Here is a 72,089-nt window from a genome sequence, read left to right as displayed (position 1 = left end):
GGCTGTAAACTCCTGATCTGTAATGCTGAGCGGTATACTCCTGACCTGTAATGCTGAGCAGTATACTTATGATCTGTAATGCTGATCTGTATACTCATTATCTGTAATGCTGATCTGTATACTCCCAACCTTTAATGCTGAGCTGTATATTCCTGATCTGTAATACTGAGCGGTATACTCCTGACCTGTAATTCTGAGCAGTATACTCATGATCTGTAATGCTGATCTGTATACTCATTATCTATAATGCTGAGCTGTATACTCTCAACCTTTAATGCTGAGCTGTATACTCCTGACCTTTAATGCTGAGCTGTATACTCCTGATCTGTAATGCTGAGCTGTATACTCCTGATCTGTAATGCTGAGCTGTATACTCCTGACCTTTAATGCTGAGCTGTATACTCCTGTTCTGTATGCTCCTGACCTGTGATGCTAAGCTGTATACTCCTGAACCATAATGCTGGGCTGTATACACCTGACCTGTAATGCTGAGCTGTATACTCCTGACCTGTAATGCTGATCTGTATACTCCTGACCTGTAATGCTGAGCTGTATACTCCTGGCCTGTGATGCTGAGCTGTATACTCCTGATCTGTAATGCTGAGCTGTATACTCCTGATCTGTATACTCCTGATCTGCGATGCTGAGCTGTATACTCCTGACCTGTAATGCTGAGCTGTATACACTTGACCTGTGATGCTGAGCTGCATACTCCTGACCTGTGATGCTGAGCTGTATACTCCTGACCCATACTGCTGGGCTGTATACTCCTGACCTGTAATGCTGAGCTGTATACTCCTGATCTGTCATGCTCAGCTGTATACTCCTGACCTGTAATGCTGAGCTGTATACTCCTGACCTGTAATGCTGAGCTGTATACTCCTGGCCTGTGATGCTGAGCTGCATACTCCTGATCTGTAATGCTGAGCTGTATACTCCTGATCTGTATACTCCTGATCTGTGATGCTGAGCTGTATACTCCTGACCTGTAATGCTGAGCTGTATACACTTGACCTGTGATGCTGAGCTGCATACTCCTGACCTGTGATGCTGAGCTGTATACTCCTGACCCATACTGCTGAGCTGTATACTCCTGATCTGTCATGCTCAGCTGTATACTCCTGACCTGTGATGCTGAGTTGTATATGCCTGACCTGTAATGCAAAGCTGTATAGTCTTGATCTGTAATGCTGGGCTGTATACGCCAGATCTGTAATGCTGAGCTGTATACACCTGATCTGTCATGCTCAGCTGTATACTCCTGATCTGTAATGTTAGCTGTATACTCCTGATCTGTTATGCTGAGCTGTATACTCCTGATCTGTAATGCTGGCCTGTATACTTCTGACCTGTAATGCTGAGCTGTATACTCATGACCTGCGATGCTGAGCTGTATACTCCTGCATGCATTACTTTTTCTGCATTCCAGTGTGATTTCCACCCATTAAAATGAATGGGCTGTCAAAATGCACCACACGGAAAAAACGTGGGAGATGCACAGGAGTGTGTGCCGCATTACTGTTTAAGCCCGGAGTAAAGTGGGCCAAGTTTTCTTTAAAACTAAAATAATATAACCCTTCCTGGAATTATTCTTTAAACTGCCCAGGGATATACAGTACTGCAGCTGTCCCCATGGCTTGGATCCTGGGACAAAACCATTGCTTGACAGCTGTCTAGAAAATGGGACTGTCCCAGCAGATCTGGGACACTTGGCAACTATGGGGGTAGCTATCCTCATCTCTGAAATCTACTGTCTAACTGTTGAGATAGGTGGGAAGTGTCAGGGAGAGATGCTGCTGTTGTGTTGGTGATTCGGGGCATGCTACTGCACATATCTATTATTGTCAGGACATTAGGTTGCTATTGGAGATATTATCATAATGTGTATGAAGACGTGGAAAGTTGCTACAGTGACCATATGGACTGTGATATTGCTTTTATACTGTATTTATTTGTTGGTAATATGAACATAGTTACATAGTTAGGTTGAAAAAAGACAAGTCCGGGGGGGCAGGAGGCGGAGCCTAGCAGAGCAGACATGCATTGTTAGAGCTCCACACCGCTGAGGAGAGAAGAGAAGGACAAAGCAGAGCCTGCAGGCTCAAAAGGTATCCATTTGAACCTTTTTGCCCCAGGGAACAAACTGTGAAAGTTTGGGCAGGAAATATGGTACTGGGAGGAAACCGTGGCAGAAATAAAAATCACCTCACAAAGAGCTCACAGGCACTCACTGCAGCTGAAGCAGCTCCAGTCACCTCACAAGATACAGCATCAGGGCGCTCTCACAGACAGAAAATGTCACAGCAAGACTCTCCATTTGAGTCAGATACAGAACAAATCCTCTCACAAACTTCTCCACAAGCCTCCTCAGTATCCCCAGTAATATTATTACAATTTGAAAAGATGCTTCATAAGGCTTTAAAACAAACCTCAGACCAAATAACAAAAAGCCTAACCAAAGAAATAAGAGAGCTGGGAAACCGCACCGCAGCCTTAGAAATAAAAATGGATGAAATTGAAATTACAACCCAAGAAAATATAACAGAATTGGAACAATTAAAAAAAGAGAATTTAATACTTCAAACTAAGCTCGAAGATTATGAAAATAGAGCCAGACGTTCAAACTTGCGCATAAGGGGAATACCTGAAACTGTGACAGACCTGCAATCTACTATTACTGCTCTATTACAAGAACTAAAGCCAGATATCCCTATTGAACGTTTAGAACTGGACAGAGTACACAGAGCCCTCACAGCCAAAAAGAAAGATGGACCCCCACGTGATATAATCACAAAATTTCATTATTACAGAACGAAAGAACAAATACTAATTGCTGCAAGAGAAAAAAAGGAACTTAATTTTCAAGGACACAATTATCAAATTTTTGCTGACCTATCCCAACTTACTATTACTAAAAGACGATCCATGAAACCCCAACTAATGGAACTGCAACGCCACAACATTATGTATCAATGGGGCTTCCCCTTTTCAGTCAGATTTAACCACCAAGGTACAATTTACAGAAGCAGATCAGCAGATGAACTACAACAAACCCTTTTAACCGCTAAGCCACCGCCCACCGTCATATGACGGCTGGACGAGGCTTCTATTGTTCTGGGAGGACGTCATATGACGTCCTCGCCTTCCGAGCCACTAGGGGGCGCGCGCGCGCTGCCGGCGGCGCGCGCGCGCGCCCGCTGCGTCGCTCGGGACCCGGTGCGCGTGCCCGGCGGCCGCGATGTCCGCCGGGCACCCGCGATTGCCGGGTAACAGAGCAGGAGCGTGGATCTGTGCATGTAAACACAGATCCACGTCCTGTCAGAGAGGAGAGGAGACCGATGGCGTGTCCCTTGTACATAGGGACAGCGATCGGTCACCTCCCCCAGTCAGTCCCCTCCCCCCACAGTTAGAATCACCTCCTTAGGTAATACATTAACCCCTCGAGCGCCCCCTAGTGTTAACCCCTTCCCTGCCAGTCACATTTACACAGTAATCAATGCAATTTTATAGCATTGATCGCTGTATAAATGTGAATGGTCCCAAAAATGTGTCAAAAGTGTCCGATATGTCCGCCGCAATATCGCAGTCACAATAAAAATTGCAGATCGCCGCCATTACTAGTAAAAAATAAATAAATAATAAAAATGCTATAAATCTATCCCCTATTTTGTAGACGCTATAACTTTTGCGCAAACCAATCAATATACGCTTAGCGCAATTTTTTTTTACCAAAAATATGTAGAAGAATACGTATCGGCCTAAACTGAGGAAAAAATTTGTTAAAAAAAAAAAAAAAATTGGATATTTATTATAGCAAAAAGTAAAAAATATTGTGTTTTTTCAAAATTGTCCCTCTTCTTTTGTTTATAGTGCAATAAATAAATACCACAGAGGTGATCAAATACCACCAAAAGAAAGCTCTATTTGTGGGGAAAAAATGATAAAAATTTCATTAGGGTACAGTGTAACATGACCGCGCAATTGTCATTCAAAGTGCGACAGCGCTGAAAACTGAAAAATGGCTTGGGCAGGAAGGGGGTGAAAGTGCCCTGTATTGAGGTGGTTAAAATTAAATCTGACAGAACCCACAAGCAGCAACACTCCCACACGCAGAAGAATGGCATCATCTTCACCTTCAGGCAGCACCCAGAAAATTCCAGAACAAAATGGGAATCATCATTCTCACAAAAGAGGCCGTTATGCCACATCATCCATGGACCAAGAAGATTCAATGGACTGACATTAAAATTCCTGATATCTCTTCATTTATTATACTAAGAGATGGTTCTCTATAAAAAACCTGTATTTATAACTGAATGTAACTGCATTCTGATAGTCACACACTGTGTGGGATCATGTTACATTCCAGTTATATTTCTTATTACTTCTGATTCATATAGCCTTAGAATATATAAGTGAAATAAGGAAATTCTTGTTCAGTTATATATTATCAGGTAATAACAATAGATTTATTACTTTTTAGGACAAATATGTTCAATAATCCAGAAGTAATGGAAGCTTTTTCTTTCTTTTCTTTAAACAAATATATTATTACCTAACTAGTTCCTAGAATTATGTTTTTGTTTATTCTAATCTGAAGCAATACAACCTCAATTTTATGAGTTAACATATCTAAACAGTTACATATGAATAAAATATGTAATTGTTTACTCTGGAGGGGTTAAAGTCCCAAAATAATTCAAACTATCTTCATCAATACCAAAGTTATTAACAGTACCTTTCTAACGGAATTATTTAGCCTAGGGCAAGACTAACCATATACAACCACCCTGGAATAAATAATTTCAACAAAAACTATATTCTGCAATCCAATTAATGAAACATCATTTTGATGTCTTTTGACATAGCACTTCTCTCCTGTAAGCGGAAGATCCCTGTACCCCCATTAGCCCTCCTCATTCTCCCAACCATATTATGTGGGAGTGTGACGAAGGCACTTATTCCCCTGAGAGAGATATTTATTCTCTTTCACGGGTAAATTGTGATTACTTGCAAAAAATAATTTATACAATGTATCATCTAATCTCATATGTTTTTTGTTTACTCTTTACTCCAGAATTCACTGGTTTCTTTTCTATCTATTCATCTCTTCAGTCCACACAGGTTGATCTGCGCAGTCAGCTCTGCATAACAAAAAGTAAGTCAAAACTATTTGATCTATTGCCATGGCACCACTAAATATACTTTCCCTGAATGTTCAGGGAATAAATGTCCCTCAAAAAAGGACCAAAGCCTTCCGTACTTTCCATAACAAGAAGGCTCACATAGTATGCCTCCAAGAAACACACTTCACCAAAGATTCTACTCCAAAATATATTTCTCCTTTTTATCAACAAATTTACACGGCTTCTGCCTGTACCAAGCAAAGGGGAACTCTAATTGCATTTCACCGATCCACACCATTCACCTTATCATCAGAAATTAAAGACCCAGAAGGTAGATACCTGATACTCATGGGTTATATAATGGATACAGCAATCACGGTGATTTCCTACTACGCTCCTAACAAACAACCTACACCATTCCTCTCACATATATTACAAGTGATTAATACACACAAAATAGGAACAGTGATAATGTGTGGGGATTCGAACCAGGTCCTCCTCCCATTTCTAGATAAATCACCTTTTACACCATCCAAAATAACCTCTAGATTACCTTTTTCTCAACTTCTTTCCAAATACAATCTGGTAGATTCATGGAGAGAAAGTAACCCAATGAAAAAGAAATTCACTTATTTCTCGCACCCTCATCAAACCTTCACCAGAATAGATCATATTTTTCTAACAATAGGGATGATACCAGAAATTATTGCATCAGATATAATTCCGATTCCGTGGTCTGACCATAATGCAGTATACACTACTATAGCCTCAGCCATACCAAAAGCGCATGACCCAACGTGGTACTTACAGGACATAATGCTCAAACACCCACTACATCAGATGGCCATTGAACAAGCTTTAAAGGAATACATATCAATTAATAATACAACAGACATCTCCCCAATAACACTGTGGGAAGCTCATAAGCCTGTCTTGCGTGGTACAATACAAAGACAAATGGCACTATTTAAACGGGAACGCAAAAATCTAGCAAAAAACCTAGAACTCAATTTTAATGAAGCCTACATATCATTTCAAGATAATCCATCTCAGAGTACAAAATCTCATCTGGAAAAATCTAGATTGGAATACAATCTATTTCTCACTGAGTCAGTTGATAAATCCCTCAAACGCTCCAAACACAATTTCTACATGAATACAAACAAACCAGGTACATATTTGGCTCGGGCATTAAATTCAACTAACAAATCTTTCAAACCAATACGTTTGAAATTATCAAAAAATGTTTACACTTGTAATCCAGTTAAAATAGTCCATAAATTTCACTCACATCTCGCAACTTTATACAAGACAAACAATGAATTTAATCCTACAGAGGCTGAATCCTTCTTCTCAAAAATAACCTTACCTGAATTATCTCAGAATCAAAAAAGCAGTTTGGATGAGCCTATAACTATAGATGAAGTTGCTAACGCCATCAAAGACCTAAAGCTTAACAAAAGACCAGGCCCAGACGGCTACTCGGCTTTATACTATAAAACATTCTCAGAAATACTCTCTCCCATTCTCACTGAAACTTTTAACAATCTTCTAGATGGACATTCTTTTCGGCAAGAAACACTAATGGCAATTGTTTGTATGATCCCAAAACCCCTTTCTGATGATACTTCCTGTGTGAATTATCGGCCTATCTCTCTGTTAAACCTCGATATTAAATTATTAGCAAAAATAATAGCAAAACGCCTCAATAGCATTATAGGAAAATTAATACATAGAGATCAAGTAGGCTTCATGCCAAATAGACAGGCAGGCGATAATATACGCAGGGCAGTGTTATTGGCACATATTGCTAAAAAACGGAAAATCCCTTCATGTTTTCTATCTCTCGATATTAAGAGGGCATTTGACACAGTATCCTGGCAATATATGCAATATTCATTACAAAAATGGGGTTTTGGACCCCACTTTTTAACATGGATCAAAGCATTATATAATAAACCCAAAGCCTATATAAAATATGCTGGATACAAATCTGAAGCCTTTAATGTCGAAAGAGGTACCCGACAGGGTTGCCCATTATCTCCCTTATTATTTGCCCTTATACTCGAACCCATGGCCCAATACATCAGAACAAACCAAACTATAACTGGCATTGAAGTAGGAGGTATTACACACAAATTATGTATATTTGCAGACGATATATTACTTTTTCTATCATTACCACAGGTCTCTGGTCCTAACTTAATACCAGCTCTTGATGGATTTGCAGCCCTATCCGGCCTTATGATTAATCCTAAGAAATGCCTAGTGCTTAATATTTCACTCACAAACATGGAATTGATCCCGGCTAGGGCTGCACTCCCATTCACATGGGCAGAAAAATCAATCCCATATCTTGGAATTCATTTAACAGCATCTCATTCTGACTTATTCTCAACCAATTATCCTCCTGTATTAAGACAGATCACAAATCTAATAAAACAATGGTCGCAACTTCCTTTATCCTGGATAGGGAAGATTAATGCAATCAAAATGACTATTCTACCCAAATTGCTTTATCTATTCAGAGTCCTCCCTATTCCAATTCCTTCCTATTTTTTGAGAATAGTACAAAAAAGAGCAACTTCGTTTATATGGGGCTCTTCTAAACCACGTATACCTATACACACACTACATCTTCCCAAAAATAAAGGAGGCCTGGGATACCCTAATTTTACTAACTACTACAGAGCAGCACATTTGGCCAGTTTGTCCAAATACCATGCAAAACAGGAAATCCCATTATGGGTATTTATAGAGGCTTCAGAAAATGACCCTCTATTAATATCAAATTTATTATGGCTTGATCCTAAAGACCGCTTTAAAATTCATAATCCCATAACTAAACACTTCTTATCTCTCTGGGATAAACTAAAAACCAAATATCAGTTACAATCTCCACACAATCCTCTCCTTTCTTTTATCAGAAATCCGGCCTTTTATCCGGCATGGATCTACCCAAATTCTTTTAAAGCTTGGACAACATCAGGCATTCAGACACTAAATGACTTCATAGCATCTAAATCATTCCTTTCATTCCCATCGCTTAGAGAAAAATATGATCTACCAAACTCTGAGATATTTAGATATCTCCAAATCAAAAATTTCTATACACCATTCCTAAAGGGGGATACACCATTATCCCAATTATCCATTTTTGAATCAATCTGTACAAAAGATCCATTTGCTAAAGGTACAATTTCATCACTTTATAATCAATTATATGGAGTAGCAAATCTTAATAGACCCTCTTACGTTCAGAGGTGGGAGGAGGACCTGGGACGAACTTTAGAAGACACGGACTGGTCTAATATATGGCTCACATCTAAGTCATCCTCACCCAACATCTTAGCACTGGAGACAAATTATAAAGTCCTAACTCGCTGGTACCTTGTACCCGCTAGAGTGGCAAAATATTCACCTAATACCTCAGCTCTTTGTTTTCGAGGATGCCCAGAAATAGGCACATATTTACACATATGGTGGACGTGCCCAGTAATCCAAACCTTCTGGAAGAAAGTCTTCGTGATTGCATCTAAAATATTTAAAAAAATAATACAATCAGATCCATATTTAACTTTACTTAATCTAAAACCGGAATGGTTAACACTCTCTCAATTCAAACTTATGATCCAACTAATAACGGCTGCAAAACAAACAGTGGCCAAGGCATGGAAATCTCCTACATTGGTACTAGCAGAAACAATTCACAGAATGAATAATACAATGTCCCATGCTAAGATGGTAGCCATCGATCAAAACCAAATTCCAAAATTCGAAAAACTTTGGCATCCTTGGATAAAACAACAGTTCCTGTCAAACTTCAATGACTCTGTCCTGTTGCCATGGTAACAGATTAAATGACTTACAGAGACACCCATTCTAAGGCTTCAAAGAGAACTAAAAAGAATAATAAACTGACGAGCGGGACAACCTTGTGGACCATACCTCTACCTTTCAACCCTTTTTCTTCTTTCTCTTTCCTTTTCTCCACCTTACGATTAAAGCTCATTATCAGAATTTATTTGACCTATATACACTCTACTTGTAAACAATATGTATAGTAGGTATAAATCATTTAAATACCTACAAAAGTAACTAAGGAAATGATATATATCTTTAATTTAGGTTTACGTGAACCCAATGTTTAATATTTGAAATTTCATGATATTTACCTATATAAACCCTACTGTAAAACAATGAGCTTACTTTATAGATCCTTGTAAACTTACTTTATGTATCTTTATAACATTGTATACTCAATAAACTTCTTTTGACAAGGAAAAAAGACAAGTCCATCTAGTTCAACCATAAAAAAAAAAAAAAAAAATCATACAATCCCATATACACAATCCTATACCCACAGTTGATCAAGTGTATATTTATTTGGATTAATTTTTATAGCTATTATAAACAATATTAATAAACCCAAATATCCACATGATCATATTACCAACAAATAAATATAAAAGCACAGTCACAGGCATATGGACACTAGCAACATTTCACGTCTTCACACACATTATGACAATATGACATCTTTAACAGAAACCTAATGACAACAGTAATCATGGACATCTATCTGCAACCCTCATTACTGCACTACCATTTATAAACGAGAGAGAGAGAGAGAGAGAGAGAGAGAGAGAATGAATATGAATCCCATTAAAAGCAAAGATCACATGCAAGTGATCCATCCTGGAGGCAGGCAGTCTGTCTGTGTCCAGGGCCGATCACTCACATGTAATCGCTGCATGAGAGATTACATGTAAGTGCCTGCGATCAGCTGCGGGAGCTGGCAGCCTCCCATTGCTTTCAAAGGGGCTGCCTCTCGCAGCTAATTGTGGGAACCCCCGCTGGGGTTCTCGCATCTAATCGGGGTGCAGCAGGGGCGGATCCGGGGGGGGGGCAACGGGGCAATTGTGTGATGGACAAAATTAGTGATGGACAGGCCAGTCAGGGCCCAGGGACGAGTGTGCGGGGGACCAGTCAGCGGGAGTTGGCGGGTGAGTGAGCTCCTGAGCAATGGCGTAGCGTGGGGGGTGCTGTGGCCCTGGGCGCAACATTTAGGGGGGCGCAAGTATGTGTCACTAGCTGCCTCCTCCTAATTTTAACTTCCTGTGTCCCCCACCATGTTCAGTGTCCGGCACGCTGTGATTGGGCGTATGGGGGTCACGTGAGGCGTAGAGCTGGCCTGTCCGCGATTGCTCCTGAAGTCCCGCCTCCGCACATGACACCCCCATATGCCCAATCACAGTGCGCTGCGCTGGACACTGAACATTGCAGCTACAGCACGGGGGAGAGAAGCAAAAATGTGAGCCGCCGCTGTCTTCTCCTCCTCCGGACTGATGCAGGCCAGCCAGACACGAAGGTGAGTGAGACTCCCTCGTGAGAGTCGTGTTACTGGCCCGGGGGGGGGGGGGAGTCAGTTAGTGTAGTATGGTGGTCAGTTAGTGTAGTATGGTGGTCAGCGTAGTGGACAGTATAGTGTAGTGGTCAGTGTAGTTCTCAGTGTAGTGGACAGTATAGTGGTTAGTGTAGTGGACATTATAGTATAGTGGTCAGTGTAGTGGACAGTATAGTGTAGTGGTCAGTGTAGTTCTCAGTGTAGTGGACAGTATAGTATAGTGGTCAGTGTAGTGTAGTGGACAGTATAGTATAGTGGTCAGTGTAGTGGACAGTATAGTGTAGTGGCCAGTGTAGTTCTCAGTGTAGTGGACAGTATAGTATAGTGGTCAGTGTAGTGTAGTGGACAGTATATTATAGTGGTCAGTGTAGTGGTCAGTATAGTATAGTGATCAGTGTAGTGGACAGTGTAGAGGTCAGTGTAGTGGACAGTATAGTATAGAGGTCAGTGTAGTTCTCAGTGTAGTGGACAGTATAGTATAGTGGTCAGTGTAGTTCTCAAAATAGTATAGTGGTCAGTGTAGTGCACAGTATAGTATAGTGGTCAGTGTAGTGTAGTGGACAGTATATTATAGTGGTCAGTGTAGTGGTCAGTATAGTATAGTGATCAGTGTAGTGGACAGTGTAGTGTAGTGGACAGTGTAGAAGTCAGTGTAGTGGACAGTATAGTATAGAGGTCAGTGTAGTTCTCAGTGTAGTGGACAGTATAGTATAGAGGTCAGTGTAGTTCTCAGTGTAGTGGACAGTATAGTATAGTGGTCAGTGTAGTTCTCAAAATAGTATAGTGGTCAGTGTAGTGCACAGTATAGTATAGTGGTCAGTGTAGTGGACAGTATAGTGGTCAGTGTAGTGGACAGTATAGTATAGTGGTCAGTGTAGTGGACAGTGTAGAGATCAGTGTAGTTCTCAGTGTAGTGGACAGTATAGTGGTCAGTGTAGTTCTCAGTATAGTATAGTGGTCAGTGTAGTGGACAGTATAGTATAGTGGTCAGTGTAGTGGACAGTATAGTATAGTGGTCAGTGTAGTGGACAGTGTAGTGTAGTGGACAGTGTAGAGATCAGTTTTGTTCTCAGTGTAGTGGACAGTATAGTGGTCAGTGTTGTTCTCAGTGTAGTGGACACTGGACAGTATAGTATAGTGGTCAGTGTAGTTCTCAGTATAGTATAGTGGGCAGTGTAGTGGACAGTATAGTATAGTGGTCAGTGTAGTGGACAGTATAATATAGTGGTCAGTGTAGTGTAGTGGACAGTATAGTATAGTGGTCAGTGTAGTGGACAGTATAGTGTAGTGGTCAGTGTAGTTCTCAGTGTAGTGGACAGTATAATATAGTGGTCAGTGTAGTGTAGTGGGCAGTATAGTATAGTGGTCAGTGTAGTGGACAGTATAGTGTAGTGGTCAGTGTAGTGGACAGTGTAGAGGTCAGTGTAGTTCTCAGTGTAGTGGACAGCATAGTATAGTGGTCAGTGTAGTTCTCAGTGTAGTGGATAGTATAGTGGTCAGTGTAGTTCTCAAAATAGTATAGTGGTCAGTGTAGTGGACAGTATAGTATAGTGGTCAGTGTAGTGGACAGTATAGTATAGTGGTCAGTGTAGTGGACAGTATAGTATAGTGGTCAGTGTAGTGGACAGTATAGTGGTCAGTGTAGTGGACAGTATAGTATAGTGGTCAGTGTAGTGGACTGTATAGTATAGTGGTCAGTGTAGTGGACAGTATAGTATAGTGGTCAGTGTAGTGTGTAATGGTCAGTAAAGGAATCAGGTTGGTCAGTGTTGAAATCAAGTAGGTTAGTCTAGTGGTCAGTATAGGAATCAGGTAGGTCAGTACTATTGTATTTGAAGGGAATCGGGAGTGGTAAAAGTCCGCAGGTTAGGGGGCGCAATTTACTTGCCTTGCCCCGGGTGCTGACAACCCACGCTACACCACTGCTCCTGAGCAGGCAGGTCGGCAGATGAGTGAGGGGAGGTCGGCAGGTGAGTGTGCGGGCGGACCGGTTGGCAGGTGAGCAGGGGTGCTGGCCAGTCAGCGGGGTTGGCAGGTGAGTGAGTGCCTGAGCGGGCATTGCAGGTCGGCGGTTGAGTAAGGGGGGGGTAGTAGGTGAGTGTGCGGGCAGGCAGGGCAATCATCGAGTAAGTGGGCAGGCCGGTCGGCATGAGAGTGGAGGTGCTGGCCAGTCAGAGAGCCAGCGGGCGGGGAGCAGAGAGATAACATCATCTCTCACTGCCCGCCCTGCATCACTGCAGTTCCGCCCTCACTGTGCAGCCATGGGCAGCAGAGAGATTACATCATCTCTCTGCTGCCTGCCTTCCCTCTGGCAAGTGACAATCTGCATCTTAGCAGGCCAATGACAATCTGCAACATGTGGCAGGTGACATGGCAAATGACAATCCGCAACGTGTGGCAGGTGATGTGGCAAGTGACAATCAGCATCCGGTGGCAGGGACGTGGCAAGTGACACGCTCAGGGCTCCCATTGATTCTGCGTTATGGTGAGTTGAACCATTTCATTTTATATTACAATGTAATAGTAGAAATAATGCGCTTCAATCATCCTGACACCATAACAACCATAGTGCCGCAATGATGAAAGCGCTAACACCAGCCACTGCCCCGATAACTTTCCCACAAAAAAAACATATTTTCTGCCAGTGCCCTTCCTGAGACTAGGCTCAGGATCCGCCCCTGGGGTGCAGGTGCAAATGCACACTTAGTTCGTAATTCTGTGCCATTTCATCTATAATTTCAAGCAGGCAGAGCTCACTAAAACCCTCAATACGCATGGCACAATCTGTTCTTTCTGCTGCTAAACCTTACTTGTAGCATACTTGCATTCCAGCAAAGGCATGTAAGCAGGTGCCTATGGGGAGTATGTGCTAGTGTGTGCTTAGCTAGTGGTCTGCCCAGTCTGGGGAATGGATTAACTTCCAGGACCTCAGTTCCCGGGTCTTTTGGTCTTGGGCTAGCCTTCCACCCCATGTAATGCATAAATGGGGGGGAGGTCCAATTTGAGCATGAGTGGAGTTGGGAGAGAAAAGGCATGGGAGCAAGGGAACCCCAAATGCACCAAGTACATGGAGCATCATGTAATTTCCCGATATCAGGGTTCCAGTGCACACTACCAGTTGTTGGAGATCGTGAGTCATGGACTAACAGCTGTAAAGGTATGCCAGGACAGCCACCTCCGTTAGTTAGTTTATGGTCTGGACTTTGTCAAACTATTTCATGCCTGGCCTGAAATCATTCAAAGGGCTGCATGATGGTTTCTGGCGTATGAAAGAACAGGGTCAGTAAAGCACATGTGGGGTATGAAGCAAGGCCACTACAAACTGTTAACTCAACAAGACAAGTTGGAGAAGGAATGCAGTTGCTACGGGTAACCGGTAACTAGTGTAAGCTACAAAGCAGCCGGTCATGAAGCGTGGTACCTAGTGAAGGTGACGGGTACCCTGGTAGTGAGGGGGTCAGTGCTCTGGCTCCCTCTCTAGCGATCGGTTCCCCCAAGGCATCTGGGACCGAACCCATGGTACAGAGACCTCATGGACCTAGCTGCATGGTACGGGAGATAGAAGGCATTAAGTGAGACCTCGCATGAGATCTGTGCTAGTGCTCAGCGGAACCCTATTCTGTCACTGGTAGTAAGGTGACAGAGGTATGCTGGACTGGTGAAGTGGGTATAGGCTCAGTGCTGTCCCTCCTAAATGCAACATTAGCAAGGTGTGTAGTGTCATGGGACAGCAGGTTTTCAGAGTAAATCTGTATGTTCAACTACTGCACACAGTGTACTTCTCATCTCTAAGCAAGGGTACCACCATAATGTTTGCCTTTCACATAATTGCGACCCTGCCTGGTACTGGGCATTGGTGAGCGCACACATGCAAAAGGTACCACAACTAGGTGTAGTCGGCAGGATACACCCGTGGCCCCCCACGGGCAGTAAGACCAGTACAGAAAACTCAACCAATAAATCTAGGGATGCATTAAATGTTCACCAAAATAAGTGAGAAGTAAGAATGGAAAACCTGAAAAAGGAGATACAGTAGCACTTCCCCATATAAATAGCTACTTTATCATATTGTTTTTCCTAGAATTAGGTGCTGCAGAAAGCGTTGGACTTTGTTCTGTAACATGTTGATGTGGATTCAGTCCTCACTTACAGGCGATAGGTCCAGAGTAACACGTGCGAAATAATGACTGGCTGCCTTGAGGACCTCATATGTGCAAAGTTCCAAGAAAATCAATCACATTCACAGGAATGTACTGGGCAGCTGTGCAGCAGTTAGAAATGGAGAGCCTGTCACTCTGATTTAGCTCCTAGAGCAGCCATTCTCTACCTTTTCAACACAGAGGAACCTTTGAAATAACATTCTGGTCTCAGGGAACCCCTGCAAAAGTTTACTATATCCACAACTCATGATATATTAGTATGATGGGCAGTAGAAGGAATGCCTCTTACACTTGTGTTCATTGGGAAGAATTACCCCTCTTAGGCTGGGTTCACATATATGCGAATTGGATGCGTTTCTAAACGCATCCAATTTGCATACGATGTGAGTGTGACCGGCTTAGAATAGAGCCGGCTCACACATGTGTAGGGCGGCCGCGCTGCGGTTTTGAAAAGGGTCCTGTGCGTTTTTGGGTCTGGTTCAGGTGTGTAAAAATTTGCACCTGAATCGGTGAACAGAAACGCAGCAGATACCAGACTGCAAAACCGCAGCTGCATATATGTGAACCCAGCCTTACAGATAGCTAAAAAGATCAGTGGTGTCAGTAGCAACCTGTGGAGGAACATTAGGGTTAAGGGAACCCTGGCTGAGAAAACCTGACCTAGAGAGATTCAGGGAGATTCTGTACAGCATCATTGTGTGGGATTATATTCTGCAGGAAAGAAAACATCTTTTTTTTTCCTGGTCATGTCACCATGAACAGGCATTTCTGATGTAACCGCTCTGCCTGTTTGCACTTCAATAAGCTGACAGAAGACAAATGAAATAAGGGGGAGGAAGTCCTTGTGATTTTCCACTAGGCTGGCCTGTCTGTGCATGACTCTGCTGTCAGATCAGCAGGCTCAGGCAACCTGCAGCTGTGTACTGCTTGGGGACTGCAAGTGCCAGCATGCACAGCCAGGATCTGCTAATAAAAGGCTACTATGTCTTCCACATTTAGTGAAACAGAAGCCACAAGAAGGCAAAGTTAAACCCCAAAAACAAAAATGTAATTGCAGTTTATCAAGCCTTTGATGTGGTGGCTGAATTAGTTTTATTTTTTAGGCTTTATTTACCTGGTGATCCATAAAGTAACACACGTCCTGTCTTAAGCCTTGTTCACATGTGCAGCCAGCAGGCAGTAAGATCAGGCATTTGCACTGCAGTTTTACCATCCACCCACCTGAATACTGGCATGAAGCCCCTCACAGTTGTACACATGCCATGGCCGTAGCAATAATTACACAGCACGTTGCCATACATAGATCGAAGTTTCGCTGGTTCAGCAGGGACTGGCCGAATTTTGATCCATGTATAAGCATTCTGGTTGTGCACAGGTCGATCTATTGATCGACTTTTGCAGCCTGTCTGGGTCTCCCGTACAATCAGCGCTGCCAGCAACACTGATCATTGTATTGTAACAGCAGGGCAGGCTCCACACTGTCCAAATACAATAGCACAGCAGGAGATTTTCCCCCATCCACATTGACTGTGTGGATGGAGGAATTGAGGCATTTTCCTTCGTTCAACCTGCTGTATGAGTATAAAATTGAAGGGGGTGTCATTTATGTGTGTAGGTACATATTGATGCATACATGCAAAAAATACTGACCAGTAACGCAGATTTTTGTGTATTTTTATTTACTGATCTACACGTGGTACTAGTTTACTGACATTTATGTGCTGCATTCAAATTAGTAAAAAAGCTTAAATGCTTAAAATGGCATGTTTGGAGCCCATGTGGAATGGTAAACTTTAATATACTAAATGTTTTGTTTTGCTTCAAAATCATAAGCATAAATTACAATTCATGATTGTCACTGAAAATGACACTAAACAATATCCCTTTCACCCAAAAATAATTCATACGCATCCACTACTTAAAGCGTTACTAAACCCAGGACCCTGCGTTCACTATACAAGGGAAAACATTTTTGATCCCCTGCTGATTTTGTACGTTTGCCCACTGACAAAGAAATGATCAGTCTATAATTTTAATGGTAGGTTTATTTTAACAGTGAGAGACCGAATAGCAACAAAAATATCCAGAAAAACACATTTCAAAAAAGTTATAAATTGATTAAAATTTTAATTAGTGAAATACCAGTAAGTATTTGATATCCCTATCAATCAGCAAGATTTCTGGCTCCCAGATGTCTTCTATTCAGTTAAAATCAGCAGGAGATCAAATACTTTTGTCCCTCACTGTATCTGGTCTCCCGCAGTACACAGAACATGATAATGCAATTATTTTAGTAAATACAAACTGCTAAATACCTTTTCTCATCAGCAGTATAGAGCAGTCTTGTGACTTCTATCAGTGTTTGGCCAAGCACTGGTTACATAGTTACATAGTTAGTAAGGTTGAATAAAGACACCAGTCCATCCAGTTCAACCTGCCCACAATCCAAGGTCCCCAACTCACATTCATATACTAGGGCCAATTTTGGACAGAAGCCAATTAACCTACCAGCATGTCTTTGGAGTGTGGGAGGAAACTGGAGTACCCGGAGGAAACCCACGCAGGCACAAGGAGAACATGCAAACTCCCTGGTTAAAGCTTGTAGAAGGAGTTTTCATTCTCCTCTGACTGTCCTATGAGGCTGCATGGCCCCTGATCCTCTGTCTGGACAGTGCTGATTGGCCCTGTGCTGATCACATGCACCCTCCCAAAAAAAACAAAAAAACTCTTTTGGAATACACACCAAACTGAGCACGTGCAGAGTGCCTCCAAGGCTCTGTTCTATCAGCAGATGGATTGGGGACAGGTAAAGAAGGGGAGGATCAGAGAAGTCAGGATCAAACAGCCTTTTTACACAATGTGGAGGATTAACCCGTTAGGTTCCACAGTGAGTGTAACAAGCATGCTTTACTGTATATACAGACTGATTTTACTGTTGTGGGTTTAGTAACACTTTAACATACCTCCCAACTTTTTGAGATGGGAACGAGGGACACCTATTAGCAAAAGTATGTAGTCATAGGCCACCCCCTGCCACGCTCCCTTAAAGGAGAATTATACAAAAAAATATTTACAAAAACTTTTTTTTACAACCACTATTCCTTCATACTGGCTTTTGAAATTTACAAATACAGCAATTTAGAAATTAGATGAAATGTCGCGTACACACGGTCGGACTTTACGACAACAAAGGTCCAACGGTCTTTCCGTCGGACTTTCGACAGACTTTCTAACGACCGGACTTGCCTACACACGATCACACCAAAGCCCGACGGATTCGTACGTGATGACGTACGACTGGACTAAAATAAGGAAGTTGATAGCCAGTAGCCAATAGCTGCCCTAGCGTTGGTTTTTGTCCATCAGACTAACATACAGACGAGCGATTTTTTCCGTCGGAAAGATTTGAAGCATGTTCCAAATCTAAAGTCCGTCAGATTTTCGACTGCAAAGTCGAAAGTCCGCTGCAGGTCCGATGAAGCCCACACACGGTCAAATTGTCCGCCAGACTCGGTCCGTCGGACCAGTCCGGTCGAAAAGTCCGCTTGTGTGTACGCGGGAAAAGGGTTCGAACTGGGAAGCACCTTTTGAATGATAAAAAGTGCATTTTATACAAAACTATATAGATCAGACCAAAATGAGGGACAGATGATGAGGAAAGAGGGACAGAGGGACTTTGTTCCAAAGCAGGGACATACCCTCGAAATCAGGGACAGTTGGGAGCTATGCTTTAAACACTAGTGGACCGCCCACTGTACATTACCTGTGGCAGGGCGGCCGCTCTGTGCCAGATCACGTACCTAGTATGTGATCTGACATTTCCGGGTCTGGGGCGAGCGGTGCCGGTGACCTGCTCCCGCTGTGGTTCTACACAGGGGGATCCCAGTGTCAGTTAGATGTCCGATTTGTCCACCACAATATCCCAGTCCCACCATAAGTCGCTGATACTCAACATTACTAGTAAAAAAAAAAATTTTTAAAATCCCATAGTTTGTAGACACTATAACTTTTGCGCAAACCAATCAATATACGCTTATTGGGATTTTTTTTTACCAAAAATATGTAGCAGAATACATATTGGCCTAAATCGATGAAGAAATTTGTTGGTCTTTTTTTGTTTATAGCGCAAAAAATAAAAACCACAGAGGTGATCAAAGACCACCAAAAGAAAGCTCATTTGTGGGAAAAAAGGGACATACATTTTATTTGGGTACAGTGTCGCACGACCGCGCAATTGTCAGTTAAAGTAACGCAGTGCTGTATCGCAAAAAATGGTCTGGTCATGAAGGGGGGTAAATCTTCCAGAGCTCAAGTGGTTATTGGCCCTGTAATCTATCTTTCATGCATTTATTTCTTATGCTCCGTACACACGGTCGGATTTTCCGACAGAAAATGTTTGATAGGATCTTGTTGCCGTGTGTAGGCTCCATTGGACATTTTCCGTCACACAAAATTTGAGATCAGGTTCTCAAATTTTCCGATAACAAAATCCGTTGTCGTAAATTCCGATCGTGTGTACACAATTCCGACGCACAAAGTTCCACGCATGCTCGTAATGAAGCAGAATCAAGCAGAAGAGCCACACTGGCTATTGAACTTCATTTTTCTCGGCTCGTCGTACATGTTGTACGTCACCACGTTCTTGACGTTCAGAATTTCCAACAAGATTTGTGTGACCGCAAGACAAGGTTGAGCCAACATCCGTAGGAAAAAATCCATGGATTTTGTTGTCGGAATGTCCGATCCTACCTTCATGTAATGTCCTCTGTGAGCTCCTAACCTTTCCTTTTCCTTCTGACTTCTGTTTCTTTGGAATGAGCAGTGTAGGTTAGTTGCAGTCCATGTACACCACTCTATTCACATTAAATCCCAGTCCATGTTCCCTAGTTCATCTGAGGAAGGAGCAAGAAGGGGTGGCTTCCTATATACAGTGGGATCATGGAGAATATACAAAGCCACCCTCTAACAGAAAGTTGGGTCACAGGCACAAAAATAAAGCAATTTTGACATTTGAAAGAGGCTGAGAGCAATAGAAGGTACTTTTCTGGAACTTCAGTTTTTTTTTTTCAGTGAACATCTACCAATACTATATCTGCTGACTTTTAAAAATCAGGTACTTATCAGTGTCTGGAGTCCAGCGCCGTCCATCCACAGCCAGTTCATCTTTGCTGTAATCTTGGATACAGTTGATTGTGGTTTCCTGAGGAACCACTGGCTGATTTTTTAATGGTCTTCCAGGCTCACCTGTAGGACAAGGGGACAAGGGACATCATCCTCCCTAGGTGAGGATTGTGGAAGTGGGAGCGGGTGCTGCTAAATATTGGTATTCGCCCCTCTCCACTTTAACAAATACATACTTGGTCCACCACCCCGGAGTATTGGCCATGTGTTTTATTCTTTCAGAGGGGCAGATCTTTGCCCTTGGGGTTCCCTCCTGGTTACTGGTTGGTTACATCTAGCTCCCTATTTGGGTTTCTTGGCATCTTATAAGGTCCCCGCAAAGGCCGGTGGGTGCTCTTCGCTTGCCCCTTAGATTAGAAGTCGTTTCCATATAGTGCTGTACAAGTTATTGAACATTTTTAAAGACACAGATGGTCCAAATGAAATGGGAAGTCCAGCGAAAAGCGTAGACCACTTACACCATTGTAACTACTCTATATCACCCGTAATTGATTGGTTTTAACTGGATTACTGTATATCCCTAAGGTTGATTTTATATTTGATTTTCTGTAATACAAATGGTTAGATTTTAATTGTATTTCAGAACTGTTTCTTTATACATCCCCCCCCCCCCCCCATCCCCATGCCATATATAACGTCCCATTGTTTTGTTTTACTTTTCTTCTTAACTGTCCAAAAAGTGAAGGGTTAAGCACAAGTGAATGGATGCAATAGCAGAGATCAGCTTATTCTGTTTTTTCTCAGCCAACTCCCTACTGTAAAGTGAAAGCGATCCAGAGGCTGTATAGCCATCGATCACCATTACACTGCAGGTGGTGCGATCTCTGCTCGGTTAGAGGACAAGGGGGACATTGGGGCCTCTCCATAAAGAGTACCTGTCACCTGCCCAGTGCTATCACATGAAGGTTTGTTAACCCCTTGTGATACCAATACATAGTAACATATTTACATACACACATAGGTTGAAAAAAGACACAAGTCCATCTAGTTTAACCAAAAAAATAAAAAATAAAAATACAATCCCATATACACAATCCTTCACCCACAGTTGATCCAGAGGAAGGCGAAAACCCCAGCAAAGCATGATCCAATTTGCTACAGCAGAGGAAAAAATTCCTTCCTGATCCCCTGAGAGGCAATCTGATTTTCCCTGGACCAACTTTACCTATATATGTTAGTACCCAGTTATATTATGTACATTTAGGAAATAATCCAGGCCTTTTTTAAAGCAATTTACTGAGCTGGACAGAACCACCTCTGGAGGGAGTCTGTTCCACATTTCACAGCTCTTACTGTGAAGAAACCTTTCCATATTTGGAGATGAAATCTCTTTTCCTCTAGACGTAAAGAGTGCCCCCGTGTCCTCTTTGTTGACCGTAAAGTGAATAACTCAACAACAAGTTCGCTATATGGACCACTGATGTATTTGTACGTGTTGATTATATCCCCCCTTAATCTTCTCTTCTTAAGAGAGAATACATTCAGTTCCTCTAATCTTTCCTCATAGCTGAGCTCCTCCATGCCGCTTATCAGTTTGATTGCCCTTTTCTGTACTTTCTCCAGTTCCCCGATAAAGTAAAAAAAAAACCAATGAAATACATAAAAAAGTAAAAAAAAAATAATTATGAATAAAAAAACAACAAAAAATGTATCAATGTAATGTCCATTGCCCACAAATGCAAATGCGTGCCCAGGGTGCGCACGTGAATGTAAACCGTGATCGCACCACACATGTGAGGCATCGCTGCAGTGAGAACAATATTTCTACCACCAGCTTTGCCAGGTAACTCTAAACTGATGAGCTGTAAAGGCTTTTCAATTGTTGCCTATGGAGCTTTTTGGGTACTGTTATGTCCTGCGATATCATTTTATGTTGGCATGTTTGGTGTCTATCTACTCAATGCAACCCCATATTTTATTTGCTAAAAAAATTGTTATTATATGGTGTTTGCACACCATAAAATTCATTTTAATAGATTTTTTTTCCTAAAAATATGCCTTTGTGCGCAAATATCATGTGATATAGAAAGTTGTAATTCCTATTTTTTATTCTACAGGACATCTGCTTTCATAAACCATACCATGCTCTGGGGATTTTAGTAATTTAATAGACACAAGTGCAGATTTTTTACATGTGTGCAAACAATGAAAACATTGCTCTGCTGAAGTGGTTAACCAGAGTTTTATGTCCCTTTAATAAATATGAAATCAGCAGAGAGATGATGACACCTAGTAATGTAGCAGAGTGCTCACGTGTCTATTGGACTCCAGCATTACCCTGACACCGGGGCCCCTCACTCTGTACATTGCTACTTCTACATCCAGTACACGCCCCCTCCCCGCTAAACTGAATGACCCCTCTAGCGAATCTCTTTGCATAACTCCGCCCAGCCATTGTCTCATTGGCTTCTTACCGCCTTCTGAGCCTCTATCCGCCAATCATTAATTTGAGAGGCGGAGCCCGCTAATCAGCGTGTCCGATGCCCATGACGTCTAGGTATGCCGGTTGTGTGTGCAGAGAGGTGGTCCACGTTCTCCGTATATATAGATGAGATCGGAGTGTATATTCTCCTCCGGTATATGTTCGAATGAGGCCTCGGGGCAGGAGATATAATAGATACAGCAGGAGCTTCAGTCGTACCAGGGTGGCTATTCACACTGTCATAGGATAGACACAGGGACCATCGTTTAGTGCTCTTCTCCTTCTAGCTAATTATTTTATATAGTGTAATAGATATACATAGATAGATATAGAGAGAGAGAGAGTTTATTATATAGTGTAATATATATACATAGATATATATATATATATATATAGAGAGAGAGAGTTTATTATATAGTGTAATATATATATAAATAGAGATATATATATATATATAGAGAGAGAGAGTTTATTATATAGTGTAAGAGATATACATAAATAGATATATAGAGAGAGAGATAGTTTATTATATAGTGTAATATATATAGTGATAGAGTTTATTATAGTGTGTACATTAACTGTGGATTGACTTAAAGGATTCCCACGTTTGACATCATAAACTACAGCAGCAACCATGGCGAATGGTGAGTGATCGGTGTATGGAGGGGGGTTGATGGACAGGTGACAGTTATACCATGGGATTAGGGATGTCACCTGTGATGGGACTTATGATGTCACCAGTGATGGGACTTATGATGTCACCAGTGATGGGATTTGTGATGTCACCTGTGATGGGAGTTATGATTTCACCTGTTATGGGACTGATGATGTGATTGGACTGGTGATGTCACATGTGAAGGGATTAATGATGTCACCTATGATGGGACAGGTGATGCCATCTGTGATAGGGCTGATGATGTTGCCTGTGATTGGACTGGTGATGTCACCTATGATGGGACAGGTGATGCCATCTGTGATAGGGCTGATGATGTTGCCTGTGATTGGACTGGTGATGTCACCTGTAAAGGGGCAGATGATGTCACGTATGATGGGCTCTAAGTGTTGTACTGTTTGTTCTGTAGAGAAGTTGGCCTTTCTCCTGATTTCCTCTCCTGAAGATCTCCTAATATACGGGCTTCCTTGCTGGTCAGGAGTATATCTGCTCTACTTATCAGTCATTGGTCAGAGGCTCTTCCTGTGTCTTTTACGCTGTGTATGATCCTGAGATATAGCTTTTATACATATGTTATATTACAGTATTAAACTTTCCATACACTGTACAATCTGATTATACAATCCATGTATATTTATCTGTAGGTTTACTAAAACTATGGATTATGAAGGCAGACACATTCAGTTTGTATCTAGGCAGGTTCCTTACACTGTGTACAAATAAAATGTCTGTTATAAATGTTTCCTATGAGAAGTGATTAATTGGAAAATAAACCAATCATTTATCGAAGTATGTATGGCCACCTTAAAAAGGAGATTGTACAACCAGATTGTATAGTGTATAACTAGCTTAATGTGATTGTAAAGCTTCATCTTCTTTTTTTTTTAAATAACAAACATATCATACTTACCTCCACTGTGCAGCTCGTTTTGCACAGAGTGGCCCCGAACCTCGACTTCTGGGGTCCCCCGGCGTCTCTCGCAGCTCCTCCTCTTATCAGATAACCCCCTAGGAGAAGCGCCCTCCTGGGGGGGTTACCTTGCGGGTGCGTTCCCGAGTCCAGGATTTGCGTCCATAGACATGAATGCTGGACTTGGCCCCGATGCCCCCATCATTGGATTTGATTGACAGCAGCGGGAGCCAACCAATGACTGCGTTGCTATCAATCTATCCAATCAAGAGCCGGGACCCCGTGCAGAGAGGGACATCGCATCTCCGCCGAGTGAATGAAGGGGCTCAGGCAAGTAAAACAGGGGGGGGGGCCGGGGAGCTAATTACTGCCAGAAGTTTTTTCACCTTTTTGCATAGGATGCATTAAGGTGAAAAAGCACGAGGGTTTACAACCCCTTTAAGGCTCGTTTCACACTAAGGCTCGGTTCACACTACACTCAGCCCCGGTTCACACTACGGGCGGCACGACTTGCAGGTTGCCTCACCGAGGCGACCTGCACACGACATCCACGGCGACTTGCAAAACGACTTCTGTATAGAAGTCTATGCAAGTCGCCTCAAGTCGCCCCAAAAGAAGTACAGGAACCTTTTTCTAAGTCTATTAGAACGGTTCCATTGTACAGAACGGGAGGCGACTTGTCAGGCGACTAGGTCGCCTGACAAGTCGCCCCTGTGTGAACCGGCACTAAGCCAACTAAGCCAAGTTTGAGCAACTTTGTAGTCTGACTTTAATAAGGCTTTTCTACTCTGTGGCATTGAAGCCGTGTCAAAGTCAGATGAAAGTAGTGGAGGAACCTTTTCTGAAGTTGCAGCGACTTCGCTGGTGTCCATTGGAACGGTTCCCATAGAGATACATGCATGTCACATGTCCTGCGACTTTGGGTCTCACAAGTTGGATCCTAAATTGTAGGAATGTGAACAAAAGATTTGACCTGAAATGGACGACTTATTTTCTGACAATAGAACATTTGCAGGATTTCTCGGTGTCAGGTGTGATCACATTCCTTTAGATCAGTAAACTTGGCACTTGTTGGGTTGGTTTGGAAATCGAATCCGTTACACAATTTATTGGGAAGTGTTTTCTGTTTCTGTCTCTGGGTTTTCTCCTCTGTCCCTGACTAATGGATGTACTGATCCGTGAAAAGAGCCACGCCTCCTGTCAGCCTGTCATTGCTTTGTACAGACTTTCCGGTCACTGCTTTTCTCATACACCGTAGATCCCAGCCACAAGATTCACCTGTGTGAATGTAGCCTCAAGCTGGCCATACAATCTGACTTCATATTTATCCTTTATTATGGCCAGACACAAAACTATGTTATATACAATTGTATTTTTGATAGATTAACTGTCCAATCTGAAATATATGGAAAATCTAAAAGATTGCTCGATGCGATCATATCAAATTATTTGCTTTCCTGTAGTCAGATTTTCCATCCAGACCGATCAAATCAATTTTAGTTAAATTTGTTGGTTTTACTTGAAATCAATTGATGACACAGTATGTGGCATTTCAGTGCTTAAAGCGGAGTTCCACCCAAAAGTGGAACTTCCGCTCATTTGTCTCCTCCCCCTCTCTGGTGTCACATTTGGCACCTTTCGGGGGGGGGGAGCGGATATCTGTCCCCACTGGCCGCGGCGAAATGCGTCAGCAGCTCGGCTCCCTCCTTCCCCTGCCACCGGGCCAGTAGGAGAGCGCAGCAATGCTTCGCGCATGCGCAGTAGGGTTCCCGGTAATGCTACACTGCTGGGTCCCCTTACCCGCAATGGCGGCGGCAGCACCCGACGAAAACATCAGCTGCGGTGCAGACATCGCTGGACTCCAGGACAGGTAAGTGCCCTATTATTAAAAGTCAGCAGCTACAGTATGTGTAGCTGCTGGCTTTTAATGTTTGCAGTGGTGGACAGACCTCCTCTTTAAAGCGGAGTTCCAGCCTATAAAAAAAAATTTAAATTTTAAGTCAGCAGCTACAAATACTGTAGCTGCTAACTTTTAATATAATGTCAAGGTTGAATTCTAGGGCATATACCATTTTTTAGCCTACTTGTGTAACCATAGGTAATACGTAATAGGTGTTAACAGATAGTAGACGGTCATTGTCCTTGTTCCGTCCTACCAAAACTGTGAATCGCCAATTCAGCTTTCTAACCTCATGTATGTGTCCCTCTAAAACAAAAGACATTCTTGAACTTGAGTTACTAGATAACTTTTTATTTCTCAGATTCCTTAAGAAATAGTATGTTAGGGTCTGCTTTTGAAGACCACTATATTTCCAGGTTGTCCACCTGTGTTTCAGATCCTTGATCTACATTAAATATGCGGTGTTGGGTTGGACAGTTCACTAAACCTTTACAATTCTCTTCTTAGAGGTGAGACAAACGATGACTGAGTTTTGGGAGGAGCACTCACGCGATGCAACAGTGGAAGAGATGATGCTGGATTCAAGTGCTACAATCCTATCCAAGGAGGAGAAGCCGGAGATCATATCATTGTTTCCTTCATTAAAAGGATTAAATGTGTTGGAACTTGGAGCTGGCATTGGGTAAGGATTCCTTGAAAGAGTTCAGTAAACCGGATTAAATGTTCTTAGCAGACAAATCCCAAATCTTTTTTTTTTTTTTTTACAAGTTTTGTTCACTTTTAGATGTTTGACAAAAACATGTTCCTTCTCCGCACAACAGACTCAATTCTGCTCCTCATGATGTCCTGCTGGTCTGTCACAAATTTGAAAGTTTTCTATGTTTAGAGATCAACATGAACAATATCCACTTAAAGGCCAAGCCTTTTCTGGCACTTTTTATTTACAAGTAAAAATTTGTACTTTTTGCTTGAAAATGACTTAGAATAACCAAACATTATATATATTTTTTTTAGCAGAGACCCTAGAGAATAAAATAATGATCAATGCAATTTTTTATGTGACACGGCATTAGCGCAGCGTTTTTTTAAACACATTGTTTTGGAGAAAATACAGTTTAATGAATTGTAAAGCAAAAAAATACAATCTATAACCCAATTTTTTGGTAACATATAAAAGGTGATGTTACTACAAGTAAATAGATACATAAAATGTCACGCTTTAAAATTGTGGAATGGCAACATGGATACTTAAAAATCTCCATAGGCGACACTTTTTTTACAGGTTACCTGCTTAGATTTACAGAGGAGGTCTAGCACTAGAATTATTGCTCTCGCTCTAGTATTTGCATCGATACCTCACATGTGTGGTGCAAACACCATTTACATATACGTGTGCCAAGTACATATGCCACGGAGAGATGGGGCGCTTTTTTCTTTTTACACTGGCCCTTTCATTTTTTTGGATAATTTTTACTTCTATTATGAGGAATGTAAACATCCCTTGTAAAAGAAATAAGGGATGACAGGTCCTCTTTATGGAGAGATCCCCAGACCCCAAATCTCTCCTCTACCTTTAAAAGCAAAAAAAAAAAAATGTGATCTTTTGCTTTAAAAAAAAAAAAATGTTTACTTACGCCATAGACCAGAAGTGACGTCATGACGTCGCTCCGGTCCTCCAAATTTATAGAGGTGATCAGAGACAATCTGGCCTCTGTTCACCTCTATGGCCAGCTGTGTGAACCATTTGATCGTTTCCTGGGCTCCCCGGTAAAAGTGGTAAGCCCAAGAAACACCGCCAAGTGGTGAGAGGAGGGAAGTGGACACTTCCTGCTTGGACCGCTTTCTTAAGAAAGAAAATCAACGGCTGAAAAAAAAGAAACGGGGTTATGGCTTCAGCCATGACGCCGGTAAACCACTTGCAAGCCACAACGTATATATACCTATGCGGTCGGCAAGTGGATATATGTTTTTATTTCTTTTTTTCTAGATTTAAGTCTTATTTATATGAAGGTTTAGTGGTATACTAAACCTGAGATGAAAAGTTTTTGTCTCTTGCCTGAAAAATGTGGTATATCTTAGCTGACATTAGGGTTCATTAACCACTCTGGTTAATTTAAACTGCTGTCCTGGTCTAAATCATATACCTGGAGCTTTGCAGAGCTATTCGCCCTGTGAGGTTGCATGTACATTTGTTCTGTTCAAATGGCGGCAAAGAAAGCTGTTCTCTGGTTATTTTGTCACATGTATTTTCCTTATTCCTATAAATGACTACATTTGAACTGGAGAGAAAGTGGCCCAACAGCATTTGTATTTGCTTTGTTTGCACAGATCAAATGTACATGCAGTTTCATAGGACAAATACACCCCATAGTCTGTATCTGGTCACAGAATACTTGGTACCTCGGTACAGACCTGTGACTTGAAGTATAGTCTGTACGAGCCTGTACTTATCGGTCTTTGCAGTTGCAATGCTTTGGAGGCTCAAATGCAAAAAAAAAAAAAAAAATGCACTTTTTTTTTTTTTTTAACTCAGTGTAGGTGCATTTATAATTATTATTATTATTTTTTTTTTTGGAAAAGGTGGAATAGCAGTATTAAGCTCAAAAGCAAACATTTATTATACTGCAGCTTACCAATTCTTAGAAAATGAATGCAACCACTATATCTTTCTTAGGTTTTCTTTCTTCTAGTTTCATCTGGTGATCCAGCCAGTTAGTCTGGTTTTTAAAAGAAAAAGCTGTTCTGCAGATATGTCAGTTTTCAGAGATGTGTTTATAATGATCAGCATTTATTTATTTAGCATATTTGTGCCAAAGGAAAAAAAACAGTTTGTTGTAACTGATTTATAAAGTATTAGCTGAAGTTTGGCTTCAATTTTTTAGTGCATTTAAATCTACGAGTACATCTAATACTCCCCTACCCCCAGACTTGACAATGCTGCTGTCCAAATGTGCCCTCTGTGCTCCTTCATCCAGAGTGGGGGCACTCTAATACAAGAGGTGTGTTACTGGCAAGATCACCTGATGAAAACAGAAAAAAGTCTAAAAAGGAAAACGAATGCAGCCAAGACATCTGATGATTGGTAAGCCCTCGTTCACATTGGAGTGATTTGTCATGCGATTTGACAGGTCACTGCATGACAAGTCACAGCCTATTGCCGTCAATGGCATGTTCCAATGGATGTGATGCCAACTTGCAAAAGTAATTCCTGCACTACTTTTGACGACTTTGGGTGCGATTTCAATAGACATCTAGTCATGAAGCCACACAGATGTCTTTCAAGACGCACCCAAGGTTGTACTGAAATACAGCTTTGAAATTGTGCGATTTCAGATGAAGTTGCACAATTTGAAAGCCGTGTTCAATGTGAACGAGAGCTCAGCTGCAAAATATCACATTGTTGGTTTTGGGTTTAATACCACTTTAAGTCTTGCAGAATATGCAGATTACATTTGAGCTACAAGATCTGCAGCCTGGAATGAGTTAATGGGCAATTTTTATAAATGCCATCTCGAGTGTAGCAGCAAAAACGAATGAAAACAATCAAATTAATCCAAAAATCAGTGGAATACAATGAGGGAACAAAGTATTTGATCCCCTGCTGATTTTGTATATTTGCCCACTGACCAAGAAATGATCAGTCTATAATTTGAATGGTAGGTTTATTTTAACAGTGAGAGACAGAACAACAACAAACATATCCAGAAAAACGCATTTCAAATAAGTTATAAATTGATTTGCATTTTAATGAGTGAAATAAGTATTTGACCCCTTCGCAAAACATGACTTAGTACTTGGTGGCAAAACCCTTGTTGGCAATCACAGAGGTCAGATGTTTCTTGTAATTGGCCACCAAGTTTGCGCAAATCCCAAGAGGGATTTTGTCCAACTCCTCTTTGCAGATCCTCTCCAAATCTTTAAGGTTCCTTCCACATATTTCTATGGGTTTAAGGTCTGGACTTTAGCTAGGCCACTCCAGGATCTTAATGTGCTTCTTCTTGAGCCACTCCTTTATTGCTGCTGGCCGTGTGTTTTGGGTCATTTTCATGCTGGAATACCCATCCACAACTCATTTTCAATGCCCTGGCTGAGGGAAGAAGGTTCTCACCAAAGATTTGACGGTACATGGCCCCATCTATCGTCCATTTGATGCAGTGAAGTTGTCCTGTCCCCTTAGCAGAAAAACACCCCCAAAGCATAATGTTTCCACCTCCATGTTTGACGATGGGGATGGTGTTTTTGGGGTAATAGGCAGCATTCCTCCTCCTCCAAACACAGCGAGCTGAGTTGATGCCAAGGAGCTCAATTTTGGTCTCATCTGACCACAACACTTTCACCCAGTTCTCTGAATCATTCAGATGTTCATTAGCATACTTCATACGGGCCTGTACATAATCGCAGCAATTGTTATCACCCTCTCACCAAGCTGCTTGGCGATGGTCCTTACAGCCCATTCCAGCCTTGTGTAGGTCTATAATCTTGTCCTTGACATACTTGGACAGTTCTTTGGTCTTGGCCATGGTGGAGAGATTGGAATCTGATTGATTGCTTCTGTGGACAAGTGTCTTTTATACAGGTAACAAGCTGAGATAGAGAGTGCTCCTAATCTCAGCTCGTTACCTGTATAAAAGGCACCTGGGAGCCAGAAATCTTGCTGATTGATAGGGGATCATATACTTATTTCATTCATTAAAATACAAATCAATTTATAACTTTTTTGAAATGTGTTTTTCTGGATATTTTTGTTGCTATTCTGCCTCTCACTGTTAAAATAAATTTACCATTAAAATTATAGACTGATCATTTCTTTGTCAGTGGGCAAATGTACAAAATCAGCAGGGAATCAACATTTTCCCTCACCGTAATAGCAATTTTTTTCTGATCACAGTTGTTGTTTCTGACTCTCCAGAGGAACTCCGCTAATTTGACAATGTTTGTTGCAGACGTTTTACCGGCCATATAGCAAAGCTGGCTAACCAAGTCACTGCTGTGGATTTTATGCAGAACTTTCTTGATAAAAACCGAGAGGACAACGGTTACCGTGGAAACATCACCTTCCTGCAGGCTGATGTCACACATTTAGAATTGCCTGATAACAGGTACGCCGGGGCCCTGGGATGCCCGTTGACTGGGATATCAGTACTGTGAAACATTTTTTAATAGTTGAATTAAGACATCAAATGCATTTTATCTATAAGGTGTTTAATTACAGAGTACCATAGTGAAATGTGGTCTTTATCATTTTAGTTATGATTTTGTCTTCTCTAATTGGCTCTTCATGTATCTGAATGATACTGAGCTAATGGCACTGGTACAGAAGATGTTGGGATGGCTGAAGCCTGGTGGTTATCTCTTCTTTAGGGAGTCCTGTTTCTATCAGTCAGGTCAGTATTACAGATATATATGTTTTCAGTTATTACATACGTCTGTATATACAGTAAAGCATGCTTGTTGTACTCACTGTGGATCCTAAGGGGTAAATTCTCTGCATTGTGTAAAAAGGCCATTTGATCCTGTATGCACAGATCCTCCCCTTCTTGCACTCCAAAACTTGTCCGGATAAGACAGAGTTACTGGAGTCAGACTGCACATGCTCAGTTTGGTGTGTATTGCTAGAGAGTTTTTTTTTTCTTGGGAGGGTGCATGTGATCAGCACAGGGCCAGTTAGGGTCGGTTCACACTGGGGCAACACGACTTCAGCGCGACTTTGTACCGCGACTTCAACGCGGCTTCAGCGCGACTTCAGCGCGACTTCAGCAAATTACAAGGCGACTTGAAGTCGCCTCCATGACAGGCGACTTCGCCTGTGGCCAATCAGCTCTCTGGGAGGGAGGGGGGGAGGGAGGGGTTTTCCCTGCAAAGTCGCTTGACTTTACAGAGAGATCCGACTTGGAGGCGACTTCCATTGATTTCTATGGTACAGGTCGCCTACCAAGTCGGATCAAAGTAGTACAGGGAGTACGCTCTGAAGTCGGAGCGACTTCAGTAGCGTCTATTAAGACGCTAGCGTTCACTCCCATTGAAACTATTTCTGGGGCGACTTGGGGCGACTTGAGGGCGTACAAGTCGGATCCCAAGTCGCCCCAGTGTGAACCGAGCCTTACCATTGTCCAGCCAAAGGGGGTCAGGGGTCCTGCAGCCTCACAAGACAGTCAGAGTAGAATGAAAATTACTCCTACAAGCTTTAACCAGACACTGATAGAAGTCACACGACTGCTACAGTGCCTAGAAAAAGTTTTCACACATTCAACATTCATTTTGTCATGTTACAACTAAATGTAAAAGTATTTTATTGGAATTTTATGTGATAGACCAACACAAAGTGGCACATAATTGTGAAGTGGAAGGAAAATGATAAATGGTTTTCAACATTTTTTACAAATAAATATGTGAAAAGTATGGCGTGCATTTTTAGCCATCCAAAGTCAATACTTTGTAGAACCACCTTTTGCTGCCATTACAGCTACAAGTATTTTTGGGGATGTCTCTACCAGCTTTGCACATCTAGAGAGTGAAATTTTTGCCCGTTCTTCTTTCCAAAATAGCTTAAGCTCTGTCAGATTGGATGGAGAGTGTCGTTGAACAGCAATTTTCAAGTCTTGCCATAGATTCTCAATTGGATTTAGGTCTGGACTTTGACTGGGCCATTCTAACACATGAATATGCTTTGATCTATCTAAACCATTCAGTTGTAGCTCTGGCTGTATGTTTAGGGCCATTGTCCTGCTGGAAGGTGAACCTCCGCCCCAGTCCCAAGTCTTTTGCAGACTCTAACAGGTTTTCTTCTAAGATTGCCCTGTGTTTGGCTCCATCCATCTTCCCATCAACTCTGATCAGCTTCCCTGTCCCTGCTCAAGAAAATCATTCCAACAACATATTACTGCCACCACCATGTTTCACGGTGGGTATACTTACTGTGTTTAGAGTGATGTGCAGTGTTAGTTTTCAGCCACACATGGGGGTTATTTACTAAAGGAAAGTCCACTTTGCACTGCAAGTGCACTTGAAAGTGCCCTAAAGTGCACTTGGAAGTAAAGTCACTGTAGATCCGAGGGGGACAGGCAAGGAAAATAAAAAACAGCATTTTATCTTGCACATGATTGGATGATAAAATCAGCAGATCTTCCACTCATTTCAGATCTACCCCTTAGATTTAGAGCAACTGCACTTCCAAGTGCACTTTCAAGTGCACTTGCAGTGCAAAGTGGATTTGCCTTTCTTAAATAACCCCCATAGTGTTTTGCTTTTAGGCCAAAAAGTTAAATTTTGGTCTCCCCTGACTAGAGCACCTTCTTCCACATGTTTGCTGTGTCCCCCACTTGGCTTCTCGCAAACTTCAAACAGGACTTTTTTATGGCTTTCTTTCAACAATGGCTTTCTTCTTGCCACTCTTCCAAAAAAAGCCAGATTTGTGGAGTGCACGACTAATAGTTGTCCTGTGGACAGATTCTCCCACCTGAGCTGTGGATCTCTGAAGCTCCCCCAGAGTTACTATGGGCCTCTTGGCTGCTTCTCTGATTATTGCCCTCCTTGCCCGGCCTGTCAGTTTAGGTGGAAGGCCATGTCTTGGTAGGTTTGATGGATTGAACAGTGCTCCGTGAGATGTTCAATGCTTGGGATATTTTTAATAACCTAACCCTGCTTTAAACATCTCCACAACTTTATCCCTGACCTGTCTGGTGTGTTCCTTGGTTTTCATGATGCTGTTTGCTCACTAATGTTCTCTAACAAACCTCTGAGGGCTTCACAGAACAGCTGTATTTATACTGAGATTAAATTACACACAGGTGGACTCTATTTACTAATTAGATGACTTCTGAAGGCAATTGGTTCCATTAGAGTTTAATTAGGGGTATCAGAGTAAAGGGGGCTGAATACAAATGCACGCCACACTTTTCACATATTTATTTGTAAAAAAATTTGAAAACCATTTATAATTTTCCTTCCACTTCGTTTTGGTCTATCACATAAAATCCCAAGAAAATACATTTACGTTTTTGGCTGTAACAAAATGTGGAAAATTTGAAGGGGGTATGAATACTTTTTCAAGGCACTGTATATACTGCCAATGAGAAAATGTATTTGTCAGTTTATATTTACTAAAATAATTGTATTTCAATGTTCTGAGTACTGTGGTAGACCAGATATAGTGAATGCAGGATCGTGGGTTTAGTAACACTTTAAAGCTGAAAATTCTGAGGATTAAGTAAAGGATAAGTTCACCTTTTGGAACATGTACTGTAACATGTTCCAGTAGCTGCCGCCTCTCCCCCACTCCCCAGTGACAGTGAGCAGGCACCTTCTCTGTGTGTTCACTGTCACGCTTTGAAAATAACGTGGCCGCGCTGGCCGGCTGGCCACGTCATTCATTCACAGTGCTTTGTGAATGGGAAACTACAAATATTGACAGCCTTTGTGGCTTTCAGCTTGTAGTTTCAATGAACTATCATGGCGCTGTTGAGCATCAGTCCTGCCAGTGAGTATCTGCTTGCCCGTACAAGGTACGAGCAGACAGATACACAGACAAGTCTGCAGGAGTCCTGAATGGCACCCGTGATCTGCTGATTGTGGGTGCATTGCTTTACAGGCTTCAAGTAAAAAAAAATAGAAAAAATAAATGAACATTTTTTTTATCTGCAAAAAGATGTGCGTTATTATTTTTTTTTTTAAAGGTGAACTTATCCTTTTAAATATCTTTTTTTTCTGGTAAGCAGAACCACTGTAATGAAGTGTGATCCATGTCTGGCTGAATGCTGCATAGTGTAGACATTTTCTCCCTGCTCCTATGTCCATGATCCATTGTCTCCCTCTTTTTACAAACTGCAGTGCGGTTTAAAAAGTTTTTAAGGTCATTGTATAGTTATAGTTTACATTAGTATATGTAAACTCTCACCTTGTAAAACAACTCATTGAGTTTAAATAGAAATGAAATGTAAAACATTTTGTGTATACATAAAAAAAAAAAAAAAAATTAAATACCTTTCCCCCTCCCCCCTTTTTTATAAGTGATCAAATTCCCTCTGTTCTCATCTGCATAAGGAGCTCAGAAAGCTGGGGAAGGAGAAACAGCAGTACAATGATCTTCCCAGTGAATGGCTGTGTGCAGAGGGTGGGGGGGATGGGTGGTGTTAGGACAAGTCTGACCGTTGGAGGAGAGCAGCCTGAGTTCTCAGCACTTCCAGAAAACTGACCAGGCTGTGATGCCTAGGGTGATCAGAGGGACAGCAGAGGGACAGCAGAGGGACTGGCAGGAACATCAGGGATTTCACACAAAGGAAGCAATACAGAGAGAACAGGATACTTTCTCATACAAGTATTTGCTAATGCAGGCGCATATCAGGAATATGAAATGTCGGTGTTACGTGTTCTGTAATATTTGAATAGTTATTTTGGAGCTGTGTGTGAAGTCTAGTATCAAATATTTCATTTATAGGGGACGCTGAACGAACATTTAACCCTACGGTTTATCGTACCCCTGCTAATTATAACTGTCTATTGACTTCTGTCACTACACAGTCCGGAGACAATGGTTTTGAAATTGTGATGTCAAAGTCTGTGCAGACATATATTAAGGTGAGCAGAAGTTTTACACTCTTTATTCTACCACACCTATCATTAACACTAAGCTTTCCAGAACAACAGCACATCCCCCCTTTTGCCTGAATCTTCCCACTAGTATGACAATTATTGGTGCTTTCTATGTGTTGCATAAGAATAATTTTCTGTTTTGTGATTATTACACATTTTATGTTGATGATTGAGTTGATATGACACAAGAGTCGCACTGCTTCAGTATTTCAAGGACTCTCTTAAAGTGAACCTGTACTCTATTTTGCACTTTTAAAATGAAAAAACCTGCCTTTGATGATCCTGTTGGTCTCCTAAAAAAATAGAATCGAAAGTCTCCTATAAAAGAAGAGCTTGCACTCACCTCTCCAGCAGCCCTTATCTCCCTACCTTCCCACCATTCCAGAGATGCAGAGAGATGCTAGTCTTTTTGTTATTTGGCACTTCATTAAGCGTCTGATGCCCGTTTCCCCCATTGAACGCTGTGATTCCATCCCCCACACCTACATCACTGCTCAGTACTGTAGTTATGTAGGGGACAAAGCATGAAACTACCACATGTGACAGGGGGCACAGTCATCCAGATAGCAATTTTCAGGGGATCGATAGGGCCACCCACTGAACGAATTTCGTCTGGTTCCTCGGTAACTAGCCAATATTCGTACAGTGTATGTATGTAGATTTACATTTTATACTAATCCTGAACAGTTTGTAATCTCACTGCTCTGATCTAACAAGATGCCTCTGGCTAAGGCCTAGTACACATGGGCCGAATGTCTGGCGACATTGGCTGGATCAATAAAAACCATCCAACATTCAGCCCGTGAGTATGGCAACCGGTCCAACAGAAGCCGGCCATGCATGGTGGAAAACCAACAGCCGACCGGCTCCCAATCAGAGCACTGACTGGAGTGTTCTGGGGGCGCGTCCCCCTGTCAGATGACTGGAATGTTCTGGGGGCGCGTCCCCCTGTCAGATGACTGGAGTGTTCTGGGGGCGCGTCCCCCTGTCAGATGACTGGAATGTTCTGGGGGCGCGTCCCCCTGTCAGATGACTGGAGTGTTCTGGGGGCGCGTCCCCCTGTCAGATGACTGGAATGTTCTGGGGCGCGTCCCCCTGTCAGATGACTGGAATGTTCTGGGGCGCGTCCCCCTGTCAGATGACTGGAGTGTTCTGGGGCGCGTCCCCCTGTCAGATGACTCGAGTGTTCTGGGGCGCGTCCCCCTGTCAGATGACTGGAATGTTCTGGGGCGTGTCCCCCTGTCAGATGACTGGAGTGTTCTGGGGGCGCGTCCCCCTGTCAGATGACTGGAATGTTCTGGGGCGTGTCCCCCTGTCAGATGACTGGAGTGTTCTGGGGGCGCGTCCACCTGTCAGATGACTGGAATGTTCTGGGGCGCGTCCCCCTGTCAGATGACTGGAATGTTCTGGGGGTGCGTCCCCCTGTCAGATGACTGGAGTGTTCTGGGGGCGCGTCCCCCTGTCAGATGACTGGAGTGTTCTGGGGGCGCGTCCCCCTGTCAGATGACTGGAATGTTCTGGGGGCGCGTCCCCCTGTCAGATGACTGGAGTGTTCTGGGGGCGCGTCCCCCTGTCAGATGACTGGAATGTTCTGGGGCGCGTCCCCCTGTCAGATGACTGGAATGTTCTGGGGCGCGTCCCCCTGTCAGATGACTGGAGTGTTCTGGGGCGCGTCCCCCTGTCAGATGACTCGAGTGTTCTGGGGCGCGTCCCCCTGTCAGATGACTGGAATGTTCTGGGGCGTGTCCCCCTGTCAGATGACTGGAGTGTTCTGGGGGCGCGTCCCCCTGTCAGATGACTGGAATGTTCTGGGGCGTGTCCCCCTGTCAGATGACTGGAGTGTTCTGGGGGCGCGTCCACCTGTCAGATGACTGGAATGTTCTGGGGCGCGTCCCCCTGTCAGATGACTGGAATGTTCTGGGGGTGCGTCCCCCTGTCAGATGACTGGAGTGTTCTGGGGGCGCGTCCCCCTGTCAGATGACTGGAGTGTTCTGGGGGCGCGTCCCCCTGTCAGATGACTGGAGTGTTCTGGGGGCGCGTCCCCCTGTCAGATGACTCGAGTGTTCTGGGGCGCGTCCCCCTGTCAGATGACTGGAGTGTTCTGGGGGCGCGTCCCCCTGTCAGATGACTCGAGTGTTCTGGGGGCGCGTCCCCCTGTCAGATGACTGGAATGTTCTGGGGCGCGTCCCCCTGTCAGATGACTGGAGTGTTCTGGGGGCGCGTCCCCCTGTCAGATGACTCGAGTGTTCTGGGGGCGCGTCCCCCTGTCAGATGACTGGAGTGTTCTGGGGGCGCGTCCCCCTGTCAGATGACTCGAGTGTTCTGGGGGCGCGTCCCCCTGTCAGATGACTGGAGTGTTCTGGGGGCGCGTCCCCCTGTCAGATGACTCGAGTGTTCTGGGGGCGCGTCCCCCTGTCAGATGACTGGAAGGTTCTGGGGCGCGTCCCCCTGTCAGATGACTGGAGTGTTCTGGGGGCGCGTCCCCCTGTCAGATGACTCGAGTGTTCTGGGGGCGCGTCCCCCTGTCAGATGACTGGAGTGTTCTGGGGGCGCGTCCCCCTGTCAGATGACTCGAGTGTTCTGGGGGCGCGTCCCCCTGTCAGATGACTGGAGTGTTCTGGGGCGCGTCCCCCTGTCAGATGACTGGAGTGTTCTGGAGCGCGTCCCCCTGTCAGATGACTGGAATGTTCTGGGGCGCGTCCCCCTGTCAGATGACTGGAGTGTTCTGGGGCGCGTCCCCCCGTCAGATGACTGGAATGTTCTGGGGGCGTGTCCCCCTGTCAGATGACTGGAGTGTTCTGGAGCGCGTCCCCCTGTCAGATGACTGGAATGTTCTGGGGCGTGTCCCCCTGTCAGATGACTGGAATGTTCTGGGGGCGTGTCCCCCTGTCAGATGACTGGAGTGTTCTGGGGCGCGTCCCCCCGTCAGATGACTCGAGTGTTCTGGGGGTGCGTCCCCCTGTCAGATGACTGGAATGTTCTGGGGCACGTCCCCCTGTCAGATGACTGGAGTGTTCTGGGGGCGCGTCCCCCCGTCAGATGACTGGAGTGTTCTGGGGGCGCGTCCCCCTGTCAGATGACTGGAATGTTCTGGGGCGCGTCCCCCTGTCAGATGACTGGAATGTTCTGGGGCACGTCCCCCTATCAGAACACAGTAGAACAGCAGGAAGATCTCTGTACAAACACCAGATTGTTAGTACAGCGGCTCGGACGGGAGCTGTCAGTGTGTGGTAAGCTTAAAGTGGTTGTAACCCCTCGTTTTTTTTTTTAAAGTAACAAACATATCATACTTACCTCCACTGTGCAGTTCATCTTTTGGGGTCCCCCAACGGCGCTCGGTAAACCCCCTAGGAGAAGCGCTTTCCCTGGGGGTTATCGCGTGGGCGCGCTCCTGAGTCCAGCATTTGAGTCCATAGACCCTGCCTGCCGACGCCCGGATTTGATTGACAGCAGCGGGAACCAATGGCTGCGCTGCTATCAATCTATCCAATCAAGAGCCAAGACCCTGGCCAGAGAGGTAGAGTGCGTCTACAAGATAAAAGTGGTCTCTGCGGCGGATTTGCCGCAAGATCACTTTTATCGGTGGCGGGAGAGGGGGCCCCCCTCCTCCCACCGCGACCCGATGCCCTCCGCCGCTTACCGGAGCCATCGGCAGCGGCGGAGGCGATCGCGTCTGTTGCCTAGCTGTGCATGGAGACGAGTGAGGGGAAGATGGCACCCACTCGTCTCCGTGACACTGCAGGACTGAAGTGACGTCAAAACGTCACTTCTGCCCACACGTCTTAAAGGCACATTTTTTTCAATGTCATTTTTTTAAATTACTTTTTTTTTTTTTTTTTTTTTTTTGCATTTTAGTTTAAATATGAGATCTGAGGACTTTTTGACCCCAGATCTCATATTTAAGAGGACCTGTCATGCTTTTTTCTGTTACAAGGGATGTTTACATTTCTTGTAATAGGAATACAAGTGACACATTTTTTTTTTAAAACAGTGTAAAAATAAATAAAATCATGTAAAATAAATAAGAAAAATAAAAAAATTTTTTTTTTAAATGCTCTGTCCCAACAAGCTCGCGCGCAGAAGCGAACGCATACGTGAGTAGCGCCCGCATATGAAAACGGTGGTCAAACCACACATGTGTAGTATCGCCACGATCGTTAGAGCTAGAGCAATAATTCTAGCCCTAGACCTCCTCTGTAAAGCAAAACATGCAACCTGTAGAATCTTTTTAAACAGCGCCTATGGAGATTTTTGAGGGTAAAAGTTTGACGCCATTCCACGAGCGGGCGCAATTTTGAAGCGTGACATGTTGGGTATCAATTTACTCGGCGTAACATTATCTTTCACAGTATAAAAAACAAATTGGGCTAACTTTACTGTTGTCTTATTTTTTTTATTCAAAAAAGTGAATTTTTTCCCAAAAAAAAAACAGTGCTTGTAAGACCGCTGTGCAAATACGGTGTGAAAAAAAGTATTGCAATGACCGCCATTTTATTCTCTAGGGTGTTAGAAAAAAAACAATATATAATGTTTGGGGGTTCTAAGTAATTTTCTAGCAAAAAAAAACATGTAAACCACGCTGTTAGAGCCCAAGGGGAAGCAATGGACTGGTCCCAGTCCCCCACACCTGTTTTTCGTATGATGCAGGGGGCGTCAGAGACTAAAGGCATAATCTCACAATGCTATAACATGTTACTATCGTCATTCTTAGATGGGTACCCCTCAAGGGCAGCAGCTCAATGGGAGGCAGATTTAGGCCCCATTTCAGGGGAGATGTGGGAAGAGGCTTTAACTTGCTCGCTAAACGTGGCTCAAAAGGTCTCCCAACTATATATACTACTGAGAGTACATTATACCCCTGTAAAGCTCTACAAAATGGGCAGAGCACCTGACTCATTATGCAGAGCAGCAGCTGGAGACCTGATTGACCTCCTCTGGCGTTGCCCCAAACTCCATAGGTATTGGACAGAGGTTTTGGCTACACTGAATCAGGTGTTCCAGACCAATGTTCCCCTGGATCTGCTGTGTTGCTTACTGGGAGTTCTGGAGGGGGTGATTGCGGAGGAGGTGACGAGAGTTGCCTTTGCAAGAGCACTGTTTCAGGCCAGAAAAATAATACTTATGGGCTGGAAATCTGCTACGCCACCACGGTGCACAACATGGATACAACACATGGGAAAAACACTCATAATGGAAAAATATATATACCAGCACAGGGGGAGCCCTGGAAAATTTGACAAATTATGGAACCCGTGGCTAGACGTGCCTGGCATAAGCCCCATGGAATTGGTACAGATGAGACTGTTGAGAAGCGCTTAAATTCAAAGAAGGACTGGGGTATCAGCCGGACGGTTGGTAGTTAGGTTACATGACAAATACATTGCGAGGCTGTAGCAAACGGGTAACTAGAGACGGAGGAGGAAGGTGTGAGGTAGCTGGAGAACATACCCTTGGTTAGATTAGACGGGACACAAGGTCAAAATGTTGAAAGTTATAGGTTGTAAAATGTATCACTTGATCGATAGATATTCCAGTACATGGATGAAGTGTATTATGATTCATGTATAACTGTATTGTTTGTTTTTTGAGCAATAAAAACCTTTCTGATTAAAAAAAAAAAACATGTAAACACCTAAATTCCAAAACGAGGCTGGTCCTTAAGTGGTTCACCCCTTCCCGACCGGCGCACGCCGATGTACGTCGGCAGAATGGCACGGCTGGGCAAATGGACTTACGGGTACGTCCATTTGAATTCCCCGCCGTGCCATTGCGTGCGCGCCGGCCGGGAGCTCCGTGAGTCGCGTCGCGGGTCCCGAGGACTCGATCGCCGCGGGGATACCCGCGATCGCCTCACTGAGAGGACGAACGGGGAGATGCTGATGTAAACATCATCTCCCCGTTCTGCCTAGTGACAAGTGTCACTGATCTCTGCTCCCTGCCATCAGGAGCAGTGATCAGCGTAGTGACACAGCTAGCCCATCCCCCCTACAGTTAGTAATCACTCCCCTAGTACTGACTTAACCCCTCCCTGCCCCCTAGTGGTTAACCCCTTCACTGCCAGTGTCATTTACACAGTAATCAGTGCATTTTTAATCGCACTGATCGCTGTATAAATGACAATGGTCCCAAAAATGTGTCAAAAATGTCCGCCATAACGTCGCAGTCACAATAAAAATCGCTGATCGTCGCCATTACTAGTAAAAAAAAAAATTATTAATAAAAATGCCATAAAACTATCCCCTATTTTGTAAACGCTATAACATTTGCACAAACTAATCAATAAACGCTTATTGCGATTTTTTTTTTTTTTTACCAAAAATATGTAGAAGAATACGATCAGCCTAAACTGAGGAAAAAAAATGTTTTTTTATATATTTTTGGGGTATATTTATTATAGCAAAATGTAAAAAAATAATGTGTTTTTTTCAAAATTGTCGCTCTTATTTTGTTTATAGCGCAAAAAATAAAAATCGCAGAGGTGATCAAATACCACCAAAAGAAAGCTCTATTTGTGGGGAAAAAGGACGACAAATTTGTTTGAGAGCCACGTCGCATGACCGTGCAATTGTCAGCTAAAGCGACGCAGTGCCGAATAGCAAAAAGTGCTCTGGTCAGGAAGGGGGTAAAATCTTCCGGAGCTGAAGTGGTTAAGGTGAAAGAACACGAGGGTTTACAGCCCCTTTAAAGTGATACTAAAGTCTCCTTTTTTTCTTTAAAAATAACAAACATGTTATACTTACCTGCTCTGTGAAATGGTTTTGCACAGAGTAGCCTGGATCTTTCTCTTCTTGGGTCCCTCCCTCCTGTCGAGTGCCCCCATAGCAAGCAGCTTGCTGTGGGGGCACCGTAGCCACAGGTTCGGCCTCGCCCCCTCTCTCTCCTGATTGGCTAACTGACTTTCATTGACAGCAGCAGGAGCCAATGGTGCCGCTGCTGTGTCTCAGCCAATCTGGATGGCCGAGGCACTCATGCACATCGCTGGATAGAGAGGGGGCTCAGGTAAGTATTGGGGTGCTGGGGTGGCTGCTGCACACAGAAGGTTTTTTATCTTAATGCATAGAATGCATTAAGATAAAAAACCTTCTGTCTTTACAACCACTTTAAGCAGCTAATCATTCGCTTTGCCAGCACAATAATATAGTTACTATAGAGACTGAAACCCACACTGTTTGATCAAGCTAACATTAACTAAAAAATACTGTGTGCTTGTCAGTAGAGAACTCTGATTTTCCTCAATCCATCTTATGCTGGCCAGAGATGGATCTTTTTTTTTTTCATTCAGCCAGAGAGCTGAACGAAAAGTAAACCAAACTGATTTCTCAATCCACACAAATGAAGTATCCTTGCTGAAACATTGTATTCTGACAAGGGGACTCCTTCGCTGTCAGAATACACATATCATGGAGGATGCAGTCCATTGGCAGCAGCAACTGATTGAAAAAGTTTTCAGCAAGCCTGTTAAACAGAAGTCGATTGTTAGATCAACTTTGGTCAAGCTGAAGAGGCCACACATAAATCAAGATTTGTCTGGGACTTGCTGAAGCAGCTACATTTTGATCCATTTATGGTCAACTACAAACCACTTCTTCATATACTGTATAGAGATACTTTTACAATGTGTCAATTTTCTACCCTCTCCTGCTATCCTTTTCTTCAACCTCTTGTGGACCGCCCACCCCTGCAGGCAAAGCAACGTACCCATACAACAATCCGGGTTTAGGGCACTGTCAGCAAGTCAATGATTCATGACCTGCTGATCAGCTGTGTGCAATCACAGCCCAGAGCCCTGTGTTGACAATCAACACAGATCTTTGTACAGAGGGATCAATCTCTCTGTTTCATAGTTACATAGTTACATGAAGACACTTAGTAAAAAATCAGCACACATTACACATTGTTAGGCACTCATTTAACCCCTTGATCACCCTAGATGTTAACCCCTTCCCAGCCAGTGTCATTAGTACAGTGAGAGTGTTTTTTATTAGCTCTGATCACTGTATTAGTGTCACTGGTGATGTCAGTGGCAGTTAATCAGTTCCCACCCAGGATCAGTTAGTGTCAGATTGCCCGCTGCACTATTGCAGTCCCATTATAAGTCGCTTGTCATCGCCTTTACTAGTATAAAAAAAAAAATATATATATATATATATATATATATATATATATATATATATACCATAGTTTGTAGACATGCAAACCAGTCAATATACACTTATTGACATTTTTTGCCAAAGACATGTAACAGAATACATTTTGGCCAAGATTTATGGATAAATTAGATTTTTTATTTTTCTTTTTTTGGAAATGTTTTATAGCAGAAAGTAAAAAAAAGAATTGTTTTTTTTTTCAAAATTTTCAGTCTTTTTTTACTGATATAATAAAAAATAAAAAACCCAGTGGGGATCAAATACCACCAAAAGAAAGCTCTATTTGTGTGAAAAAAAAATGATATAAATTTTGCTCGGGTACAGAGTTGCATGACTGCGAAATTACCAGTTAAAATAGCGCAGTGCTAAATAGCAAAAAATGGCCTGGTCATGAAGGGGGTAAAACCTTCCATAGCTGAAGTGGTTAATTCAGGTCTCTTTTATATTCTATTTCCTCATTCCAAAAAGAAACAGTGCTGTAGAGTAGACGTAGCATTTATTTGCTTTCATTTTCTTACTTAGAATACTGAAAACTGAAAGCCAAAGTCTGATTGGGTGCAGTGAACAACACCTTCGTGTTCATTGTACTCATTTTTATAAATGATTCTCATTGTGTACTGCAGGACATGTAAGGACTTGTCTGCCAAAAACATATTTGTAACTTATCTTAATGCTTTATTTTGTTTAAACTGTTTGGCATGTTTATTGAAGAACACTCCTCTATACATACACCACCCATATCATTTTCCTACACTTGTCATTTATTTTTCTTTCCAAGTGCTGCATCTATGTTTTATATATACCCCATTCTGTGTTCACAGATAAAGAAGAACCAGAACCAGGTGTGCTGGCTACTGCAGAAGGTCCCTCGTGAACCTGATGGTCACCAGGGTTATGTGACATTTCAGCAGTTCCTGGATAACCAGCAGTATTCTCGAAAAGGAATCCTCAGATATGAAAAGATATTTGGGGATGGCTTTGTGAGCACTGGGGGGCTGGAAACCACTAAGGTGAGGCCTGGTTAAAATGTTGAAGGCATTTGGAATAGATTTTTTAAAATCAGAAACACTGAAATGTGTGTTTATTACAAAATACAGACCACCACTTAAAGTGGTGTTCCGGCCGAAATTATACTTTTTAAATAAAAATACCCCTATAATACACAAGCTTAATGTATTCTAGTAACGTTAGTCTGTAAACTAAGGTCTGTTTTGTTGGTTTATAGCAGTAGTTTGTTATTCCATAAACTTACAGCCGGCCGTGGCCATCTTAAGTGTGGGCATCTGAAGCCAGACTGTATTTCTTCCTGGATCTCATCCTTGCAGATCTCGCACATGCTCAGTGCAGCACAAGCAGTGTAATAGGTTTCAGGTCAGGTTTCCATAGCAATGGCAGTGTCAGAGGAAGTTGCCGCCCCTTCCCAGAAGGCATTGCAAACAGAAAATGATGCGATGGACCGCGGCCAGGGAGGAGGAAGTGAAAAATGAATACAGCAGATATACAGTAGGTGCTGAGAAAATTTTTTTTTAAAATATCCAATTTGTTTACAGTGCACAGTTTAGTGAGGGATGCTGAAGAGTTGTAAAATTGGGTGGAACTCCACTTTAAAGGTAGGTTTCATGAAATAACGCCTGTGATGAACTTGGAGCATAGCTAGGCAGCAAATAGAGGTGGATCACACAGGGTCTGATGTACAGAGGTATTGAAGGGGTTTTGAGCTGGGTACACATGGACAGAAAATTAACCAAAAACGTTCGGATTAGCAGGAACCGGCTGACTTTCGAACCTGTGTTAGCTTCCTGTCTGTCTCACGACCGACTTCTGTTGAATGGGCATGCTGGAAAAGCAACATCTGATAGCCAATGGATAGCAGTGCTGATTAGTGTGTTTTTGCGGGGGGCAGTCTCCCTGCTAGAATACAATAGTTCCATGGGGAGATTGATGCACTAACATCGCTTGTTTTAGTACAGCGCTCTGTACGTTTAGCCTGCTGGATTGAATGAAAAGAACTCATAGTGTGAAACCTGTTTTAGCATGCAGTAGGGTAGGAGGAACCAAAATGTAGTTAACAAATACAAAAAGCACGGGTCAAATTTCCAACAACTCACAAAATGGGAATCCAGGGTTGCCAGGATTAATTACGCTCATGTCAAGGTAGCACCACATCCCAAGGATTCCAGTGTCCCCATAGCTGCACACAGCCAATACAAGAATACAAGTTCCCAGTTCCAGTGTCCAAATAACACATGGCCAACAAAGAATTATCAGTCTCAGTTCTTCTAAGCTCCATCCATTCTCCCTCTAGTGATACCCTACAACTATCTGTCTGGCACAGAACAATCTGTGTGTACTCTCCCTGTTATTTATTTTTTCCCTCTAAGCTCAGGTCTATTATATTGTAATTGGAGTTCATCAATCAGAGACCTGATGTCTGTCTATATCTTGATACAGGATATGTTGAATCCTCTGCTTCATGCTGAGTCTCTAGACCCCCTGCATGGACTCGGGAACCCATTGTTTAATTATGCACATGAGCAGACTGATTAGGACAGGCCATACATTATGCAATATTCTTTCCTCCAACCCGTGGTTGAAGGAAAGAAAATTGCATAATTTCCACCATCTACACAGTCGGTGTTGATGGAGGAATCCCTCCCGCTGCATTATTGTATTCTAACAGCGGGAAGTTTCCCTGCCGTCAGAAAACAATGATCACTACTGGCCACTATATCCACTGGCAGTGATCGAATAAAAAAAAAACAGACTGATTGTACTGAAGTCGATTGATAGATCAGCTTCAGTACAACTAGCTTCAGTGCAACCAGCCTGCCCAGAGATAGATCGAAATTCAGCCGGTTACTGGTGAATCCGCTGAATTTCAATCTTTCTTTGGGCAGCTTTACCCACTGCCTTTCATGTAACCTATATTTTATACACTGCGGCTGCTGATTTTAATTTAACATCTAATAATACTAACCAAAGTTAAAAGTCCTAATTTTGATCATACACGGGATTGCTTCCATTCAGCCCCGATTCCCCCTTCTGCTAAATAGCATGGATGGATGCATCTACAGTGCAGACAATTGTATTCTGACAGCCAGCACCTGCTGCTGTCAGAATACCTGAACAATGCTAATTATGTTGTTCAATCAATAATTTTCTGTGCGGAAAAAAAAAGCAGACTTTTGTTGAGTGCTGACAAAGGAATGAATTTTGGCTAATTCAGCAGGACGCAGAAAAATTTGATCTGTATATGGCCAGTCTAAGTCCAGCTGAGTCCTCTCGCCATATTTTGATTGTGTTTATCTATGGATTCCCAAAGCTGATACAGTTTAGACTATTCCTTATAACACAAGTGTGGAGTGGTGCAGCTTTTTGGATTAGGTTTCAGTTCCACCCAAATGTTTTATTCATGGTAAATACTTTTAATTCCCTCTTCTTGTAGGAATTTATTTCCATGCTGAACCTTGTTCCTGGTCAGCAGGTCATTGATGTTGGTTGTGGCATCGGTGGAGGAGACTTCTACATGGCCAAGGTAAATTTTTATTTTTGACATTCATACAGGGCACATGGTTTACCTGCTTTTGGTGCTTTTTTTTTTCACCTACAGTGCCTTGAAAAAGTATTAATACCTCTTGAAATTTTCCAAATTTTGTCATGTTACAACCAAAAACGTAAAAGTATTTTATTGGGATTTTATGCGATAGGCCAATAGAAAGTGGTAAATAATTGTGAAGTGGAAGGAAAATGATAAATGGTTTTCAAAACTTTTTACAAATAAATATCTTGAAAAGTGTGGCGTGCATTTGTATTCTGCCCCTCCGAGTCAATACTTTGTAGAACCACCTTTCACTGCAATTACAGCTGCAAGTCTTTTTGGGGATGTCTCTACCAGCTTTGCACATCTAGGGAGTGACATTTTTGCCCATTCTTATTTCCAAAATAGCTCAAGTTCTTTCAGATTGGATGGAGAGCATCTGTGAACAGCAATTTTCAAGTCTTTCCACAGATTCTCAATTGGATTTAGGTCTGGACTTTGACTGGACCATTCTAACACATGAATATGCTTTGATCTAAACCATTCCATTGTAGCTCTGGCTGTATGTTTAGGGTCGTTGTCCTGCTGGAAGGTGAACCTCCGACCCAGTATCAAGTCTTTTGCAGACTGTAACAGAGTTTCTTCTAAGATTGCCCTGTATTTGGCTCCATCCCAATTACTCTGACGAGCTTCCCTGTCCCTGCTGCAGAAAAGCATCCCCACAATATTATGCACCATGTTCCATGGTGGGGATGGTGTGTTCAGGGTGATGTGCAGTGTTTGTTTTCCGCCACATAGCGTTTTGCTTTTAGGCCAAAAAGTTAAATTTTGGTCTCATCTGACCAGAGCACCTTCTTCCACATGGCTTTTTGCAAACTGCAAACGGGATTTCTTATGTCTTTCTTTCAACAATGGCTTTCTTCTTGCCACACTTTCAAAAAGGCCAGATTTGTGGAGTGCACGACTAATAGTTGTCCTGTGGACAGATTCTCCCACCTGAGCTGTGGATCTCTGCAGCTCCTCCAGACTTATCATGGGCCTCTTGGCTGCTTCTCTGAATAATGCTCCCCTTGCCCGGCCTGTCCGTTTAGGTGGACGGCCATGTGTTGGTAGGTTTTCAGTTGTGCCATACTCTTTCAATTTTCAGATAATGGATCAAACAGTGCTCTGTACGATGTTCAAAGTTTGCAAAACTTTTCTATAGCCTAACCCTGCCTTAGCCTGGGTTCACACTGGTGCAATCACAGACATCCCATGTGATTCGCACCACAATGCTGTGCACATCACATGCGTTTTGCGATGCAAATTCAGCCATAGAAACTGTATGGCTGAAATCGCATTGCATTTGCACCAAAATGGTGCCAGGACCCTTTTTTTGGTCTGCACTAAAATTGGATCGCATGGGTGTTCACACTTATGTGATCCAATTTCTGTACCATTTCACAGTTCGCACTGCGATCTGCGAACCGATTTGGGGGTGTCATTAACTTTACATTGACACCCACAGCAGTTTGCAGATGTCATCCTAAAGCGTCACCACAACTTTATCCCTGACCTGTCTGGGGTGTTCCTTGGCCTTCATGATGTTTGTTCGCTAAGGCTCTTTAACAAACATCTGAGGGCTTCACAGAGCAGCTGTATTTATACTGAGATTAAATTAACCATAAGAGGACTCTATTTACTAAGTAGGTGACTTCTAATGCCACGTACCAACGACCGGACTTTCCAGCAGAAAAGGTCCGACTGAATCATTTCATCGGATATTCCGATCGTGTGTGGGCTTCATCGGACTTTTTTTTTTCAAAAATTCTGATGGACCTAGAAATAGAACATGTTTTAAATCTTTCCGACGGAATCAATTCCTATCGGGAAAAAACGTTCATCTGTATGCTATTCCGACGGACCAAAAATGACGCAAAGGCAGATATTGGCTACTGGCTATTGAACTTCGTTTTTCTAGTCCCGTCGTATGTCATCACGTTCTAAACAAACGAACTTTGGTGTGATCGTGTGTAAGCAAGTCCATTTCAGCGGAACTCCGTCATGTGTACGCGGCATTAAGGCAATTGCTTCCACTAGATTTTAGTTAGGGGTATCAGTAAAGGGGGCTGAATACAAATGCGCGCCACACTTTTCAGATATTTATGTGTAAAAAATGTTGAAAACCATTTATCATTTACTTCCACTTCACAATTATGTGCCACTTTGGGTTGGCCTATTACGCAAAAAACCCCAATAAAATACCTTTACGTCTTTGGTTGTAACATGACAAAATGAAGAAAAATTCAAGGGGTGTAAATACTTTTTCAAGGCACTGTATGATGCATTCTTTGGTGACAGGTTACCTATATTGGCACATGTTTCTATTTCCCCAGCCATACTTGGGACAGGGACACCAGAACCAGGGGAAGACATTTTTCCCATCGTCTTGGGGTCACTAACAGGAAGGAGTGATCAGCGAAAGAACATTTGCTGATCTCCCTCTGCTCTGCCTGGCAGCACCTGCCATGGTGCATGCAGCCTGGCAATCATGGCTTGGGCAGGGGGAACCTACAGATCCGATGGCTCGCTTCCAACTGTCAGCAGACAGACGGCTTGTCAGATTTACCCACACTGCAGCCGCCGAGAGTGTGTAAAAACCCCCAAAGCCACCAACGTAGTTTCTAGATCTGTGGAAGTACAAGGGTTATAGAGTATAAAAGTTCAATTTCCTTATTCTGTAGATTTTAATAATTTGAAATACCCTATACATAAAGCATATCTGTATTGGTTTTTGATTTTTTTTTCTCTCTACAAAGACATATGGGGTTGAAGTCCTAGGGATGGACCTGTCGTCCAACATGGTAGAAATTGCCATGGAGAGAGCCATAAACGAGAAGACTCCTCTGGTGAGTGATGTATCGGAATCTGTTTAGGGGCTTTATTTGGTAAATTTTTCATAAACTGATTATTTCTCTCTTGATTTTGCTGTCTTTTTCATTGGTTAATCAGATGTCATTTCTTCTTCCATCAATAGGTACAGTTTGAAATTGGAGATGCCACACGACGGATCTTTCCAGATGCAGCATTCGATGTGGTGTACAGCAGAGACACCATCCTGCACATCAATGACAAGAAAGCCCTCTTCAAGAGATTCTATGTAAGTCAGTTTACGGATTCTACTGTATACTCCGCATGTATGGGTTAATTCATAAAACTCAGAAGGAAAAATCAGAAAAAAAACTATAGTGGTTGCCCTAAGCATACACTCTTAAATGTTTGGACTATTAGGGCCTAAAGATACAATTGTGTTGTCTCTCTGAAGATTGCAGCATTTGCCTTCTTTTCTTAAAGTTTATCTAAACCCTTTTTTTTTTTCTAATTTTCTCCCTTTGGGTCTTCTGACTATACCAATGAAAATGTTTTGTTATATTTACTTAATATGTGCAAAAAATACCGGTTGATTTTGCCTTAAATCTTGCAAGTTGATTACTTCCTGTGCTCTCTGCCTGTACACAAGGAGGGGTTTACAGAGATTGAGAGGGGGGAGATAAGGAGAGGTTTGTGTTTTTTTGTAATCCATCAAAATTGAAGTAGGCAGGGCTGACACCACATGGTGTCTCTTCAAAGTCTTTAAAGAGGAAGGTAAGAGCACAATATATTTCTGGCACGTGAACTGTCATTTTTCTGTGCTTGCAGCACGTAAAAAAGGTATAAAACATAAGAAAATGTTTTGTGTGTTTTTTTTCTCTTTAAGACTTACTCTTTAATCAGTTATTCTGTCCTTTTCTCTTCCAGTCCTGGCTAAAACCTGGAGGAAAACTCCTGATCACAGATTATTGTTGTGGAGAACAGCCCTGGTCCCCTGTATTTCAGGAGTATGTGAAGCAGAGAGGATATGTTCTGTACACACCTGAAGAGTATGGACAGGTATTGTGTTTGTTGCCTCATTAACGCCAAGGCTTCTTAAGTCGGCCATAGATATTTCAAATCTATTTCAACCATCTATGGGCAGGCTGAATGTACCCACTTCGATCCATCTAACGACTTAGGTACAATCAGCATGTCGAACTTTCGTCATGCCATTATTGCCAGCGACCATACAGTGCCTTGAAAAAGTATTCATACCCCTTGACATTTTCCACATTTTGCCATGTTGCAACCAAAAACATAAATGTATTTTATTGGGATTTTATGTGATAGACCAACACAAAGTGGCACATAATTGTGAAGTGGAAATGATAAATGGTTTACAATTTTCTTTACAAATAAATATGTGAAAAGTGATACCCCTAACTAAAATCTAGTGGAACCAATTCCCTTCAGAATTCACCTAATTAGTAAATAGAGTCTACCTGTGTGTAATTTAATCTCAGTATAAATACAGCTGTTCTGTGAAGCCCTCAGAGGTTTGTTAGAGAGCCAAATATAGGGAAATCTTAGAAGAAAACCTGTTAGAGTCTGCTAAAGACTTGGGACTGGGGCAGAGGTTCACCTTCCAACACGACAATGACCCTAAACATACAGCCAGAGCTACAATGGAATGGTTTAGATCAAAGCATATTCATGTGTTAGAATGGCCCAGTCAAAGTCCAGACCTAAATCCAATTGAGAATCTATGGCAAGACTTGAAAGTTGCTGTTCACAGACGCTCTCTATCCAATCTGATAGAGCTTGAGCTATTGTGCAAAGAAGAATGGGCAAACATTTCACTCTCTAGATATGCAAAGCTGGTAGAGACATCCCCAAAAAGACTTGCAGCTGTAATTGCAACGAAAGGTGGTCTAAGTATTGACTCGGGGGGGGGGGGGGGGGGGGGGCAGCTGAATACAAATGTACGCCACACTTTTCACATATTTATTTGTAAAACATTTTGAAATCCATGTATCATTTTCCTTTTACTTCACAATTATGTGCCACTTTGTATTGGTCTATCACATGAAATCCCAATACAGGGGGTCCCCTAGTTACAAACATCCGACTTACAAACGACTCCTACTTACAAACGGAGGGAGACAACAGGAAATGAGAGGAAATCTACCCCTAGGAAGGGAAATTCACTCCTGTAAGAGCTATTATGGGTAAAAGGTACTTCCACTGATGCTTTATCACCAAGGCTTGTTTCCACAACAACCCAAAATTTTCAAAATCCAATTGTCATTGGGACAGAAAGTGAGGTGAAATCTTCTGAAAAGGAGAACACACAGCAAAACAAATGTTACAGGTGTGTTAACCCTTCCCTATGCTATCCAAAAAGCTTAAAAATTGTTTTTTTGGCTGGAGCTACACTTAAAAAATGTAGCTGTTCCAAATTACAAACAGATTCAACTTAAGAACAAACCTACAGTCCCTAACTTGTTTGTAACCCGGGGACCCCCTGTAACATACATTTATGTTTTTGGTTGTAACATGACAAAATGTAGAAAATGTCAAGGGGTATGAATACTTTTTCAAGGCACTGTAGTTGCTATCAATAATCACAGTGTTCTCCTGGGGGGTGGGGGGACAATAGCTCCTCAGGAGAGATTCCCCTATCAACACTCACTGGGGTTGATTTATTAAAACTGGAGAGTGAAAAATCTGTTGGATGTTCGGTATAGGGAGCAGTACAATACAGGCTACATATCTGGTATACTTTTGATTGTAAACCGATAGAATCTATATGTATAACCGTATGCTATTAGGGGTTGGTTTAGCCCGCCGTGTATTGCAGATCATCTTATGGAGAATAAAAATGAAAACCTCCAGATCTAAATCATTACAATGTAGAATTGAGGAGAGAAGAAATGAAGAAGATAGGGGGGGGGGGGAGAAATTGGAAGGTTGGGAAGTGGTAGGGGGAAATGGGGGTGAGCATTCCTTGGTGCAACATGTCGGAGGGTCAGGGATACAGGATACATTTAGTTCAGTTGTGGGCAATCAATAGGGTTTTCAGTGCTGCACTCTCCAGTTTTAGTAAATCAACCCCAAAATTTACTCTGTTCAATTCAATGAGAGTTGAGGGCTACAAATCCTAGACATTCAGACTACTGGATGACTTCCCCAGACAGGTAAAATAGGAACTATTTACCTTCCTGTAGAATTCTGTTGTCACGTTTCCTAATAGCTCAGATAATAAATGTAACTGATCATTATACAGTACAATTCCATGAAGGAGCATACATTTTGTTGACTATTGTGCAGGGAAGTGCTCCTTCTTTATTATGATCAGTGTCTTATTTTCCCAAGATATCTGCTCTCCGTATTTGTTACTGGTTCATAGCTTATGTATTTTATGAAAAACAAGCATTTGTTTTTTTTTTTGGATATCTTTGATACAGTAGCCTTTGTTTGAATAGATAACTGGATTGCTTTTATATTTTCTATGTCATGTGTCTTTATTATTTATTCTTATAAAATAGGAAATGTTAATAATAATGATTTTCAGCATGTTGGTTATTTTCCACTCAAACGTACGCTGATCAGCCATGACTTTATGACCACCCACCTAATATTTAGTATACGGCACATTTTGCTGCCAAAACAGCCCTGACCTGATGAGGCATGGATGCCACTAGACCTCTGAAGGTATGCTGTGGTATCTGGCACCAAGCTATCAGTAGCAGAACCTTTAAGTCCTGTAAGTTGCAAGGTGGGGCCTCCATGGATCAGATTTGTTTTTCCAGCACATTCCACAGATGCTTGATTGGATTGAGATCTGGAGAATTTGGAGACCAAGTCAATACCACAAACTCATAGTTGTGTTCCCTTGAACCATTCTTGAATATTTTTTGCAGTGTGGCAGGGCACGTTACTCTGCTGAAAGAGGACACTGCCATCAGGGAATACTGTTTTCATGAAGGGGGTGTACTTGGTCAGCAACAATATTTAGGTAGGTGGTACATTTTAAAGTAACATCTACATGAATGGCAGGACCCAAAGTTTCCCAGCAGAACATTGCCCAAAGCATCACACTGCATCTGCTGCTTTGCCTTCTTCCCATAATTCAGTCTGGTGCCATCTCTTCCCCAGGTAAGCCACGCACACGCACCCAGCACCAGAAAACATGATTCACCAAGCCACCTTCTTCCATTGCTCTGTGATCCAGTTCTGATGCACATGTGTCCAATGGAAGTGCTTTTGGCTGTGGACATGGGTCAGCATGAACACCCTGACCAGTCTGCGGCTACGCAGTCCCATTCACAACAAACTACAGTGCCCATTTTTTTCTGCTATTAAAACAACAACTTTAGTTATAACATGTTTACTTGCTTCCTAATATATCCCACTGGTTTTCAGATGACATTTCAAATAGATAATTAATGTTATTCATTTAACCTGTCAGTGATCATAAAATTATGGCTTATCAGTGTATGAAAATATTAAATAATGTTTTTTTGCTCAATTTGATTTCAATTTTCAAATAAATAGAAGAAGGGATACAAGAGTCAAGAAAGGAGGGGAGGAGTGCATGTGTTACATTACACAAATAGAATACAGCAACACTGGGGGGTTGATTTACTAAAGGCAAATCCACTTTGCACTACAAGTGCACTGAAAGTGCACTTGGAAGTGCAGGGGCTATAGATCTGAGGGGAAGATCTGAAATGTGGGGAAGCTCTGCTGATTTTATCATCCAATCATGTGCAAGCTACAATGCTGTTATTTATTTTTCTTGCATGCCCCCCTCAGATTTACAGCGACTGCACTTCCAAGTGCACTTTCAGTGCACTTGTAGTGCAAAGTGGATTTGCCTTTAATAAAAAACCCCTGGGAGTACATTTTTTTTTTTTATCCATAAGAAAAAATTTTATTAAGAAAAGCATATAAATACATACCGACATTTCAATTTACATTGAAGGATACACTCCAACATTAGGTGCATAAACTTGTATATTTTGCATACTGCACAATTATCTACCATTTCTTGAACTATTCATTAGTTTATACGTTGCTTGACTATCTGTTTAAAGCACGTGCCTCAGTTAAATTTAAGGCACCGGCATCAATAAAGACAGATAGGAAGGAGAAAGGCTAAAGAAGAGGAGAAGAAGAGAAAAGAAAGTGAGAGTGGGAAAAGGAATTGCTCTGTCGGTCTGACAATTAGTACCTCAGACTCCCACACCCAGTAGTCTACTCAGGACCAACTCCACCGGGGCTAGCCCAGGTACATTCAGCCACGATCCCCAACGTTTCTCAAATTTCTGTGGGCAACCTCTGTGTTGGTAAATTATTTTTTCCTTCCTTAACATTTCCCCCACAGCATTAATCCATTCTTTGAGAGCAGGAGGCTCTTCCGAAATCCAATGTAGCATTATTAGCTTACGTGCCATGAATAGAGCTCTAGTAATTGCCACTTTGATATTTTCTTTCCACCCCAACCCATGTAGCACATTGAGCAAACAATGTTTTGGATCTGTGGGTAACGAGACCTGGAATACCCTGCTAACGGTGTCCACCACCCCCTTCCAGTAAGGGTGGAGCTTTGGGCACCTCCACAATAGGTGGATCAGGTCTCCATGTTCCCTTTTGCATCTGGTACAAAGTGGAGTGGATCTAAGACTCATAGTAAACAGTCTATGGGGGGTATAATATACTCTTAATACAATATACAGTTGTGTCAATCTTTGTGAAACATTTAGAGAGCATGTGGGCACTGCCTGCAACACCTCCTCCCACTGGTCCCCATCAGGGAGTACATCTTAAATATCCTGGTTTGATGGCCTTGAAAGCATAATAGGATTGTCTAGTGATGGTGGCAATATTCAAACTTTAGAGAGTGTTCAAATAATTAAAGTTCAATATATTTCAAGCCTGATATTAGTAATCACTTGTAGCCACCAGATGTTTTATTTCAGTCTGTGCGCCAAAAACATGCAATCCTGCCCCTAAAAAGCTCCTTCAGGTGCAAAAATGCACAAAGCCTCAAAATTGCCTACCTAAGAAGGTAAAGGGGAGACATGATTGAAACCTTTCAATACTTCAAAGGTGTGAATAAGGTTCAGGAAGGCAATATTTTCAATATGAAGCTAAGACCAAGAATACGAGGACCTCAAACTAGCAGGAGTAAGCTCAAAACGAATCTTAGAAAGTATTATTTTCCTGAAAGAGTAGTTGATGCTTGGAATAGACTTCCAGCAGAGGTGGAAAATCGGTCAACAGTAAACGGTTTCAAATATGCTTGGGACAAACATAGACGTATACTAATACAGAAAAGTAACAAAAAAAAACCTACATATAAATAAAAAAAGGAGCAGACTTGATTGACCACTTGTTCTTTTTCTGTCGTCACTCTTATATGTCTCTAATGCCGCGTACACATGACCGGAATTTCCATCAGAATAGACTCTGACGGAGTTCCGACGGAGTTCTGCTGAAACGGACTTGCCTACACACGATCACACCAAAGTCTGATCGTTTAGAACACGATGACGTACGATGGGACTAAGAAAAGAAAGTTCAATAGCCAATAGCTGCCCTTGCGTCGTTTTTGGTCCATCGGAATAGCATACAGACGAGCGGTTTTCCCGATAGGAACTGATTCCGTTGGAAAGATTTGAAACATGTTCTATTTCTCGGTCCGTCAGACTTTTAGAAAGAAAAAGTCAGATGAAGCCCGCACAGGATGGGAATGTCCTACGGAATCATTCCATCTGACCTTTTTTGCTGGAAAGTCCGGTCGGGTGTACGTGGCATAAGCTATACTCAAGTGTGACGGCTCAAAGTTTTTCCCAAGTTCTGTCACTCACTAATGCTGTAGTGCTTGCTCTATATGTAAATGTGCAAAATCCTAAACCTAGAAATATAAAAAATAATAACTATGCTGAATACTAACATTACATATATCACCCCATACAGTTATGCAGTTGTAAACAATCACTTTGTAAAACAACCTATTCCAGGGGTAGGCAACCTTTTGAGCACAGTGTGCCGAAAAATGTTTTCAAAGAAATTGAGCATGCCGATTCTATAACAAAAAAAATGTCAACTTCACACTCTGAATCACGAAAAGGATTTTTCATAAAGTAAATTAACACCCTGCACTCTCATGCCTCATATCAGCCCCAATTCATGCACCTTTACACCTCAGATCACTGTCCCCCTGGCACATCTGCCCCACCTCTGTACCCCCCTGCTCATCTGTCTCACCTCTGAACCCCTCCTGCTCATTTTTCCCACCGCTGTACCCTCTTCTCATCTATAATATGCGTGATATGCAGAGTGGTGAAAGGAAGCAGAGATGAGACACATCTACCTGTCCTGGCACACTCATCCTGCTGTTTAACCTCTCTCATCCAGCCCACGTGCTTGTATGTGATGTATGGGATGTATGTGATGTCACATACATCCCATACATCACATACAAGCACCTGGAATGGATGTGCAATGAAGAGCTCAGGTCAGGGGCATTTTCTGAAAGCAGTGGGCTTGTGTGCAGGATCATAAGTTGGGCCCCTGCAGCTGAGAAAAAGTGCAGCGCTCTGCACCACAGCAAAAGTTGGGTGTGAGTTTCATTGCGCTGAATACTGACTGTGGCTTAAAGGGACACCAAGTGCCGGGGTTCAGTAGTAAGTGACGCAAAGGTTCAGGAATCATTTCAACAAAGTTCCCAGAAGCTCAACAGTAATTCCACAAACTGTCACCTGATTGTGGTTTTCTCAATTACAGTGAAATCCCTTATTTCTGAGATTGGTAGTGGCAACCAAGCGAGTCATCTTCCTCCAGATGGTGGGCGGGGCTAGCAGGACTGTGATTGGCTGTAGCAGTGGCCAATGACAGTCTTCCTCCACCTGGAAACAGGGACCGTCCCCCTAGCAGAACTGCACCCAGTCTCTTCCCCATCAAAAAAGCTGACGATCGCAGCTACAGCAAAGTTATAGAACCAAATAATGTTTCCCATCTTTTACAATGTGTGGGGGCGCAGTGCCTCCCCCTCAGTGCAGGTGTGGTGTGGGGAATTCTGAAATTGGAATACATTAGTGTCTCACTGACCCTTCCCTGTGCTGCTCTTCTGATGGGGAGCGAGGCTTTGCGTGCCGGGGGTTGCCTACCCCTGACCTATTCAGTTTAAAATAGAAATGAAAGGCAAAATATTTGGGTATAGATATAAATACCTTTTTTCCCCATTTTTATTAAGTGATCACATTCCCTCTGTTTCCTCTGTTATCCGCTGCATAAGAGCTGGGGGGAGGAGAAGCAACACCACACTGATTTTCCCAGTGGAAGCCTGTGCAGCGGGGGCATGTCAGGACAAGTCTGATCATTGGAGGAGAACAGGCCGAGTTCCCAGCACAGCTAGAGAACCGACCACTGTGTGTTCTCCTGTTTAGTGTGGTCAGTTTTTAATAGGAAAGCAGAGGGATTGCCAGAAACACCAGGAATTTCACACAATGGAAGCAATACAAAGAGAACAGGATACTTTCTCGTGCAACTACATGGTACAGCAGGGCACATATCAGGAATATGAAATGTTGGGGTAACAAACACCTAAACCACGTGCCAACCAGCCGCCGTTGTTTCACAGCGGCAGGTTGGATCCCCTGCGCAAATCGCCGTAGCTGTATGGCGGGCACTTTAAGGGGTATAGGGGGCGTGAGATTGCTTCTGACAAAGACAGAACAGAGGTCTGTCAATGTAAACAGACAGACCTCCATTCTGTCAGGGGTGAGGAGACAGATCTGTTGTACCTAATGCTTAGGAACAGCAATCGGTCTCTTCCACCAGTCAGTCCCATCCCCCCACAGTGAGAAACACACTTGAGGGAACACATTTAACCCCCTGATGGCCCCCTAGTGTTAACCCCTTCCCTGCTAGTGTCATTTACACAGTAATCAGTGGCTATTTTTAGCTCTGATCGCTGTATAAAAGTCAGTGCTCACAAAAAAGTGTCCGATCTGTCTGCTGCAATGTCGCAGTCCCGCTAAAAAACGCAGAACCCCGCCATTACTAGTAAAAAAATAATAATAATAAAAATGCCATAAATCTATCCCCTATTTTGTAGGTACTATAACTTTTGCGCTAACCAATCAATATTCCTTTATTGCAATTTTTTTAACAAAAATATGTAGAAGAATACATATTGGCCTAAACTGATGGAGGTTTGTTTTTGTTTTTTTTGGATATTTATTATAGCAGAAAGTAAAAAAATATTGTGTTTTTTTTTCTAAATTGTCGCTCTTTTTTTGTTTATAGCGCAAAAAGTAAAAAATGTAGAGGTGATCAAATACCACCAAAAGAAAGCTCTATTTGTGGAAAAGAAAGAGCATTAATTTTGTTTGGGTACAACATCGCACGACTGCGCAATTGTCAGTTAAAGCGACGCAGTGCCGTTATGCAAAAAAATGGCCTGGTCAGGAAGTGGGTAAATGTTTCCGGGGCAGAAGTGGTTAAACACAACTTTTTTCATGATAACCGTTCTGCTTTTGGCAAGTTGGTAATGCTTTAAAGTAACGGTATGGCACAGATACATCAAGATCTTTACATTTTAATTCTTTTTCTCCCTACAGTTCCTAGAGAAGGTTGGATTTGTAAAAGTTCAAGCTCAGGATCGGACTGAACAGTTTGTACAAGTTCTGAATAAAGAACTTGCAAGGACACAGGAAATCAAGCAGGAATTCATAGAGGTATAATAAAATGGATTAAAACCCTAGAAATAAATGTATTCACTATTTCGCAGACAATCCAAAGCGGCTGAATTTTTTTATTTTTCTTTTATTCTTTTACAGAGTTTTTCTGAAGAGGATTACAACTACATCATTGATGGTTGGAAGGAAAAACTTAATCGCTGCAGTTTAGGAGATCAGCGCTGGGGTTTGTTCTATGCTGAGAAACCTCTGGAGATTGTTCCATAAATCTTCTCTTTAATAAGTCATTTTGAATGTTTGACTAGGAATCTGTTTCTATGTTTACACGGTTTTTCTAAAATTAATAATGACACGGATTGATTTCCGTGCTTTTTTCTTATGTATGTTCACTCCAGTGTTTCTATAGAACTTTATAGGCATTGTATAAAAGGCATACATAGCATTAATGACAACATATCTCATGCAAAGGTGGTGATATGTGCGTGGTTTTAGTTATAATTGGAAAGTATAACTGTAATTTACGAAAACTTGATGCGCCAAAATGCTAGTTGCAAGGTAAACTTTTAAAAATTGAAGCATTTCGCACTAGGCCTTCAGTCTAAAAGGATTCTCATTTATGAGAATGTCTACCATATGCATCAGTTATCGCTATGACATAAACCAACCTAGTCTTGGCTTAAAAGATTACATTCAATGCTGCTGATGTGAATGAGATCCAGGCTACTTATCTTTTTAAGGGTTGAAAACAGAATTGTTGCCAAGGAAGGCCGTGTGATTTGTAACTCTTAGATGTAGACAAGCAAAGAAAGTGTTTCCACCGCTCAGGCTGACACTGACCCAGGTGTAAGTAGAAATTTCAGAGCAGAAGAGCTCCAGGTGCTGGCTGAATGCTAGGCAAAGCAGGCTTGAATGGAGGAGAAGATTGGGATGCCGCACACCGGATGTAGTCAAAAAACTTCACTTTATTGAAAAAATGGGATCATCAAAATAACAAGACTGTCATGCAGAAAGTACAGGTAAGCTGACGCGTTTCGCACTCAGGACTGAGTGCTTACTCATAGCTAACAAATATTAAAAAGACAAACTCTTATATAGCTCAATGGAGTATCACATGATTGCCCAATTAGATGGTCATTGAGTCTCAGCTGGAAGCCAATTTAATGAGGTCTCGGCATCTGCTGGCTATTTGGTGTGTTAACTGATTGAGAAATGTTTTCAAAACCGTGACATGTAAATAGATGACAAAGAATGTGAAAAAAGATGTGTATATGTACATGTGTAGGCAAAAAATATATATGTGTGTGTATATATATATAGTGAATCCTATCAATAAACGTGTATATAATAATGAATGTACTTCTATAACGTGTATATATGAAAGGTGATAAGTATCAAAAAAAGAAATTACTATTAGGTGAAAGGAAAAAATGTGTAAAAAATATTTCTCATTAAAAAAAAAAAGAGAAAATATATTGATAAAAATATTCAGACAACGTGCAAAGTAAATGTGAAGAGTGAATGTAATAAAACTATATGTGAACAAAATATATAAATATGATGAAACTCTCTATAATATGCCGGTGAAGTGGATGAAGCTCTCTATAATAAGCCGGAATAATACAGGTGAATATCACGCATTATTTCAGGTCACATTGCTCTATATTTCACCTGTATTATTCCGGCTTATTATAGAGAGCTTCATCCACTTCACCGGCATATTATAGAGAGTTTCATCATATTTATATATTTTGTTCACATATAGTTTTATTACATTCATTCTTCACATTTACTTTGCACGTTGTCTGAATATTTTTATCAATATATTTTCTCTTTTTTTTTAATGAGAAATATTTTTTACACATTTTTTCCTTTCACCTAATAGTAATTTCTTTTTTTGATACTTATCACCTTTCATATATACACGTTATAGAAGTACATTCATTATTATATACACGTTTATTGATAGGATTCACTATATATATATACACACATATATATTTTTTGCCTACACATGTACATATACACATCTTTTTTCACATTATTTGTCATCTATTTACATGTCACGGTTTTGAAAACATTTCTCAATCAGTTAACACACCAAATAGCCAGCAGATGCCGAGACCTCATTAAATTGGCTTCCAGCTGAGACTCAATGACCATCTAATTGGGCAATCATGTGATACTCCATTGAGCTATATAAGAGTTTGTCTTTTTAATATTTGTTAACTATGAGTAAGCACTCAGTCCTGAGTGCGAAACGCGTCAGCTTACCTGTACTTTCTGCATGACAGTCTTGTTATTTTGATGATCCCATTTTTTCAATAAAGTGAAGTTTTTTGACTACATCCGGTGTGCGGCATCCAAATCTTCTCCTCCATTCAAGCCAACTCTTAGATGTAGTTTATGTTACCAGTAGTAGCCGTTCATGGTTACCATTTTGTCAAAAGACCACTGTAAGAATCTGCATTACTGCTTTAAATAAGGTCTTTAAATCAAGAAACCCCTTATCTCGCCCTAAATCCTCTATGCAGTGGAAGAATAATTTTATGCCATGTACACAGAATTTGCATCTGACTTTTGTTTTTTTACAGAAATGTAAATCTTTCACTTTTACTGTATCTAAAGACTACCTCACTTGTAGTGCAATTGGGAAAGATGTTCCCTGCCATAAACCAGCTTCATTGTAATTACAAATGTCACGAAAGTTGGACAGGTGCCCAAAGTTTCCAATATTAATCATATTCCTCATCAGCCATGATAAAAAAGCAAAGCGAGGTATTTGATTTCCATGAATATATACGTTTTACATTATGCACCAAGAAAAGCACTTTGCCATGTGAAGAACACTTTGGTAAAATCTATGATGGATGGATAAACAATGTAGAAGTTTAACTTCAGCTGAAAGTCTTAATCTTTTTTCAAAATAAAAGAATGTTTTATGGTTTGTGTATGTGTACTTTTGTAGTGCTAAAAACATTGTTCTTAAACCATGCCTGTGTAGCTGCTGTGTGCAATGGTGGTCAGCTAGCGGTGATAAAAAATAGTTTTCTGTCAAGTCATGGTCCAGTTAAGTATATTTGTCAAAATGTTTGTGACCATTCTGAACCCTTTTATCATGCATATAATAATGAAAAGGCAATACTAAGGAGGTTATTTACGAAAGGCAAATCCACTTTGCACTGCAAGTGCAAACTACAAGTGCAAAGTGCACTTGAAATTGCACTGGAAGTGCAGTCGCTGTAGATCCGAGGGGGACATGCAAGGAAAATAAAAAAGCATTTTAGCTTGCACATAATTGGGTGAAAAAAATCAGCAGAGCTTCCCCTTATTTCAGATCTACCCCTTAGATTTACAGCGACTGCACTTCCAAGTGCACTTTCAGTGCAATTTCAAGTGCACTTTGCACTTGTAGTTTGCATTTGTAGTGCAAAGTGGATTTGCCTTTTGTAAATAACCCCCTATAATTGGATATGAACAAATGTGGGGTAGGAGTTGTGTATTTAGAGGTTTTCTTTTCCTTATTTTTTTTTTTATTGGTTGAACTAGATGGACTTGTCTATTTTTATAACCTGACCAATGTAACACATAATTAAAACACAAAAAAAAAAAAAAAAACCACTTAATTTTACTTGGCAGTTTCCATCGATTTTAGCAAGGGGGCCCAGCTTGAAGACACTATGCAGGCTGCTGAGTTTCCATGCCCTTACAGCCGTCTAAATCAGGGAGGGTATGATTTGGGCAAATACTACAAAACTTTTGACAACCGCTCAGTTTTTTTTTTTACCTCCCTGGCAGTATGATTACGTCAGATTTTTGCGCCTCAAAGCGGTACAATGTTTCGCATGGAAATTTGGCGTTTTATATTGTAGGCCTGTAATTCTCAGGAATAATTCACTTAAATCTGTCCAAACAAGAGTCTAGTAGATATCCCGGGTATGATGAAGTTTGAAACACTAAATCATAAATTATAATATAATAAATTATTATAAATATTATAACAAATAATAATAAAATGTATTCAATAATTTAATCAAATCAAAAACACTGAAATTTGTTCAGTTGCAGAATTGTCGCTATCGTTATTTTCAGTGTTTAATGACGAATTTCCCCACAAATCACTATCACTCAATTCTGCAAGTGATTCTAATTTACTATCGCTGTTTTCTAGCTGGTCTACAACCGCTTTTGAAGTAAAGGGACACTTTTTGGTTACCATGGACAAGCTGAAGTTTCCAGGCAGAAAGAACAGTATATATAATATAAAACTGCATGCAGGGCACTGGATAAAGCATTAGGGACAAAAGGGAATGGTTTGACACAGTAATGTAATCTGTAAGATTACAGTGTACTGTATGTGTTTTGTTTTTTGCGCTTTTTGAATTTGGCGCTGTGCTCCGTCCCCATGCGTCGCAACGCTCGCAGGGAACAGAGCCCGGCACACAGTACATTGAGCGGAGTGCACAGCCCGTGGACGCAGCTAGGAGATATCGCAGGATCCTGGGGACAAGGTAAGTAACTTTCCCAGGATTCTGCGATGCAAGTGGCGATTGGCTTGGGGTTACCGCTTTTGGTAATGAAAATTCACCCTGAGCCACACTCGGGATTACCGCCAGGGAGGTCAATTTTGTAAATCAGGCCAGAAACTTTTTTTTTTTTTTTTAACAAACAAAGGTGCTTTATTGTTGTGTAAAAAAAAAAAATCATGTACAGTATATCAAATGACACGGTACAAAACAGTACTCATAGATCTGATACAATCACAATAGAGTACATCATGAGACGAGCGGTATAACCATGCAATGTGCAGTATGTATGTAAAAGACAATATACACTAAGCGTTCCAGGGAATGTACACGTAACCCACTCCCAACCCTCCCGGTAACCACAGAGAAGTAGGGTATCAGAGTAGTATCAAGTGGTAGTCCAGGGGGCCCATACCTTCTCGTATTTCCACTGACAGCCTCTATTAATATAAGTTATCCTGTACATAGGCAGGGCAGCTTCGATCTGTGCCTCCCACGAGATAGGGATGGAGGGGAAGGGGCAATCTATTTTAGAAGAATTTCTTTCTTAGCATAGAATAAAATATAAGAGATCAGTAATTTCAAATGGTGGGATCGTTGTGCGTCCTTGTGAACCCCTAACAGGGCCAACTCAGGAGTAATCGAAAGGGACAATTGGAGCCTTGTATTAATTTCGCTGAACACAGCCATCCAATAGATCACTATGATAGGGCATTCCCAAAACATATGGAAAAGGGTACCTACATGGGGATTACATCTAGGGTATGTGGGATCTCTGTCCGGGAACATACGGTGGAGTTTTTGGGGTGTATAGTAAATTCTTTGGAGAAATTTGACCTGGATGAGTTTATCATTGGATGCAATAACCAGCTTGGGGCCATATTCAAGACAGTTCTCCCAACCCTCCTTATCCAGAGAAGGTATGCCTGTCATGTGTCCCACAGTCTCTCAATCTTGGGGGAAGCGGTGCCCAGGAGTGCACTGTATAAGGTAGAGAGGGGTTTAGTGAGGTCTCCCAGGGCCAGGAGCTCTTCTTTAGGGTCAGCCTGTAGTAGGGGTGGTCGGGGAAATTGAGCTCTAGCAGCATGTTGAAGTTGGAGGTACTGAAACCGCATCCACTGGGGCAGTTGGAATTTTTGCATTAAGTCCGAGAGGCCTATCAGTACACCCCAGGGCATAACCTGACCATACCTGGCCCACACCTGAGGATCCGGAATGGTGCGGAAGTGCGGCAGGGTGGGCTTCCCCCACAGTGGATGTGCAGGCAACCATTGATCAGGTTGTAGGTAATGCCTTCTGGCAGCAGTCCACACCCTCCACGTTGCCCTCATAGGCCCAGGGGCCGCTACGTAAGCCCCTGGACCTCTATAGGAAAGGTTACGGAGGTCAGCCAGGGATCCAAGACAGCACGCCTCCAAACAGACTGCAACATTGGATCTGGGGCCCTGGAACCACCATTGAACCGTTACCAACATTGCGGCCCAAAAGTACACCTGAAAATTAGGAAGGGCTAAGCCCCCCAGGTGAGCAGGCAGCCACAGGGTGGAGTGTGCCAGCCGGGGGACTGCTCCATTCCAAATAAAGGAGCCCACACATTTGTCAATTTCTTTAAAAAATGAGACAGGGACCCACACAGGACAGTTCCTAAACAGGTAATTGAATTTAGGCAGCATCATCATTTTAAGGAGGTTGATACGTCCCAAGAGGTTGAGAGGCAGGCCTTCCCACAGGGCACATTTTGTGCGCAGGGAAGCCAGGACAGGGAGCAGATTCTTTTCTACATAGAGGGTGATTTAGTAACCAGTACCCGAAGATACCGGAATTCCTCGACCCAGCGTAACGGAGAGGAGGCTGCCCCTAAGGCTGCACCCTCATCTATGAGGAACACCGCAGATAGAGCCCAGTTAATTTTGATGTCGGAGAACCCACCAAACTCGTCGAAGATTCGTAAGGCAGCAAGAAGCGACGGGCCCGCATCATTCAGGTATAGCAGAGCGTCATCAGTGTACAGGGACAGCCGCTCTTCCAACTTACCCAGCCGCAGGCCCAGGACATCAGGGGCACTCCTGATCAAAATTTCCAGGGGCTCCAGAGCCAGGGCGAACAGACTGGGGGAGATTGGGCATCCCTGCCGCGTGCCGTGAGATAGGTTAAGTGGCTCCGACAACCAATTGTTTGTGCGGATCCGTGCTCTGGGTGCGTGATAGAGTAGCTGAATCTCATGGATGAACTTAGGGCTGAACCCAAAGCGACGCAGGACCTCCCATAGATAGGACCATTCAACAGAATCAAATGCCTTCTCGGCGTCTAGAGAGGCAATGATCCCGGTACCCGGGTTGTCATGAGTAATAGTGAGGTTTAAGAAGAGCCACCTAATATTTATGTCAGTCTTCTTACCCGGCATAAACCCAGTTTGGTCTATACCAACCAATTCCTCGAAAAACCTGGGATAGTCGGATGGCCAATACTTTCGCCAATATCTTGGCGTCCACATTTAATAAGGATATGGGTCGGAAGGATGCACAGTCTTGTGGATCCTTGCCGGGCTTGGGGACCAGCACAATTATGGCCTCATTCATTGAGACGGGGAGGGCCTCTAGCGTTCCCAGATTGGAGAAGAGTGTCAATTTTGGAGCTAAGAGTTCTGTAAAGTTTGTATAGAATTCAGAGGGTAGGCCATCCGCCCCAGGGGCCTTTTCCCTTTTCCTCCCGAAGATGTCCCATAGCTACCTGTATTTCTTTTAGGGTAATATTCACTTCCAACCCCTCCCTGGCTTCAGCAGACAGTACGGGGATAGAAAGGGGGTCTAAAAAGGAGGCGAGAACTGAGTCTGAGTAGTTTGCCTGGGAGGTGTACAACTCACTAAAAAATTCCCGGAATCAGTGATTTATACTGTCTGGTGCCGTGAGCAGTTTGTCCTGTTTGTCCCTAACTAATCCAATGGGAGTGGAGGGGATATTACTCTTGGCTATCCAGGCCAGAAGCTTCCTATTCTTCCCCCCGTGTTCAAAGACCTTCTGGGCCGAATGCAGGAGGGCCTTATCTGTCTGAGTTACCCTGGCAGTGGACATGCTCCTCAGCGCCTGTTGCCAAGTTCGGTACCGTTCCTCATCGGGTGCGTAGACAAACTCCGCCTCCATTGCTTTAGCCCTCATCTCTAGTTCCTCAAAGGATCTGGCAGAGTCCCTCTTAATGCATGAAATTCTGGAAATATACTCCCCCCTGGCCCAGGCCTTAAAGGAGTCCCATAGAATCTGGGGGTGACATAGTCAGAGTTGTCAGTCCAGAAATTACAGAGAGAGGCAGTGAGGGGTTCCTGCAGGAGTTCGTCATTTGCCCAGAATCTGGACAGTCTCCAGAGACACGACTCGGGGGGTGGTCAAGACTAGGGACAACCATAAGGGTGTGTGATCGGATATACCTCTTGGGAGCACTGTCGGGTTCTTGTACATATTGTAATACAGGGCCAGACGCATAAACCAGATCAATCCTGGACAGGGTCTTGTGGGATGAGGAGTGACAGGTAAATTCCTTCAGTGACGGGTGCATGTGTCTCCAGACATCCGTAAGGGCAAAAGTGTCAGCCCATTGCCGGAGATCAGATGAGTCACGCGCCGAGGAGCTCAGCCTGTCCAGATCTGCAGAGGGGACCATATTGAAGTCACCCAGGAGAAAAACCAGGGGTGTATCAAACTGAACCACAGTCTGCATAATCTTGCTGAGGCCGGTGGTGGGAGATATATCCCAACCAACACCACCTTTTTATCATATATAGTAGCATGTAGTACAATATATCTCCCTTCTCTGTCAGTCCTGACCTCAGTAAGTTGGAATGGCAGAGTTTTCCGCACTAGGATACTGACCCCACATGCATATGTAAAATAAGTGGCGTGAGTTTAGACCCACCCAGGCTTTTTTAAGGCAAACTATTTTTTGTTCCTGGAGATGAGTCTCCTGAAGGATACAAATTTGCGAGTTGTGCTTCTGCAGGAAGCGAAACACCAGAGAGCGTTTAACCGCTGAGTTGAGACCTCGGACATTCCACGAAAGTATTGTTAAGTGAGACGTCTGGGGAAGGAATATCGGGGATCACGTTCGTAGGGGCAGTATCCCAGCCCTGACCCTAGTTGGCTGTACATTACATCTACGTCCATGTCAAGTGTATCTATAAAACAAAGCACCTGTGAAAACAAAAGTTAACAACCCAAACAGTAACCCTAACCCCTCCCACCCTGCATCCCCCACCCCAACCAAGGAATGCTTGTATCCCCAAACATCATACACTCAGTGTCAGGGGGTATGAGCCAGTGGGTGTGTTTTTTTAGTGGAGTTAGTCTGTCCTTACAATGCGGTGAGAGGCTCCACTGTAAAAGGATAACCGTGTGTAATCAGGGGCTTCTCCAATGCCATCAAAGGGAAAAGGGAAAATAAAGTATAAGCAAAAAACATAAAAACTTTTTAGTGCCAGCAAAGTTAGGTAAGGTCCGGGTGGGCATAGGAGACACCCATACCTGGGAAGAAAACAGCAACATAGTCATCGATGGGGACAGTGAACCAGTCTAATGAGTAGGAGCTTGTACAGCAGCCGATGTACATGAGAAACAGTAACCCATTTAGTTCCTGATAATAGCCATTAGAGTCCGCCAGTGGCTTGTAAAGTATTCAGGGGACTCCCAGGAGGTGGAAAACTGCACACATAGTACTAGTTAGGCAGACATGTGCACAGTATTGCCATATAATCCAGTCATGCAAAATTCCAGCATAGATTATTGGAATGTTGCTGGCAGTTATAGTGCATGCATAATAAACCATTTAACACAAAAGTATTAATATGCATAACCAGAAAAAAACACCTGGTTCTACCAGGGGCACAGAGCTTGAACCGTTACAAACAGTTAGTCATAACAGGTGCATTGCAGCAATCACTTGTATGTAAGCAGCAAACCTCCATGTTGTGTCACCACAGGAATAGTGTACAACAAATGTTAGGACGCCATCACTCAGCAATGTGGAGGAAGCGATTACAGCTAGGAGGTAGCATCTCTGGGGGAGGAAAAGAACCGTGTTGTCTCCCCATCCTGGACCCTCAGACGTGCAGGGAAGAGAACACTGTAGCGGATGCCCCTGGTCCGCATGGCTGCTTTAACCTGATCAAATGAGCGTCTCAGTCTCTGGGTCTCAACTGAATAATCCAGAAAAATTAGGAGTTTGTTATTCTGGTGTGTTAGTTCCCCCTGCATCCTAACCGCCCTGAGCACTTCATTTCTATCTCTAAAGTTTAGGAACTTTAGAATAAACGTGCAAGGTGGTGCACCTAGGGGTCCTGGTTTAGGTGGAATGCGATGGGCCCTCTCCACCGCATAGAAGGGTGAGAATTGTGCTGAAGGCAGGAGGATGCGCAGCAGTTGTTCCACAAATCCTGTCAGATGGCCTTCCGCCCCTTCTGCAAGTCCCACAATGCCGAGGTTGTTCCTCCTGTTGCGGTTCTCAGTGTCCTCGGCCTTATACTCTAAGGCTCTAATCTTGGTATGCAGAGTGCGGAGGTCTGAGCTGTCGCCTTCCACTGTGTCCTCCACATGGCCCAGGCGCTACTCAGCAGTAGTGAGCCTGGACCTTATTTTGTCCATGTCCTGCCGAATGAGTCCCACATCCAGCTGGATGGCATCCACCTTATTGGTTAGGGTGGTGATAGAGGCCTGGCAGTTAGCAATGGCTGCTAAAACATCAGCAAGGCCCAGTTGAGAGGGAGAAGGCTGTTCAGCATGCTTTGTCTGGGGCTCCATATTGGAGGAGTGCACGCGGGTCCCCACGCTCTGACTGCAGGCCAGGGGGGATTCCTCGGGCATAGAGGGGAAAATCAGCTTCTTACCCAGTCCTTTCAACCCCCGGTATGAGCCGTGACGCATAGGGGTGTCCGCAGCCGTGAGACCGAGTCCTGTGATAGCCTTAGGAGACAAGAAGCTGAGGATTTTAATAGAACACTGAATGGTTACCACATTAATGGTTAAGACTGAGGTAACTGAATGTGGATGTCATCAACTAGGTGGACTATTGTCTGCACACATTCTGTGCTCTTTTTCCCTCCATTCATTATAGGGGAAGTACCGTCCCATTGCTGCGTCCTCTTCTGAAGCACATTGTAGATGTAGGTCTTTGGTTTTGTTCCACTGGTTGCCTAGAGCGACTTGGTCACTTTGTAACGCTTGCAACCCTCATTAGCACACGCTTCACGGGTTTGTAAATACGCAAAGCCTTGCCTCACTTTGGGCTTAGTTTTCTGCTTCATGATGCAAATTACCTTTTCGAAGACCTTCAGAGGACAGTCTTGCTACGAAAGGTTACCTCAGCCCATACGCCACAACTGCAACTAAGGGCTATTTCACAGTATCTTCAGAAATAACCAGTTCCTGTAACCTAGATACTGGGATCCCTGTTTTTACAGGAGTCATCCTCATTGGAGTCGTTTTAAGTTCTGCCACATGAGGCTGAGACCTTCCCTCTGTCCACAAGACCCACTATATCCACTTTGGAATTTTCGTTGGTTTTTGCACAATTAATTGAGCAGTCTGTTTTTAACCTTATGATGCAGTACATTCTACCCTGCAGTTTAGGGATCAGCCTGGGGTCTTTCGGAGCTCTTACAGCTACAATGACCTTTCTAATACACAGGTTATTTAAAACATTTCTCTATGTGGAATGCCTATAAAATCATGGATCCCTACTGACAATTTGAAGGATCTTTTTTTCCGTTTGAAAGGGAGATTATTGCTAAATGGTCCCTGACCACAGTAGAATCGCCAGTCATCAGTCTTAGCAAGCATATCCCCAACAGGTTGAATATGCTCTTACATAAGGATTTAACTGACATACAGTTAAAATGGTTCTAAAGCCTGGACATTTTTTACCTTAGAGTATTCCTTGCATTAAGGTAAAAAATGTCCCAGTGTTTGTATCGCCCCCCTCATCCCTCTTTTATACTTAACTGAGTCCTATCTCAGTCTAGCACTGTAACTCCCTGCTCAGAGAGGCAGCAGCAGGAGTCATTGGCTCCTGTTGCTGTCAATCAAATCCTGTGAGAGCGGGTGGCAGGGCTGAGCAACGCTGTGTCTCAATAGAAGCACACAGCCTGTGCCAGGATAAAGCCCGCAGGTTTGCCCCCATAGCAAGCAGCTTGATATCTTGGGGATACACAAGAGGAGGAGACAAGAATGCTGGCAACGGACCCAAGAAGAGGAGGTATAACATGTTTGTTATTTTTTAAAAAAATGTAGACGTACAAATGCTTTATAACTTGCTTAGGGCTCAGTTTGAATTGCCTGGAGTAACTCTGTTGGTGGTGACTTTGATTTGTGAAAAAGATGTTACGATGGATTAAATCCCTTAGGAGGATCCTTCTGGCAAAAACTCAAACCCTTGTTTCCTGGAGATTTTGGAACAAATATTTGGAGTCCTACGCTTTCACTTTCCATGATATAGGGAAACAGGTCAAGTGGAGAGGTTGAATCTCCCTAACAGGGGCACAGACAGCAATAAAAACCTGAGGGGTTCTAATCTCTCTTCACTCTATCCAAAACTAAAAAAAGTTTTACATTTAGTTATACTTTAAGGTCCTGGAGCAGACAGTTTTGCACAGTGACTCGTCACATGAATGCACACACCAATCAGAATGGATAAAAACTTGCAACATGCAATTATAAATTGGGTATCAATGAAATAAGAGTGATCACTGTGACAGCACTGATAATGGCAGACAGCAGATAAAAGTTTTCAGGTTGAGGGCAGTGTGCCGCTACAGAAATAAATAATAAGAACCCCGGAGGAGAATGTGAAAATGAGTGCCTACCAAGAGCTGGCCACCCCCAGCAGGAGATTGCCCACTTCCCTATCAACCTACCATGTTTGCAGCAGTTCAGCTGAATCTGGTGTTCACAGGATCTTTCTGCTTATTTGTGGTACAAATCTGTGCTGACA

General features: G+C 42.7%; 1 protein-coding gene across 3 annotated transcripts; it reads left to right on the top strand.

Moving 5' to 3' along the window:
* The first annotated feature begins 22,254 nt into the window (after positions 1-22,254).
* Positions 22,255-60,562, top strand: LOC141112405 (uncharacterized). Of its 3 annotated transcripts, none has more exons than XM_073605230.1 (13): positions 22,361-22,450; positions 22,893-22,940; positions 26,287-26,461; positions 30,723-30,878; positions 31,027-31,163; positions 35,213-35,352; positions 44,336-44,524; positions 46,960-47,049; positions 49,851-49,940; positions 50,069-50,191; positions 50,830-50,961; positions 59,517-59,633; positions 59,736-60,562. In XM_073605230.1, exons 2-13 carry the CDS (start codon positions 22,931-22,933, stop codon positions 59,859-59,861), a joined length of 1,485 nt encoding a protein of 494 aa, XP_073461331.1. In that variant the 5' UTR covers positions 22,361-22,450; positions 22,893-22,930; the 3' UTR covers positions 59,862-60,562. The 3 variants fall into 3 exon arrangements, with proteins under 3 accessions (XP_073461332.1, XP_073461331.1, XP_073461330.1); XM_073605229.1 differs by having other exon boundaries at positions 22,386-22,519; XM_073605231.1 differs by lacking the exon at positions 22,893-22,940 and having other exon boundaries at positions 22,255-22,371.
* Positions 60,563-72,089: the final 11,527 nt, after the last annotated feature.

The sequence above is a fragment of the Aquarana catesbeiana genome, linkage group LG11 (assembly GCF_042186555.1).
Source record: "Aquarana catesbeiana isolate 2022-GZ linkage group LG11, ASM4218655v1, whole genome shotgun sequence".
In the NCBI taxonomy this organism is placed as follows: domain Eukaryota; kingdom Metazoa; phylum Chordata; class Amphibia; order Anura; family Ranidae; genus Aquarana; species Aquarana catesbeiana.
This window is presented reverse-complemented; position numbering and strand designations above follow the sequence as displayed.

Coding starts and splice junctions, on each gene's coding strand:
- LOC141112405 (XM_073605230.1), top strand. Junction 31,164..35,212: donor GTCCTGTTTCTATCAGTCAG/GTCAGTATTACA, acceptor TTTCATTTATAG/GGGACGCTGAACGAACATTT. Junction 49,941..50,068: donor TAAACGAGAAGACTCCTCTG/GTGAGTGATGTA, acceptor TTCCATCAATAG/GTACAGTTTGAAATTGGAGA.